Below are 70,543 nucleotides of genomic sequence, written 5' to 3'. Positions count from 1 at the left end.
TAGTAAAGTGTAACATAGAAATCTCTAAAGAAATTTCGTGTAACTGTGTAGCGCATATAACTCAGGGTTGGAAATTAGCGCTCGCCCACTTGCCCAGGCGAGTGTGAAAACTGTCGGGCGCGTACAAATCATGGATCACTCGCCCGGTTTGGCGAGTACGATTTTCATATCCAGTATTGTATTTTTCAAAATAAGCGTAACTTTTACTTTTTACTTCAAAATAATCCAAACTGTCCACAAGCCGATACCTTACCAACATTTTGTAATCTCAAACAAAGCTGCGTTCGAGTTCGTAAACAGACACAAAAATGGCTTCCGTTTGGTGATTGTTATAACAATAGAGTTGATGTTCGCGGGCGTAAATATGTTTTTGGCCCGACTCAGGCTCATTTTAGCCCGAGCCGCAGGCGAGGGCTAAAATGAGCTTTGAGAAGGGCCAAAAACATATTTACGCCCAAGAACATCAACTCTATTACTATTATAATCATTTCAGAGGGCATTTAGGTAAGGAATCAAAAACAGTAAGCGATATCGTGAACGCTGCCGTTACGAGTCGGCGTTTATTCTGATTGAAAACCAGGGCATGTACTAAAACCCGAAACAACGAAACGAAACCACCGAAACGAAACGACCGAAACGAGCGAAACCACCGAAACGAGCGAAACGAAACCGCCGAAACCGCCGAAACAACCGAAACGGCCGAAACGAGCGAAACGAAACTAAATCACTGAAACAAGCAAAACCCATTACAATTATTGAGAGCTAACCGTAAACAGGCTAACCGGAGTGCATAGTAGGCTAACCTAAGTGAAAAGTAGGCTAACCGGAGTGTGTAGTAGGCTAACAGGAGTGTATAGTAGGCTAACCGGAGCGAATAGTAGGCTAAACGGAGTGTATAGTAGGCTAACCTGAGTGTATAGTACGGTAAGTGGCTAAAATATTGATGTTTTGCTTGTTTCGGTAATTTTGTTTCGTTTCGCTTGTTTCGGCCGTTTCGGTTGTTTCGGCGGTTTCGTTTCGGTCGTTTCGGCGGTTTCGGTCGTTTCGTTTCGGTGGTTTCGTTTCGTTGTTTCGGGTTTTAGTACATGCCGAAAACCAGGTTTAAAAGTTTACAAAACTCGGCAGAAAACCGCAAAATTACTCAAAACAATCTTTGCTTGAAAAAGGAAATTACAAAATTATATCGGCAGCAAAGAAATAGTCGTCATTTATAAGCGTTAAAATTAATTGTGCTGTTAACTGAACTGGCAGTTTGGAATATGCCTGAAATTCAACTGAGCGAGTTTCGCTCGACGAAGACAAACTTACATTCACTTCGCCGCCTGGATTCTTCTTTGAGTTTCTGTTATTCCTCTTCATCTAGTTTAGAAGACTGAGAATTTGCTTTCCCGTTCAGTCCTTCAAACATTTTGTCGTTATAAAGCTCAAAAACAGTTTTGAAGCGTCTCGACTAAAATTAAACGAAGCTTGAAATATTATTCCACTAGCTTGTGTCAGCCAGCAAGAAAACGGCGCGAACAGTTGAATGGTTTTCAGTTCTGATTGGCTGGCTTCGTTTTTTTCTTGTTTCTGATTGGTCCACCGCAGCGGGCTAAAATATATTTTAGCCCGCTGAATTCTCCATTTTAGCCCGCAAAATACGCCACAATGCCCGATGAAATGATTATAATACATGATCGCCATACTTGTACAAAGTAATACCTCTGGACAGAAACACACTAACTCGTCTACCGAGCCACAAAACGCAGCAAGTTCGCCTTTTCCCGATTTTCCCGCCTCTTTTTCTGCGCAATTTTGACACTTTGCTCGCCAACTACAGGAATTTGGGGAGACGCTCATGGTTTATTGTGGAGTAACGTCTACGTAATTTAAAATTTAAGTTATACATTTTATTATTTGTGGGGGGGGGGGGGGGGGGCGGAGAGGGACTAAATTTTCCTTTCTTAAATGGAAAAGACTGGGCGAGTGAAAATTGATCTGGGCGAGTGCAATTTGAAGGTCACTCGCCCAGATGGCGAGTACTCCGAAATTTAAGTTTCCAACCCTGTAACTTGTGAATTGAAAACGATAATTAAAATGAAAAATGCGCCTGATGGTAGTATACTACTCAAGTGGCCCATCAGGCCAGAGCTTATCCCGGTTTCATGGTAGCATGAAGCGACTAGGAGTATTTTATTTCACCCTTGGATAGGATGCTAGTCCATCGTAGGATTACCCCCCAGCAGTAAATTGGCCTGTACCCATTTATACACCTGGATGAAGAGAGGCACTATGAGAGTAAAGTGTCTTACCCAAGAACGCAACAAATTGCCCCAACCAGGGCTTGAACACCGACTACTCGATCTGGGCCCAGTTGTTCAAAGGGCGGATAACGCTATCCGCTGGATAAATTGCTTTCCAGTGGATAGCGTAGTATGTTTTGTTAGCATTTATCGACTGGATATCGATTTATCTGGTAGATAGCGTTATCCGCCCTCCGAACAACTGGGCCCTGGAGTCCGGTGCACTGACCATTAGACCACCACGCCTTCCATAAGCCAATAAAGTGGCCTGGAGTATTGTCGGTAATGTAGAAGCTCTTGTAAGCTTGTAATTGTACTTGTCCTCCAGCGTAGCAGTTGCTATTGTTTTTGGGGCCCAGTATTGTTACTCCCCCTAGATGGGATACTAGTCCATCGCAAGTTACACCCCGACATCAATATCCTGCCAGGTTGTCCCAACAGTTCATCAGTACCCATTTACACACCTGGGTGGCTAGAAGCAGAGGTGCTTTGATAGTAAACTATCCTACACGAGCAGAGGTGGCGGAGCGTTTTGAAACGTGAGGGGGCCCATTGCACTCCAAGCCAAGCCCAAGGAGGGCGCATCCCCAACTCAAAATTCCCAAAATATCTTCAACAACAGTGTGTCCGTAATCGATCTGTGACAATGCATAACTAGCCAGTTCAGACGATCCTGCTTCATGGTGCTTTTTGGGTGGCTTTTTAGACGTCGGAGGGCAGAAAATATACGCTCTGAAGTCGCGGATGCCACAGGTAATGTGAAATACAATCTTCACAGATTGTGGACCTCTCCTAGTAGTGTTTTGGGAAGAGGGGTTACGTTGAAAGTTTTACACCATAATATCCCGCCAAGCATGGTCCTAATAAAACTATTTGTGTCTTGAAACACCAATTTTTATGCTGCACTAAAGATACTTTTGGAACTGAAATATGGGTAGGGGGGAGCCCCACAAATTTTTTGACATGCTTGATTACTCACCAATTTAAAACTTGCTTCAATAGATTCAGGGAGGGACTGAGAATGTGAAAACAATACCACAGCTACTGAACCATCAGCCAATGGTCGTGCCCAGATCTCTCTGTTGCCATTCTAGAATGCAACACAAGAACAAGTCACCCTCACCTGAACACAAATTTAATTTTAAATAACTAATTAAAATAAAGTTTCAAAGACCGTGGGGAATGAAGCAGTCAACAGTTCATTAGTTCATTAGGCAATCTTTTTATAATTCCTCATTAAAGTTTCCATTTTGCGAAACTTGTTTTTTTTTCTGTTGAGGTGATGTCTTTTCCTTAACCTGTTTTTTTTTTTGTCGAGGTGATGTCTTTTCCTTACTTAGGGAGCCCAAAACGTAAAGCATTAATTTCTCTTTTCTGGGTTCATTAATATTTCTTTAATTCTGATTCTGAAATTTTGGTTTTAAATCAAGACAATATCTCTTCACTGATTGATGATTCCTTCAAGTTAATCACCTGCCGTGTTAATGTGCGAAGTATCACCAGTGAAAAAAACAAAGGAAACCAAAAAGTCCCCCTTAAAGTCACCATAGGATGGTTATTCTCTCAGCCCTAGGCACGCAATGCGTGCATAGGGCTCTGTAGCTATAGTATTTTGCATGCAGTGCAGGCTAATGATGCTAGATTATTAATTTCAGCTTGTTATATGGTCAAGTTTATCAAGTCTCTTGACTGTATGACTGGTCAAGTAATAATTCCTTTATTTTACATTCAGATTGTTTAGTGCCTCACCAAGAGAACTCTCCTGCCCATTTTTCCAAGTTTGTCTTGATTGACAGCTATCACTTCACTGCAAAATAAATGTGATATTATGTGAAATCTCATGGAAATTTCCCTGGGTGATAGTTACTTGTGGGATTTGATCTGTTTTAAAAACCCACCTCCACCCCTGACCCCCCACCCCCTCTCTCTCTCCACCCTCTTATCGCCATGTTTCTTGTTGAAACCTAATAATCATAAACCTATTAACAATAATCTTGCATCCACAATGTCAGGTACTGGTGTGAGCTTTGGATGTGGTACATGCCACATTTGTGACACAACTTGCTCCAAATTGAGCCAGTTCAATGGCCAAAATGTTATTTTTTAATTATACACACACACTGCATTAAGTTACTTCTGTAAAAATCATTAGAAAACCTCACCTATTTTGAAGGATTGTTTTGGCCCAAGGTGAAATTTTACGAAGATCAGTGGACATAATCAAAGGCTGTAAGAAAGAAATACAGTGCAACATAAACTATCGCATACAATACAATACAATAATTTTTGCTTAGCTATAAACAGCCTGTTGATTTACATGAAAGCATATCATTAGATCACTGGTTGTCTTGAAAATGGGTTCCTATACAATAGCAACAAGGGTTTGGGGAACTTAAAAGTGTTATTTCATAGTTAAGGAAACTACTCTCGAGTTCTCCTAACTACTCATGCTGTCAGGTTCCGGAAATACAGGACAGTAAGTTGGATGTTTTTCTTACAACTGTTCCAGGTGACATGTAACATGCTTTGGGCATGCTTTGGTCCCACTAACACATGCAGGAGAACTTGAAAGCACCATACTTTTTAGATATGAAAATTAAATTTAGTTTAGGTACCACCTGGCATGTTCCATTTCAAGTTTTGGTATGTTTCAAAGTAAGCCATGAATAAACAGGAAATAGTTCTCAAAGAAATGTCAGTTTTGTCTTAAATGCAGCTCTTCCTAGCCAGTATCAGACACTCGCCAATAAGAACATCCACAATAGTAGCTATTAAGGGGTGTTTTCCAAATTATTGCTAACAAGCATCCCTCTTGTTTTTATAGGGGTGTCTCACCCTCTCTCTCTCTCTGATCTGTTACATTACATTACGATACCATTAAGTTGGGTCAAGTTTACTTACAGAAGCCATGATGGACCAAATGGCAAACTGAGCCTTGGATTGTTCAAAACTTAAACTAAAGTCACCAATAATAAGCTGAGGATAAATAGCAACAAATTACATCACATCAGTTCAGACTCCTTATTAGAGGATTTATTGCTATACAACTTAAATGGTTTTGGAAGAGCGATGTTTGGCAACACTTACTTTTTTGCCAATTTGTTTCTTTTCTGGAGAAGACTGATTTGTGTAATTTAAGGTGGATGACATTAGCTGATTAGCACAACAGTGCTAAATACATTAGCTCCTATTATTCTCTCTTTTCAAGTGTACTATCTATTTAAAAAGTAGCTTTAAAATGTAACAACAGAGAAAGCCCTCTTCAGTGTTATATTATGCTGAGTGACTTGACGGCCAACACATCACTCTAAGTGATTGAGCCTGGTCATTGCTTTTGTTGTCAAGTTATTGGAAAGAAATACCTAATGGACAGACACACGTTTCCTAGTCCTGCTTCGTTAATGCTATAGAGACGGGAACCGGACATTGCTTTTGTGCCAAGTTATTATTATTGGACAAAAAGACCTGGGACAGACACCTTTCATAGTCCTGTTTTCTGAATGCTTTAGAGACAGGAATTTAAAATCGGCCCTACTGACACTTCAAATGACTTGTATCAATGTCACAGTTACCATATCAGGATCATTCCAGTTGCCTGGTCCTGCTACAGGTATCATCTCATCTTGATGGTCCCCATACCACTTAATTATTGATGTAACACTCTGCCAAGAATCCTGCAAAACAGCAAGTCAACTGATCACTTTATTATGTGCACTGTAACATAATGACTACAGAAACAAATACTGCATTGTATCTTAATATACTCTTCCAAGTAGATTCAGTTCAGTGACAATGCTTGGTGTTTAATCAAACACTTAGCATTGAATGGTGTAGTTATAGCACAAAATGGGACGGGGGGATGGGGGGATGGGGGGCTGGGGGGGGGTGGTCAGTACTCCCTATAGTGTACTATTGGGGGAGGCTCCACTCAAAACGAGTACCTTTTTCAGGCTGGCAGGTATATAAAAAGGCAGGAATTCATGAGTATACAAAAGGGTAGAGAAAACTTTTAGAAAGGACCTTTTAAAATATCTCAAAAAGACACACTGAACAGCTGTTTCATTAATTTGTTTAGTATTATTTTTAGGGGTTATAACGTGGACATAAGCCAAGTTTTCGGTCGAATTCTTTTTTTTTTTGTTTTTTGTGTCGGGATGGTCAGGCAGTCCTGAGGAAGGCAGTTACTATTCCACACTGAGTTCATGTCTTGAGACTTCTCATTTTTTCATACACGAAGTATAAATCACACTTAAACTATTTTTTTTTAAGTTAAAAAAATAGTTGAGACCAAGAGGATTTGAACCCAGATGACCAGCATGCCAAGCGGGAAAGATACCACTAAGCCACCGACGACCAGCTGCCATGATCCTGATTATTTTAGATAGAAATTCTAACCCTATTATAAAAGCTAACTGCAAGCAACCCAAGCTAAAGTAGGCTAACCGGAGTGCTATTTAGGCTAACCCGAGTGCTAGTTAGGCTAAGCGGAGTTCTAGTTAGGCTAACCGGAGTGCTATTTAGGCTAACCCGAGTGCTAGCTAGGCTAACTGGAGTGCTAGTTAGGCTTACCGCAGTGCTGTTATTATTATTATTATTATATAGTATTCTACCTGAACTGAGTGTAACATGGTATAAATGTCATGAGGTGACTCGCTATTGTCTCACGACATCAACTGAGTGCAGAATAGTTAGTCCCGTCCTGATAAGAATTGGCTCTAAACTGGTCCAACGTCGTCATGCAATATTTGTTTACAGATCGTCTGGTAATATTATATAATCTGACAAGCAAATTGAAGGTCCCCTGGGGTGAAATAATCAAAACACTCTCTGCATTTAAGATGGCCAGAGTAAATGCTGTTTGCAGGTTCTTGTTGAAGTTAAAAATTTAAAAATGAATCCCTTCTGTAGGTATGTGAAAGGGGTATCGTTGTGCTATCAATGGTCTACTGCCAAAAAAAATACCTTTTTCACCCTCCCCTTAACAAAAAACAGTTTACAATACCTGTATGTCACCATAGTTTCTCCACAAGTTGCAATTTTCAGCAATCCATGTATAATTAGGCTGAAAAGTTAAAAGAAAACCAATTTTAATATTACAATTATTAATAACATTAAATTAAAAAGCTTTTTCCTAAGAATCTCTGACACTGAGTCTCACCGTTCTCTTCGAACTCTGATAAGCTGGCCAGCTACAAGAAAAAACTATTGGTCTCCCTGTTTTGTTAAGTGCTTTAGTGACCACTGGGTATCCTGTATCCATCTTGTCAGGGTCGCTATAACAACCATCAAGCTTAAGGTAGTCAACTCCCCAGGCAGCAAATGTCTGGAAATGAATCAGAAATGAGCAACAAATTACAACCAGTTTTCAAAATGAGTGTCTTAAAAGTTGATAATACTGTCACCTTCTTAAAGCAGACACAGCTGTAAAGTAGTAACAATATCCCCAGGGTAGAAATGTACATAGTTAAAGTTTTATGCCCAGGTGAATATCCTAGAGGCATATAAACACTTCTCTAAACGGGGACTGCTCAAGTTGGTCTCAAGGGTACCAAAGAAGTTTGCTATTAATAACACTGTTTCTAAGACTTACAATTATTAAAGAAGCAAAATACCGGTAAAATAGATCAGTCGACTTACATCCATGTCTTGTTGAATGTGGTCAATAGTTCCTGGATATCCTGCACATGTTTTTGTTCCATAATCTAGAGAGAAATATATGAGGGGCAGGGAACTATTGGTCAGTGAATCACTCTCCAGGATTAATTTTTATTGGTGGTCGAGTTTGGGCCCTGGTGCCGGGTCACTGAGTACTCGATCATAATGATGCAAATATGTCCCCCACTTTCAGAGATCTCTGCTTAGATAGTTTACAGTAAGCATGCACACCAAGTTCTGGTCCCAATAACATTTTTAAAACTATTCAAAGCATTATTTTTCCATGCAGTAACTGTCCTTGCTGCTGATTGTTCTAACTACAGACCAAAATTAAAGGCAGACCTTAGAACCAATGAATGTGATGAATTATGCAACCCTCCAAGTTAAGACCATTTTAGTCACCATGGCAACTAAAATATTGGAGCTGGCGACTAGATTGGAACCATCGCCAGCCTGGCAACTAAAATTGAGAAGGATTGAAAGCGTGAGCTTAATTTAGCAACTAAAATAATTTATTCTTCACAGGCGACCCCACTTGAGCAGTTGGTGGCCAAATGGCCACTAAGGAAAAAAATAAACTTGGAGGGGTATTTGTTGCCTTTTGTATCTGTCATAGACTTATAATTTCCTAGAACTATTACCTGCATATATTCCAAACTTTAATCCTTTTGAATGAATCTGAAACAGGAAAAATACTTTCACAGTAAAAAGTTAGCAATTCAAGACTTACAAGAATGTTAACAAATAGAACATCTCTAAGTTTATAAAGCAACACTGCATGCACAATGAGGTGTCTACATTTAGTTGGTTTACTTCAAAGAAATTGTACGAGCCGGGGACCAATTTAACTACTTTCTGTAATAACGAAGTGTTGCATCAAGCAGATTTCTGTAAAGCATGGTTCTCAAGTACAAGAAATCCTGGTGAAACAAGATACATGATTGTACTAACAGGACTGTAACTACATGTAGCAAGCAAGAGGCAAGACGAAGCACTTGCCTCATCTAAATTTTAACCAAAAATGAAAAAATTCTGGGTTGGTTTTTTGCCTATTCTAGTTAATTTATTTTATGCTGTAATTATTTCTATTTATTTTGGCAAAATAAAACTGTTTGTTGTTGTTGTTGTTGTTGGGGAAATAAGCCCCACTTGAACTAGATTGATTTTTCTGAAGAAATACCTTATGAAAAATTTAATGCCGAGAAAAATGTATCAGATCTTCTGGATCTCACAATTTTCTGGGGGCATGGCCTCAGACCTTGCCTCCTCTATGCCTTAAGTCTGGCTATGGTCCTGACTAAATAAATTGGATGAGTAGGCGATAACACACATACGTATTCACCAAGAGCTTTCATTCCACTTGGAAATCTTGCAGGATCTGGTTGCAGCTGACCATCAGATGTGCGATTGTGAGACATCCAACAATCCTAAGTAAGAAATGGTAACTTAGAAATATGTACCTGACAAAGCTAGGTCGGATAGGATAGGATAGGATAGGATAGGGACGGGACGGGAGGGGAGAGGAGAGGAGAGGATAACTTTATTTTGACACGGTATTTCCATTAGCCTATAATTATAAAAACTAACTTAATAAGCTAACTGCAGTATAAATAGCATTGAATGCATGAGCCTCCATGCAAGAGGTTGTACAAAAGACAAAAAGTACTTACATCAATGGATACATATTTATACCCTGCATCTCTGAAGCCATCCTCGGCCATGCGATCTGCCATCTCAGTAATTAACTTTTCACTGAAAAAGGGATGGTATTGATAAATAAATTAGTTTTTTATTTCGTCTTTTTTTAGCATTTTAAAATACCGGTAACAATAAGAACAGAAAACAAAATGTCAAATTTTGACCTCATGTCCAGAGATCAGAGTTTGAACTAGCATGGGTTGTTCTTGTGTTGCATTCACGTATAAAATAAAAGACTTCAATTTCACATTGTGTCTCACCACCTAACTTGTACACAAATCAGGAGCCAATTAAGATCTGGAGCCCTGAGCATTAAGGGAGTTTTCTTCCCTGATCTAAAACCATCAGTTAAGTGCATTCAGAAGGACCTACCATAAATGATTGATTAAGCACTGCTACTCAAATAAGCGCCACTCTTAAATAACCACCGCACCTTTACTGAAAATAATTTAACGGGCATCACGGCGCTAATTTGGGTATTAAGGAAGAGACTGTGCAACTGTACCTCTTGTATTTGAACAGCAATACTTTCACAAAAAGACCGAGAAACTGTGTTCTGATGTATTTCATTTGAAATAATTTTATATTAAATATTTGTGCATATCTAGTATGAGGCTCACTTTATTCTCTCTATTCCCCTGAAATAAGTGCCACTCTCAAATAAGTGCCGCACCTTTAACAGGGAAATTAAATAAGCGCCATGAAACTAAATACATCATTTACGGTACACAGGGAAGAAACACATTGTCACTGTCGAGCCACTGGCTATATCATTGATAGTAGTTTCAACTGATATATCAAAATAATATAGATGTATCTGGTGCAACAGTAGTGGGCATAAACCAGTCCCCAGTTCCCCCTTCTCTATAATTCCTACGACCCTGCAAATAAGGTCTAGCAAATTATTTGGAGAAACCTAGTATGAAATGCAACTAAGGAGTCTGCTGATGGACTAGCATCACCTTTTAATATTTTAAACCACTAATTTATTGTTTGGCTTGAAGCCAGTTCATCAATCTACATGTGAAAATAAAGAATTGGATAGCTATACCCAATACAATTTTCTGGATCATTTGTACAGTCAATGTTACAGCGGTATCTCTCCCAATCCATCCATCCCACTAAAAGAAAAAACAAACAAGTATGAGAATAAATTAAATTAAACATAGTGAAAATTCTTTCATTCTGGTGACAAAATGAACAAAGATCACTACATGCATTGAAGCAGATGGCCTTGAATTTTGCCAGGTTTTTTAATATTATTTGATACAACTTGATAAGTTTTTGCCCACAAGGACAGACACTGTCCACAGTGACCCGGGTAAATTTGAAAACGCATCTTTCCCCGGTTAGGCCAACCGTCCACACTGAACCGGGGTTTTCGGTCACAGAAAATAGAGCTTTTTAAAAACACTCAACAAAGTCTGAAGCGTATCGTTTTCAAATTTACTCGGGTAAATGTGGACAGAAAACATTTTATGCTGCGTTTTTAAATTTACCCGGGTCAGTGTGGACGGGGCCTAAGACAGACAACACTTTAAGGCATGCAGAAACTTTTTCAAGCAGGGCACTTCTCTAAGACAGACATCTTTCTAAGGCAGTTAAACACCTTTCTCTCTAAGAGAAAATATGCCCTGGAGATAGGCCACGGTGGATCTGGATGACAGACTGTCAGCCCCCTCCCCCAATCGCCTCCGCCTTTTTATGCGGAAAACCATAACGTCAGTAGACCGCAATATTTTTTTTTCCCAGACCACAAGTTTCTTTTATTTTCTCCCAAAGATTGAGACTGCCATGCATTTTTCGAACCTAAACTGCCAGATTATAAAGAAAATGGCCACAGATCAGACTGACGTTCAAACTTGGCTCAATCTGCCAGACTGCCAGAGTAGTATGTTGCAAGAAAGGAGCAAGCTACACCCTGTTCCCTCCCCCACCTCTTTTCTTCAATTGAGTAATGGATTTAAATACCACTTATCAACAATTCGTTCAGGTGTTTTTGTCTTCAGATACACCACGTTCCATTTTTTATCCGCATCCCCCGCCCCCACCCCCGTCCGCTAAGGATGGCGTGTTGTTGCAAAGCTAAGGGATTCGTTTTTGCAGTGGATTCATTACATTTCTTGGGATCCGAAGTGTAAAACAAAGAAGAAATAGAAATTAAATGACAAAACATTGAAGGGGTAGTAAAGGTAAATAATGGTTTCTTCACCAAAGAACAACTACAGAGCTCAGAGCTGAAGTAAAACAATTTTATCAGCTGAATATCATGTGACAGGACGCAAGTGGGGTGAGAAACAAAATATGAACTAACAGCAGAAAAACTTGCATTTATAGATCATGTTAGTGACTTACTTGGTGGTGTTCGAGCTAAACCATTGTTTAGAGATTCCACAACGATGCACGCTTGAAATGATATAATAGAAACAACAATTAAAAGTTGTCGACTCAAACAAGGCGCCATTTTTGCTCGAAACTGAAGGCACTGCAAGCCACGAGCTACCAGTCCTTCTCGACCAGCCGTCACGGGTTTCGCGTGACCGACGCAAATCGTTGGTCACGCGATCACATTGAAAAATATTTTGTCTAAGTGTGCTCAGTTTCGGGAAGAAGAAGGTAAATTGAGCGAAGACGTCTTTCCAGCTCGGCATTGCAATGTGCTCGCTACGAATAGCGATTATTTCCACGCCATGTTTACAAATGGAATGAAGGTGTCGAACCAGGAAGTGATCGAACTGAAAGATGAAAGCATTTCACCAGATGCTTTAAAGATTGTCATGGACTCCATCTACACTGGATAAAGATTATTGATTGGTTGATTTGATTGATTAAATCCTTGCATCGGTTCTCGTCGCCAAAAATATATTAGACCCTTTTGTGAAACGTCATCGCTTCTGTATGTATTGCGTGCCATTTATATAAGAGGATCTCTGTAAGTATCTTGCTTTTATATATATGTCTGAATTTATCAAAATCAGGTCAAGGAAATTTCCACCGTTTTAAGCGCAAATCGCTGTAAACGCGTTTTTTTCTCCAAACTCCATGATATAAAAACTAAAGGGAATGTCAGTCTTTTTTTCACTTCTCCTCTCTCTTCTCTACCTTTCAGCGCTGTATTTCTTTTTTTTTTTTTCCCTTTCTTGTGGCGTTTTAAGCCAATTCGCGCAGTAACGTGCTTGTTCAAGAATACTGACGTCACTTTTCTTTGACCCGGTTTTGATAAATTCAGACATATATATGTCTGAATTTATCAAAACCGGGTCAAAGAAAAGTGACGTCAGTATTCTTGAACAAGTACGTTACCGCGCCAATTGGCTTAAAACGCCACAAGAAAGGGAAAAAAAAGAAATACAGCGCTGAAAGGTAGAGAAGAGAGAGGAGAAGAGAAAAAAAGACTGACATTCCCTTTAGTTTTTATATCATCGAGTTTTTTATATATTAAACTCGTTTACAGAGATTTGCGCTTAAAACGGTGAAAATGTCCTTGACCTGGTTTTGATAAATTCAGACATATATAAGTTAATACTTTCACATTCGAAAACACGTGGAAAACGGTTAGATAGTCGAGTAAACACTTTGAAAACGGGTTTCTTTTTCGATGCGGTTTCGAAGTATTTGAAACCGTGCCAAGTGAAAACCGCATGGCCGTGCGACTGCTCTTTCAGAAAGTGAAACTTTTGCCTCGCGCCTCGATCAAGCAATATATTAATACAAAATGATTTGTCCATTCTGAAATTCTGCTGTCAAAGTGTGCTGAATTTCGAGGCGCAAGTGAACTCATCGACGTCAGTTTAAAAGTTGGGGAAGACATCTTTCCAACTATATCGCATTAACTCGCATTGTACTTGCTGCGAATAGCGATTATTTCCACGCCATGTCTACAGATGGAATGAAGGAGTCGAACCAGGAAGTGATCGAACTGAAAGATGAAAGCATTTCACTAAATGCTTTAAAGATTGTCATGGACTTCATCTGCACTGGAGATCTTCATGTCAACGAGGAAAACGTGTTTGAAGTTCTTGCCACCGCTGATCATCTTCAAGTCACAAGGGTTGTTCAACAGTGCTGTGATTTCTTGAAGAGGGAATTTATCCAGAAACGACTTGACCTGCAAAACTACTGTCTGCTGTGTACAGTTACCGATAGACACGGTCTGAAAGATCTGCAAGAGGCAGTGGAGCACAAGATGGCTTCAGAGTATAAGGATATTTGTGAAAGTGAAGAATTCCTGACTCATATTGGCGCAGACCAATTATTCAGCCTCCTCAGTCGAGATGTTCTCAGTGCACCTTCAGAGAGGTTCGTCCTCAAATCAGTAATGCAGTGGATTAAACACAAGAAGGAAGAGAGGATGGCAGTTGCGGCCAAAGTTCTCGGAGCTGTTCGTCTGGGGCTGGTGAACATCAGGGTTGTGATTAAAGAATTGGATAAAGAGGAGATGCAGCGAGTTCCAGAGATTCACATGCTGGTGTATGAAGCACTGATGTATAACTTTAGGCCTTTTCATACTTCCAAGTTTGCTGTGGAGAAAACTAAACCACGATCAATAAGCCCGGTACGTAAGAATGATATTTATAGTTGTAATACCCTTTCATAAAAAATAAGGCTTTTTTTAGCTATATATTCTCTGGTTATACGACTAAATTGAAAAGTTGGTCTAATTGTGATGACCTATCAGTCTGCGTGCAAACGTGTTAAAAAATAGAACCGAAATTTAATTTGCAGTTTTCTAGTCAAGGCACAAACAACAAAGCGGAAGAATTTAATGTTCCGCAAAGCGACACCGACCGAAACTCAAAGAGCTCTTTTGATTTCAGAATCACTTGAAAACGTTCATTTTTAAACTCTATATTAAATTTTTAATTTTATTATGCATGTGCATTTGTATTCTAAGTAATTTTTAAATAATCATGTTATGTATATTTCAGTAATGTCATGAAATTTTAAAGATTGCAAAGAACTGTATAAGTTAGTTTCTATTTTTTATCTGTAATTTAGTTTTAAAGGTCCACATCAGCCCTAGGCTGCCATCTTTATAGACCTTTGTTTTCAAATAAAGTATGTATGTATGTATGTATGTATGTACTGGGTTAGAAGAAATCGCAAGGTTACAAGACGGAGTGCAATAGGCAGGCCGTGGCGTTGAGAAGTTTCCCCTGAGGACGCAAGATGGCCTGCGTTGCAATATCTTCATGTTACATTTTATTAGCTTTTGCAGAAAATAGTCTTTTTAATGCATTTTCAAGGAGAGAAAAAACTGGATTAGGGATAGCGATGAAAAAAGTGCGGGATGCGGGATTCGCGTAAAAAAGGAGAGGGAATGGGGGGATGAGGAACCCTACCCCCCTACCCCCTTCCAGTTTATTGTCAGAAATGGTATAAAAAAATCAATAATTGGACTCCCCCACCACCAGAATCCATAGTGCCCCAAAAATGATAATTAAATTGTGAGTATTATTTAACACATTCAAACTTACAACTGTGTTGTGCATTTTCCTTACCTATAGATCTTGTTTCAGGTTCTTGTGGCCATTCATCCTACAGCGTCTTTAAAGCCAAGCACAGACAGTGAAGATCGCTCTCAGGAGGGTGATCCTTGCCCTCCCAAGACTATGGCTCGGCACTACTTTGATGCTGAGACCAAAATATGGAAACCGATGCCATCTGTACGATTAGGTGAAGAAATTCAGTCATGCTTCAGTGCAATAGTAGTCGGTAATCACATGTATTTAGCTGCACAGATTAAGCAATCCGGTCGCTATGTTTACAGTTGCTCTGTAATCTATCGTTATCACATAGTTAATAACTCATGGGAGATACTAGGGTACAGGGACTGCGCATGTGAATTTGATTCCAATTTTATTAACCATCATTGCTTGCTCAGATCAAGAATTCGCTGGGGGAGACCGCCAACTTTCCCGGGGGTGCAATTATGTTCCGTTGATCATTACATTTATGCAATCAGTGAATCCGATCCACCTCATGCCCAGAGGTACAACAGCTTGGCTAATAACGATTGGGAAAGTAGTGGGGAAAATTTGAGTTTCTTTAATACAAGCAGCAATATTAAGATACTTACTGTAGCGGCAGTCGTTTTGAAATCTAAAATATACGTAATTCAGGGATGTAAAAGGCCCATGGTAGTGAAACAGATTTATGGCATATTCAGGAAACGCAATTATTTCCCATTCCACCACCGGGTCCACCGCTGGGTAGATCAACCAGCTCTAGTGCATTGTTTTGACCCAGAAAAGAACAAATGGAAACAAAAAGCTTCAACCTGCCATCCCCACTTTGGATCTTGTCTTTTTGTTGTCAATGACAGACTCTGTGTGGCGGGGGGAAAGATTTCTTGTCACATTTCTCGTAACCGATATAACATGCCAGCCCCAGTTGAAGTTTATAACGAGGAAAACAACACTTGGTCTGTTGTTAGACAAAAACATATTCCCCCAAACAACCTTGGTGCTGTGGAAATAGAAGGGAGGGTGTATTTCATCATCAACAAATTTCCAATTGACAGTGGAATTAGAATCCCACCAGGGGAGGTACTGAATCATGTTTCTTTAAAGGAATGGGAAAAGTTAGCAGAAGTAAGTAGCGAAGCAGTCTTGTGTTATCTGCCTGTATTATAAAGGAGTCTAAAACTTGAAAACAGAGTAAGATGAAAAGCAGACTGACTAAGAATTAAAAATCTTTGCACCTGGAAGTTTATCATGTGATATGGTGTTAAAGCTTATCACACCATATGCTGTCTAAGTTAGTAGCAAATGTCACGCCATTATTACGTACCTAAATAGAGTTTCTGGATCATAGCGGTCGATCATAGTATCTTTGTAGTTCCTAGCTTAAGAAACTCGAGTGGACTTTTTTTAACTCTCCCTTGGTGAGCGTTTCAATGACTTAATTTTAGTCTGCATGAGTTGTATGTAATAATATGGTTAGTGCTTTATAGCCGTATAGCACTGGCAGCGGCAGTCAATTGCAAAAGAGAACTATGTTTCAGTTAAAGTGTAATATGTGCGTGTTATTTTTTATTTAATGAAATGTAACTGCTTTTGGCAAAACATTTCGCTTAAGGATATATTGATAATTAACTTTTTCAAGGTTAACTGTTAACTTGCTTCACATATGTATAGAGCGATTTTCGATTGAGGGTCGTAAAACTACAACTAAAGTTATCACTCTATAGCCAGTCACAAAGGACGCAGAAATCCAGTGAATCAATCAAAACTCAAAGAAAACATATGAAGCATTAAGCGCGAGAAAATGCGTGTGAGCGAATCACGATTGTTTTTGGTTTTACTTATGACGGGTTATGATTGATCGAGAAAGTGATGCGAGTTTTTTAAACCAATCACTGACTAAGCGTAGTGATGCAAAACCAAAACAAACGTTCAAATGAAAACCGCTCTATAGTCGTGATTTAGAGCTAAGTTTTATAAGGACAAGAGGACATGTATATTAGTATTAAATGTATTACTGACAGCGAGTGGAAATAAAACAGAGTTAATTTTACTATGGCATTTCTGTGGTTTTTGTAGGCACCACTGATTATTTCTTGTTCATAAAGCTCGCCAAATTTGCTGTTTTCAACCATTTTTCTGATGGAACTGTCGCTTCCCGCAGAAAAAATTTACGCTGAGCGGCACTTGCCGCACTCATTTGCCATATAAGGTCAAACATAGGTACATGAGCTGAAAACCGGGATTCAGTGAACCAATCAGAAAGCTAGAAATGCAATATCCGAGGTTGAGAATTTAATAACTGGTTAAAAATAATTATTCCACGAGTGCGCGTCAGATATACCGTTATTTATTTTTCTTATTATTATTATCAGCCTATCACGTACCGGTTTTTCATCTTAGTCTATTTAAATTTTGTAACCGTTTGTTTCCATACTCACTTAGCATTGTATGCCCCTGATGAAGGTTGGTTTTGTTCAACCGAAATATTGGGCCAAAATAAATTTATAACATCAGTCCCTAGGTGTTTGATCAGCCCTGCATTTAAAGTTTGTTTATCTTTGAAAAATACCTACCTTTTATTTGTAAAAGGCTAGATGACGAGCGACGCGTGGAAATGTTAAAAAAATATAGACTTTAGTTTCGACCATGTCGACACTCGACAGGCCATCGTAATTGCCTGCCTTGTATCTTTCCTTTTGTTGAGGCCGGAGGCAGCCATCGAGAAATTGCTTCGATAGCTTTTCATAGATAACAAAACCATCGAATCGAAAAACAGAACACAACCAACAAAAGGTAACTGAACTTTATTTAATTCCCTTGAGAAATTAGAATATTCCCTTGAGAAATAAGGCAGTCCCATGAGACTTTACACGAAAAATGTGGTCTGAGGAGTGAAATTAGTGCAAACTATTCTTACTATTGTATTTAACAAGCAATGGAGTCGGAAAAATTATACCCCTAAGTTATGAAACGTCATCGCTTCTGCATGCATTACGTGTCATTTATTTATAAGTATCATTGTATAAGTATCGATTTTTTCGGCATCTGGGCCATCTTGCTGTGATGGTTACAAGTAGAAGTAGTAGACCAAAGAGCTTAGGCTACAATTTTTCCGACCACATGCTATAATAACGCATCTCATAATCATACACACACAAAAAAACTGAAAACCTACTCCCGGTTACAATGGAAACATTACACTTGCTTATTTTTCACATTCGAAAACACATGGGAAACGGTTAGATAGTCGAGTAAACACTTCGAAACTGTGTCGTTTTCGAGTTTCAAAGTATTTGTCATGATTTGTAACCGTGTCGATTGGAAACCGCACGACCGTGTAAAGCTTTCTGAAAATGAAACTACTGCATAATTTGCCTCGAACAAGCAATACAACATGGAGACCAAAATGATTGCCCATTCTGAAATTCTGTTGTCGAAGTGTGTTAAATTTCGAGACGAAAGTGGATTCATCGACGTTCGTTTAAAAGTTGGGGAAGACATCTTTCCAGCTAATCGCGCTGTACTAGCTGCGAATAGCGATTATTTCCGAGCCATGTTTACAAATGGAATGAAGGAGTCGAACCAGGAAGTGATCGAACTGAAAGATGAAAGCATTTCACCCGATGCTTTAAAGATTGTCATGGACTCCATCTACACTGGAGATCTTCATGTCAACAAGGAAAACGTGTTTGAAGTTTTTGCCGCCGCTGATCATCTTCAAGTCACAATTGTTGTTCAACAGTGTCGTGATTTCATGAAGAGAGAATTTATCCAGAAACGACTTGACCTGCAAAACTACTGTCTGCTGTGTACAGTTGCCGATAGACACGGTCTGAAAGATCTGCAAGAGGCAGCGCAGCACAAGATGGCTTCAATGTACAAGGATATTTGTGAAAGTGAAGAGTTCATAACCCATATTGACGCAGACCAATTATTCAGCCTCCTCAGTCGAGATGACCTCAATGCACCTTCAGAGACGTTCGTCTTCAAATCAGTGATGCAGTGGATTAAACACAAGAAGGAAGAGAGGATGGCAGTTGCGGCCAAAGTTCTCGGAGCTGTTCGTCTGGGGCTGGTGGACATCAGGGTTGTGATTGAAGAACTGAATACGGAGGAGATGCAGCGAGTTCCAGAGATTCACATGCTGGTGTATGATATCATGGTGTATCATGCTATATTTTTCATTTAAGTACGGATTATTTTTTTTTATGGGTGTGGGCACTTTTTCTGAGTAAGATTCTTTTTATTGGCATTGGTATTTGAAAGAATTTTCTCTACCAGCATAACCCTCTGCAAGATCTTTTTTTTTGCCCCACCCATCTTTAGCAGGTGGGGCTTGCAGGGCTGTAGGCAGGATCCTACATGGGTGGATGCGAGCGCCAGAGCCGTGAGCATCTCAAGGGGTACAGGGTTATTCTCCCCCCTGGGAAATTTTGAAATACCAGGTTGTTTAATTCCACATTCCCTGCATTCTGAGAGTCATTTTAACGCTCACTCCCCGATTAAGCGGACCTTTGTGGCCCGTGGGTGGGTGCGGACGCACCCATCGCACCACCCCTGCCTACGGCCCTGGCTTGCTTGAATTGTTTTTTTTTCCGTTAATACTTGTGCATGAATTTTTTCTTTAACTTTTCTTGTGCAAGAACTTTTTGGGGGGTAATTGCCCAACTTTCCCACCCCTCAAAAAAATATGGTCCAACCCTTAGTTACCGTAAAAATAAGTGGTGGATGACACACCATTTACCTAAAAAGCCTTATCAGTGATGTTTGTAAATAGAGTTTCTGGATCATAGAAGCTTTTTGTATTGTGCTGCTTTGTATAGCCTGTAGATTTCAAAACTTAAAACTTTTTTTAAAGTGCAAACTCAAATTTTTAATATTAGGATTAGTGGGATTTATATTTGAATTCTATATTTATCTTGGCATCTCTTTTTAATTTCTGTTTTTTAATGATATTAATGTAATAGTAATGTAAGTAGTTTTATTGTAAATAGTTGTGCGTTTTTAACATGAGCCCCTGTCTCGGGAGATTGGGCAACCACTCCCAATGTCAACGACTCTAAATAAAATACAATCATACCATTTGATGTGATCTCAGTGCTTCGAAGATTCGTAATGTCTGCATTGACTTAACGATTCTTAACGATAACGTAATGCATCAGTCAATTCCAGCAGTGCCCATCCCCCCCGGGCTAACCCCCGGGGTGGGGATGAAGGAACCGGGCAAATGCCCCGCTCCCGGGTTGATTGTTTTCAATCTCTCGATAGGTGATATAAGAATATAATACAAGTTGTTGCTTCTTACCAATGAAGAAATATCTAAAATTGAGAAAATATACCTTTAAAAACATCCACGAACATCCACGAGCTTCTCTAGTCCTTCATGAACTAGCTAATCTGCAACGTAGTCCACGTCTTGGTCTATAAATGCCTCCATCACGAATACGCGACTCACTCCACGGTTTTGAAAGCACGTGTCAAATGCCCGGGGGTCAACCCGAGGTACGCAAATGCCCCACCCTCGAGACGGGCAACATTAGGAAATGCCCCACGGTTGCCCCGGGGGGGGGGGGGATGGGCACTGCTGGAATTGACTGATAAATAATCTAAGTAGGGAGCTTAAGCAAAGGTCAGCAAACTACCACGACAACGTGAACGAGAACGCCACCAAACAAAAGATTTAATGAGCAGAATAATTACTCTGCACGTGCATTTTAAATCATGGTACATTTCTTGGCCGTTCTCTTCCAAACAACAACGTGAAATAACCAAATTCTACGTATTTTAGAGAACGTCAAAGACATATTTCTATTTGGGATTGAACCCTCTGTTAACATATTTCAGCTGGAGCTAGTTCCTAAAGCAATAGATACACTGAATACATCTGGATAATCGCGAAAGTCTCAAGTAAAAAGTTCATTTTTCACTAGCCGTTGTCCTCGGATCGGAGTCGCCGTGGTCGGCTGGTTCTCATATAATCGCCCCGATCGTCTCTGTCGCTTCTGTCGTTTGCAAATTCTGAGGCGATCGTAGGCGATCGAAGCGATTGCAAGCGATCAGGGGGTTCTCATATCATCGCCCCGATCGTCTGGTATATGCAAAATAGGGTTAATCAACCAAGATAATAATTCATGATCTTTTCTTTGTTCCCGCATATGAATATTCGATTTTATTCCGATCGACGCACGTGTGTTTTTTTAAAAACTCCGATATCGCTTATGGCAGCCTTCGATGCAAAGGCAAAATTCGTGGCCTCCTATCTTCTCATTATTGCCGTTTTACGGCGAAGAAGCAAAAGGGAGGCCAAACGGAAACGTACTTCTGGGTAGTACTGATGCACCATGGGACAGTTTGGATCGCTTCGATCGTCTCCCTCTGCGGCAGTAGTTCTCATATAATCGCCGCGGTCTGCGACCGTCTGCGACCGATCGCCCGGATAGAACACGGGCGATCGAAGCGATCGCGATCGCCCCGATCGTCGCAGACGTCTCTGTAATGTTCTCATATGATCGCCCCGATCGCAAGCAAACTTTTGAGAGGGTCCCCAATAGGTTTTTCGGGATCCGCGATTTGGCTTATACGAAGGCCGAGATCTGGGATTTTAGATGTAAAAGGGTGTGAAATTCGGGATTGAAATTATGAACGGGACACGTGAATTGGCTTTTTTACGAGACGGGAATCGGGAAATGTCACTTAAAAGAAACAAAATCAGGAAAGTCCGGTGACAAGAAAATAATTTACTTGTATAGAAAATCAAGTTGTGATTTTCGTGAACGTCGCAAAAAGCCGCACAAACTGTGACTTTCACAAGTTACCCGTGTTTTCCGCGTGCCATTTACACGGAAAGAAAGATATATGATTATTGTCGATGACCAAAAACTTCAAGACCAGCGCTGGGAGAGAATATGTACCCACTGAAACAGTGCTGAAAGGCCTTTTATCGTCGAGGCAGTGGATTAAGTAATGTTTAATAAACAAGCAGGAGTGCTTTATCAAGTTTAAAACACGAGGCGCAGCCGAGTGTTTTAGACTTGATGAAGCACGATCTGCGAGTTTATTGAACGGCTTCAAAGACATTCCTAAATAAGCGTGTCCCAATAGAGTTCATATCATCGATGCCTGTGTGACGTTGGAAATTAGCATACGAAAAAAATATTACGTAGAAAATAAGTATGCAAGAAAATCAAATCTCACACGTGTTTTGAACTGAACGAAGAGGACATGGCGTCCACTTCCAGGACTTTTCGGAAGCCTACAAATTCCGAGGAAGAGCGGAAATTGTTAGAAAGTGCTACCCCAAAGTCAACACAGGCAGCGACAAAGTGGTCCTTGAAAATTTTATTTGAGAATGGCAGAATGGTAGGAAAAACCGAAGTCCAGCAATCGAGCCTTGCGCCTTCAGAACTGCAACTCTAAAGTGCAATGCTTGGACACTGACATAACCAGTACGACGGCTGAGTCATTGAACTTTTGGCAGATTTGCCGAAGAAGTGTGCAAAGAGAATGGTGAAAGGTACAGAATTTTTCTGGATCTGTATTAAACAACTGTACTATTAATTTTGTACAAAAGTAAATGTACTGCGTGTGTAAAGAACATTAAATATTCACCACCATTTGTTTTTTTTCAGTTGATGTATTGTTAATTAATATTCATAGATCACGTGCAGAGACTTAATATCTGATAAAACACCGCATACTAATAAGGAAGAGGTTTTATCAATATAAAGTCGATCCACGTGACGTATTATCGACCAGTTGATAGGTTGATGGGCTTATGAATTATTAATGAGTTTTTGAATAAACAATAAATGGTCGGGATCGGGATAAGCCGATAAAAACCTTCGAGATTACGGGATTGAGGTAAAATTTTAGCCGGGATGGTGGGATCCGAAAACCCTATTGGGAACCCTCTTTTGAAGCGACGAGGCGACAGAGACGATCGGGGCGATCATATGAGAACCAGCCTTTAGGACCCTATTGTTGCCCAGCCCCCCGTGTGGAGGACGTTTTGTAACCTTGGTAGACATGGAATTGGAGATGTATATAGTAAGAGTTATTAGTGCAATATAGAGCTAAAGAACTGACAATCAATCACAACTGCTTTTCAGTTGAAGTTTAATGCGTGTTTTTTTTTAATTTAAAGTGTAACTGTAAGTAGAAAACATTTCGTTTAAAGTTACTTTGACAATTAACTTTTCCAAGGTTAACAATATAGTTGAACAGTGAAATAACGTTAAGTCTGTAGCGCTGCATAGAGCGAGTTTCATTTATTCATTTATTTATTTATTTATTTATTTATTTATTTATTTATTTATTACATTTCTTTATACACGGTTAAAAACATCAGGTGACGCAGAAATCCATTGAACCAATCTGCATGTTGCCGGCGTGAAGCGGGGGAAAATGTGTACAAACGAATAAATCATGAATTGGTTTTGGTTTTACAATAATAAAGATATTTTAACAGGGAGCCCACGTCACAAAAAGGTGGTTTTCAGTGGGACCCTGCATAAAATAAATAACATATGTGATAAAAATGGTTAAAAAGTGAAAGTTAAAAATAGAAGATGTAAAAAGTCGAATTTTAACTCATTGTTGTCGACAAAAATAATGTAAAATTGAATATAAGAAATTAAAAAACTTATTAAATACTTCTAACATGTGAATGATGATGAGCTGGTCGAGAAAGTGACGCAAGTTTTTTTAAATCAGTGACTAAGCGTAGTAATGTAAAACCATAGCAAACGCGAATTTCTTTCGACACTCAAGTGAAAGCTAAGCCGCTCTATAGTCATGATTTAGGGCTAAGTTTTATAAGGACACTGTAAAGACAAGAGGACATGTATATTAGCTATACTGACAGTGCATGGAATAAAACAGAGTTGTTTATGCGTTATCATTAACATATTCAATGAAATGTTTGTACGTGTAATAGAGAATTCACTGCTTAAAGGCAATTTTCACTACACATCCATCCATGTCGTTTTGGAAATCCGCCATCACGTGGATTCTTCCTAATTGTTTGTCCAGGTCCAAAAGAATCGTACGGGAAAGTGTTAAGAAATAGAAAACATGTTCCGTGTTTCTATCGAGTTTTAAAGGAAACTCATCCGTGTTGTATTGGAAATCCACAAACAGTCTGATTGGTTGTCTCATTGTTTTCTATTATTAAAAACTAGCAATGGTATATTACAATTCCTGCATTTTGATTGGTTAACAGGCAATGGTATATGATCTCATGATACCATTGACCACACATATGGTAAAAGCGCGTGAATAATTAGGGAGCTCAAATATTGCAATTCTTTGAGCGTTTTTAAAATAAAACAATTATTTCACTCGCGCTTATTGATCGCGCTCGTGGAATAATTGTTAAATAACTGTTAGTAGAAACTCAGCTGTGTTCTATTGGAAATCCGCGAATCTGATTGGTTCTCCCACTGATTTCTATTTTAACAATAGAGTGTTTCTGTCGAGGAACTATTGGCTGATAGTTGCCCCGCGGAAATTTGATGTTCTTAAAACAAATATTAGCCCGAGAAGCGAAGCTTCGAGGGCAAATATGCTAGTTTTAAGAACATCAAATTTCCAAGGGGCAACTATCAGACCGATAGTTCCGAGACAGAAACACTCTATTGTCTTTATTGTTCACCACTAAATTTTCTTCCGCGCGCACATACAAAAACAAGCATCGTGAATTATTTTTACTTTTGAGGATAAAAAACTCAATTGAAAGCCGAAATTTAACAAACGAAACAAAACCAGACGAGAAACCCACTAAATGCAGTGAATTTGGTTGGGTTTTTTTGTCTGTAGGCAGCTTGTTTACAAAAAACAGTCACGGGCGGGCACTATCGATCCGGGCATTTTTCACGGGAGGGCACTATGGGCTGATAGTGCCCTCCGGCGGACGGGCACTATCGCGTCACGTGTTCAATTTAAACCAATCAGAATCGGAGAAAATTTAGTGGTGAACTATAATCGCCGATAGAAAACAGTCGCGCGCTCGCGTAGCTCTTTAAGCGATAATTTTTCTTGATTTTTGTCTTCAAAGTGCACAATTTTGTAGGTTTTGGACTGCAATCCTTTAGAATTTCTACTAAAACAATTAGACTACTCGCCCTCGTTTTCTATGAGCGATAGTCAACTCGGCTGCGCCTCGTTGACTATTTGCTCATAGAAAACTCGGGCTCGTAGTCTAATTGTTAAATACTAAGAACACAATCGCGTGCGCGTTGTTATTATAAGGTCAAAATATTCTTGATTTTAAGCTTTAAAGTACATAAAATTGTAGGTTTTGGACTACAGTCCTTTAGAGTTTCTACTAATGCGCCTCGTTGACTGTTCGCTCATAAAAAAAACTCGGGCTCGTAGTCTAATTGTTAAATAGAAGTATGGCTCTGAGCGCGGTCTTCCTTACAAGGTACTTATCGATAACGACAATTAATTTCCTTAAACGTTAGCATTAGAGTATTAAGAACACTGCAAAAAAAGGGTTGAAAAATACATTCCATTGAATCGAAAATTGTAGTGACATTAATAAATTCATCTTTTAAACGCATGATGACTCAGTGTGACAGTTGTTTTTATCGTCTTTCAATCTTGTTCCTAGAACCTACGTTCCCCTTGACCAGCTTCAACGGCTTTGAATCCAAAACCGGAACCAGGCATTTCCTGGTTGTGCGCGTGCGCCGGAGATTATCGATTAAATGATCAAGTTTCTCACAGCCAATCAGATTTGGCCGTGTTTTCGGCGGGCTTTCAGACTAGACCAGGAGGTCCCGATCCCTGGCGCAGACCAGAAGGATCACGGCCTCTGGAACAAGATTGTCGTATATTAATTATACCATAACCAAGCTACTGCCCGCGTTGTGATTGGTTAATGCCTGTTATCTATCATTAATCAGCGCATTATTGTTGTGCAGAACGTGTTGCATACGTTTGGTTACCCTGTTGCAACATGTTGGATGACGCTTTGAAATAGCAATTCGAACAAGTGCACTGTACACATGCCCAGGAGCAACAATGTTGCACGAACGTGTCCAAACGAGTACAAAATTATGCACTAGAAAGAGGGGGGAGGTGCAGAATAGGGAGGAGGGAGAAATTGCCAAAAAATTAGGGAGGAGGGAGAAATTTTGGTTAAAAAAATGGGGAGGAGGGAGAAATTTTGGTTAAAAAAATAGGGAGGAGGGAGAAATTGGCGCAAAAAGTAGGGAGGAGGAAGATTTACTCTCCTGTCCCTTCCCCCTCTAGAAAGACAAAATAAGGACACCATGTGAGGATTCAAGCTTTATTGCAGCTTCTCAAAGGGGAAAAGGAGATATTTCAGATATTTTCAACTTATTTTCCCCGGGATTTTCAAATCCATACAAACGCTCATAGTACGCTCAATTTTACTAAATCCATACAAACTCTTATAGTTCGCTTTGGTCACCTGTGGTTTTATAAGTGGTAATAAGAATAACAAAATTCAACAGTTCGTTCAGTGTTTTTGTCTTGACCTGCAGGGATCCGAAGAGTAAAGGAGAAACTTAAGGGAGGGTAAAGGAAACGAACAGCAGAAGTAATACTTTTACCATCCGAGTGTCATGTGACGGGACGCAAGTCGGGCGAGAAACAAAATGTGATTTAACCGCACAAAAACTACACTGATCATCATCATTTATTTTTAGCCATGTTAGTGACTTAGTTTGTGGTGTTCGAGCTGAACTAATGTTTAGAGATTCCACAACGATGAAAGTTTGCAATGGTATATATTAGAAAAACAATTAACAGTAGTTCTCGAGTCAAACAATACGCCATTTTTGCTCGAAAGACACTGCAAGTCACGAGCTACCAGTCCCTCGCGACCACAAGAATGTAGTCCGTCACGTCATGGCACACGCGCAACATGTATACTGAAAGGATCTCATTCTCATTTTATTCTTCCGATGCTGTTCTCGTATTGATTCATTTCATGAAACAGAGGCGGCGGAGCGTTTTGGAACGTGGGTGGGGGGGGGGGGGGGGTGCTAAGACTGTCCCAAAAATACTCGACAGGTTTTCACATTTGGAGGAACTTTTTTTCCGTTCTAGCAACTGAGCATTTTCTAGACCGAAGATTTCACTACCGGAACGTTTAGTTTAGTTTTACAGATTGAACTTTACAGCGTTGAACTTTACAGTATTCCATAGGCTCCCAGCAGGAGCCTAGCCCATGGAATCCTGCTCCTGCTTGACTGAAAAATAAAGAGTTTTAAAAAGTAAAGACCCCACCTATAGAAAATAAGTCAAAAATACTTAATCCACTTTTGGCTGCTTGGAAAGGTACAACTAAATTTATTGTATTTAAGAAGCTACATCATAAACACTCTTGTTCCTTGGCCATTTCAATTTGACAGGAAATAAAATAAAAACAATGGCAACAAACTGATAACACATGGACTACGTATGGTTTGAAAAAGAATCTAAAATTTTCTTGACGTTTCGCATGCTACAGCACACCCTCCTACACCTTTTGTGATACTCAAGAGAATTTTCTTTTAATAGCCATTCCTTTCTTGATATTTTTGGTCCAGTTTGGCTCGACTTAAAATGGAACTTTTTTAAACATTACGACTTTCTTTGTGACGTTTGTCGTGCTCCGATCGGTTATTCGCGTGACGGCGGCAAATCTTTGGTCACGCGATCACGTGATCACGCGAAGATCAGATTTCTGTTTCACTTTCAGAGTAAACTCCTTGAAATCGCATTAGCAATGCAAAATGGTTGCCCATTCTGAAATTCTTCTCTCCAAATGTGCTCAGTTTCGAGACGAAGGTAAATTCATCGACGTTCGTTTACAAGTGAGTGAAGACGTTTTTCCAGCTCATCGCATTGTGCTCGCTGCGAATAGCGATTATTTCCACGCCATGTTTACAGATGGAATGAAGGAGTCGAACCAGGAAGTAATCGAACTGAAAGACGAAAGCATCTCTCCAAGTAATTTTAAGATCGTAATGGATTCCATCTACACTGGAGATCTTCAGGTCAACGAGGAAAACGTGTTTGAAGTTCTTGCCGCCGCTGATCATCTTCAAGTCACAAGTGTTGTTCAACAGTGCTGTGATTTCTTGAAAAAAGAATTTGTCCAGCATCGACTTGACCTGCACAACTACTGTCTGCTGTGTACAGTTGCCGATAGGCACGGTCTGAGAGATCTGCAAGAGGCAGCGGAGCACGAAATAGCATCCAAGTACAAGGATGTTTGCGAAAGTGGAGAATTCCTGACCAATGTTGGCGCAGACCAATTATTCAGCCTCCTGAGCCGAGATAACCTCAGTGCACCTTCGGAAACGTTCGTCTTCAAATCAGTGATGCAGTGGATTAAACACAAGAAGGAAGAGAGGATGGCAGTTGCAGCCAAAGTTCTCGGAACTGTTCGTCTGGGGCTGGTGGACATCAGGGTTGTAATTGAAGAACTTGATACGGTGGAGATGCAGCGAGATCAAGAAATTCACATGCTGGTGTATCGAGCGTTAATCTACAACAACATGCCTTCTCGTAACTTCTTCTTTGCTTCAGAGAAAGCCAAACCACGATCAATGAACCCGGTAAGAGAGAATGCAGCTCATAAAGAGAGACCTGACACTCTTATGGGAGCTAGGGGGTCCTAGGGGGTTGCAGGTGTAGATAGGGGGAGGTTAACCTGCGATCAGGCGTTCCTTTTTTCCATAGAGAGAGGGAAAACCTTTCCCGGAATGATAAATATAGGGGGGAACTTTTTCGTTCTTGACTTTTCTTCGCCGATTTTTTTTTTCGCCCGTATAGACTTTCCCCCGCCCCCACAAACTGCCCCTGGGTCTCCGAGGATGGAGAAAACGGGGATGTGTCGATGAAAAGGGTATGTATATTGTCTTATTATTATTATTGTTGTTGTCATTATTATTATTATTTATATTTCATAAAAACAGATTTTTTTGTTTTTGGTGATTCATGAATGCAAAAATTAGTTTGGTGGCTTTATGACAGCACCCACCCCCGCTCCGCTACCTTCCCCTCAGTTATTGTAATTGCAGGAGTGAAAAAATCAATCATTACAGTAGAACCCTGCAGTAGTGGAATTCTAGAACATGTCCTGCTTTAAGGCTCTTCACAGTTTTAGATGGTGATAGAATTACAGCCTTTTTTATTTAGAACACGACTTTGAACATGCATGGCTCAGCTCAATATCTTACAGACATGTTAAATTGCGAGAAAGGTACTGTTAATACCAAGAGACCATTATTTTAATGGGTTAAAAAAGGGTTCACTTTGATGAGGAAACCAGACACATGAGAAACATGATGGCCCAACAAAACAATTGCCCCCTTTTGAAAGCGTATGTTCCAAATGCACTGACGTTAATACATGACAGCTACCTTACCTTACCTTTTTACCTCTCTTGTAAATCTTGTTCCAGATTCCTGTTGCCATTCTCCCTAATACTCAGATGCAGTACTTAGATGTTGTGACCAAAACATGGAAACCATTGCCGTCCATGGCACAAGCAAATGACCAAAATCAAGCATGCTTCTGTGCAGAATATGTTGGTAATTACTTGTATGTAGCTGCACAGAACCAGTCTAATCACTTTGTTATTTACCGTTATGACATAGTTAATGACTCATGGGATATACTTCCCCCTTTTCTGAAGTCCAACCACCAGATCGACTGCCTATGTTCTGTCGATGACTACATTTATGCAATCAGTGAATCCAATCCGCCTCAAAGATACAGTTTGACCAATAACAATTGGCAAAATTGTGAAGGTAACTTGAGTTTCTTGGAAAGAATTGCAACTCATGATCAGCAGTATAGGGCTAGTGGAGGTAATTTTTCTTTTTCAAAACCAAGTAGTTCTAATGAACATAAGTTAAGTACTGTATCAGCAGCGGTTTTGAAATCCAAAATATATGTAATTCATGGATATATTAGATATGAACACAATGGGAGGAAAATTTGCTGGGTAACTAAACCAGCTGTAGTGCATTGTTTTGATCCAACAAAGAATAAATGGGAACAAAAAGCTTCAACCTGCAAGCCTCACTTTGGATCAAGTCTTTTTGTTGTCAAAAACAAACTCTGTGTCGCTGGGGGGAAAATGTCTGTGGATGGTCTTAATAATCTACGTGGTGACCCTGCACCTGTTGAAGTGTATAACGAGGAAAACAACACTTGGTCTGTTGTTGAACAAAAACATATTCCCCCAAACAACCTTGGTGCAGTGGAAATAGAAGGGAGGGTGTATTTTATCATCAACAAATTTCCAATTGACAGTGGGATTAGGATCACCCCGGAGGAGATTGACACTGGTACAAGAATTAACACTGGAATAAGATTTGACACTGGTATAAGTTTTCCACTGTCCTTTGGGGGAAGTCTAAAGAAGACTTGTCATGTTTCTTTAAATGAATGGGAAAATTTAGGGAAAGTAAGTAGTGGAACAGTCTTGAGTTATCTGCCTGTAAAGAGAAGACCTTGATCCCTTCACCCTGTCTTGGGCATAAGGCCGCAAAAAGCAAAGTAAAACAGAGCAAGGTGAAAGTAAAACTGACTAACAAACCATTAAAGATTTTGGTATGTGTACTTATGTGTTTTTTTCTAAGGTGTATATCTCTAATCGTATGCTGTTATAAGTGATTGTTTCATGCAGTAGGCAGCTAGTCAAATTACCAGTAGTTCAGGTAAGATCACAAACTAATTCGTTTTCCAAAGTTCAAAGTTCATTTGATGAAAAAAAGTGATTTTTTTTCATTTAACATGTCATCCCAATTCCGAGGGGATGAGGGCGGGGGTTCAATTAAAAGTCAAACATTTAAAGGAAAGTATGGAGCACAACTGGAATTTCAAGAGGGGTGGGGGATTTAAAGTAAACCATAAAACTTCCACAGAAGAGGTGTGGATATTTTCTGGAACAACACAATATTTTATAGTTATTCTTAAAGGGACAGTATCAGGAGAATTCCTATAAGTTTTCGTGTAAACTATGATAGAATTATGAGGGTGCACTCACTGATCAACAACATAACCTTTGAACAACAAAGAAAGGCATAAAATTATTCTACAAGGAGTGAATAAATGTAATCAGTGGTTTATAATTGATTTTCTTCTAAGTAACACTGTCAAACTTGAAAACGTCGGCTCAACTTTTTCAAAGTTTCAGACCACTGCTGCCCTATCCATCTGTAGCCAAACCACTTTTTGACAATTTTCATTTTTAGTACAGTACCTTTTAGCAAATTATGCCAGGCCACCATTAGTGGATTTTCAATGAACACCTACACCATTGTATTTTCAAGAAGCACTAAATTATGGTGACACTGCCCCTTTAGGTGATGTTCTAGTAACAAAGGTTGTTCTGATACTGAAGAAATTGATAAAATACTAGTCCTTTAATAATGATTTTTATTTAAGTTTTTTCAACATTGAAGTTAAATAGAGAGTTGTTTTTATTATGATTTCTTTCTCCAGCTAAGGTGTTTCTCCATATATATGGCATTGATTCATGTGTATGCTTGTTGACTCTGGGTAGAAAATGCCATGTGTTTTATAAATTATTGGTACCACTAATGGATGTGCTCTACTTTAAATTTCTTCCAATAGTTATAACATGAAATCATAGGTTTATTAAATTAAGCTGCAAATAAATAGGAACTAGTGTTTCTGAGATGGATGTTACATTATTTTTAATTAGTTGTATTTTTTTTGTCCAGAAGTTTCTGGGACAGATGTTTATGGTCACACTCCAAAAATGGATTTTTTTCTATTTAGTAGGATTCTCTAATCTTTCCACAAGCATCCCCATCAATTTCATATAAGATTCCCTCCAGGATGTAAAGATAACAGGTTTTTTATCGGACAAAAAAATCCATTAGTAAACTATTGTTACAGACATGCTAATACTTGCATCAGACTTTTTAGCCCAGGACTGAAGCATATAAAGAAATGTTTACAGTCAAGATCCTATCTACATTATTATATTAAAAAAAAAAACATTGCTGGAATATAACCTATACATAGTAAAGTTGTTGGTTTTTTAACTAATCTTTTCTCCTTTTAAACTACTGTATAATAAAAATCTATTATGTAAAATGAAGAAAAAAAGACTATTTACAATAAATTGAGATCAAAATGTTATGTAGATTACTTAAAATAGTTGATGTGTATATTTTTCTAGTTTAAAAAAATTAATTTAACTTTAAGCCTTTCCCTGTATTACAAGTTGAAAATTATTAAAATTACAAAAATTGTTATTTTACCTACTGCTGCCTTATGTGTGGATTGACATGCAGAAAGAGGAATGAGTAAAAGTAAATGTCCTAATATCATAGCTGACAAATTACTCCTTAATTTTCGCGCGAAATTTCAGCGTAAATTTATAATTTCACATGTGAAATTATAAAATTGCCATGGCAACGTAGTTAGCGGCAAGATGGCGTCCGGAATAAAAGATGTTTTTTAAAAAGCTTAAGCAAAATGCGAACTTAAGCAAAATGTATTCTTTCAACTTTTCAAAGCCCAGAGTTTGCGATGCAATGTACCAGTCAAAAACACCTACGATTGCAAGCGTAATTTGTCACGTATGATATTACAATGTAATCAAATGGTATACTTGTGAAATTAGAAAATAATTTCACTTGCATTTTGTCCAAATTCTAATAATTTCCCTCGCCTGAAGGCTCGGGAAATTATTTGAATTTGGACAAAACGCGCGTGAAATTATGTCCTAATTTCACTTGTCACCATTTGATTACCAATACTAATTATTTACACCTACACAAGCTTTTACCATTACAAAGCCAATAAGAAAGTTTTCAATTGAGTGAACCAGTCAACACAATGGCCAATCATAACAAATGTAAACAAAACAATAAAAACACAAAGCAAATACATTGTACCACACATAACCAGCACCAGCATGATTGAACAAGTTGCTATTTGCAGTACAAGCAAAACCAAATAAGATGGTTCGTACAACTTCAGGCAAACAAACTTCAAGGGCTTCGTTTTCAAGGACTTCTTCAGGACAAAAAAAAAAATTAATTTGTTTTCAAGCTAAGGATACGTTCATGTTTTATACCAGCATTTTTGCAAGTTTTTTTTTGTATTTACTGTAAGGAGTCATTCATGACCACCAAAATGATTTTATTTAACACAAAAGGGCAAGAAGCCCTGATTCAAGGACCTGATGAAGAAATCAAGCACTTTTCAAGGACTTAACCAAATTCAAGGACGTTTCAAGATGACTGCTAAAATTTAAGACCATTTCAAGATTGTACGACTGTAAGATTGAATGGATTAAAGCAATTCTGAATAACTTTCCACACCCATTGAATATCAATCTTATGGTGAAATGGACTACTTAAATACATTATTTAAATATCATCAATTTGATGACTGCCAGAACAGCCAAACCACATCACAACTCATAATGCACAGGAGACAATTTGACCATTACTACCCCACTGGGGTTAACTTTGGCCTTGAAGCTTTTCTTGAATATCCCAAGATCTTTGTGCTCAAAAAGGTCTCGTGCCTTCGCCATCAATGTCGATAGACCAACCTACAAGAATCAAAACAATTTTACATTGTTTCTTATTTCTGATAAGTAGTTTCTTGGATATAGATTTTGTTATGAAATTTAGCGATATAAAATCACGACATTTTCAAGTGCGAATAAAAATATAAAATTAGCATAAATATATTAAAATAGTAAAATAGGCAAAATTGTCACGAACGCTGAAATGCGATAAAATATGTAAAAATAAGTGACAAAATATTAATGAAGTTAAAAGGGGTTAAAAAAACTTAAAAATACAGAAACAATAAGAGTAATTAAAAAGAAAAAACCCCGACCTAAACAAATAGTTTTGCGCGGATGGAATCGCATTGTTTGTTCAGAGTTGGTTTCATTTCTTTTATAAAACACATTTCATAAATAAGGCAGTCAAACTTGCTCTGACACTTCTTCAAAATTCTAAAAAACTGCGCAATGTCATCTGGGGCCATATCGTGTTGTTCCTTGAGGTGTTTGCCAATGGCCGATCCCTTGTGTTCTTCAATACGTTGGTGAAGATGTCGGCACGTGTATCCGACATACCCTGCATCGCACAGGTTACACTGAAAATTATACACAACGCATTGTTGATTCACAAGGGGTGGCTTGTCTTCCCTCACTTTGATTTCATCCTTGATTTTCCAACTCGTGTACACGGGGCTGATGTCTACCTTGATCTTTCGGCTGAGGTCTCCAAGTTGTCTGCGGACCGAATTTGCAGATTTCTGGTCTTTGAAAGGCAGCACGATTCTGATTGGGTCTTGCTTCTCAAGATCGTTTTGTTGGGTAGGGGCACCCTCGGACACTTTAGACTCAATAAATTTACGGATTGGTAGACTGTATAAGTGCTTCTGGGTGCCTAAACGGGAAAAGGTCACTTCTGAGGCGTTCCTACAATAACTTGATGAAAGTCTACCATCCGTAAATTTATTGAGTCTAAAGTGTCCGAGGGTGCCCCTACCCAACAAAACGATCTTGAGAAGCAAGACCCAATCAGAATCGTGCTGCCTTTCAAAGACCAGAAATCTGCAAATTCGGTCCGCTGACAACTTGGAGACCTCAGCCGGAAGATCAAGGTAGACATCAGCCCCGTGTACACGAGTCGGAAAATCAAGGATGAAATCAAAGTGAGGGAAGACAAGCCACCCCTTGTGAATCAACAATGCGTTGTTTATAATTTTCAGTGTAACCTGTGCGATGCAGGGTATGTCGGATACACGTGCCGACATCTTCACCAACGTATTGAAGAACACAAGGGATCGGCCATTGGCAAACACCTCAAGGAACAACACGATATGGCCCCAGATGACATTGCGCAGTTTTTTAGAATTTTGAAGAAGTGTTAGAGCAAGTTTGACTGCCTTATTTATGAAATGTTTTTTATAAAAGAAATGAAACCAACTCTGAACAAACAATGCGATTCCATCCGCGCAAAACTATTTGTTTAGGTCGGGGTTTTTTCTTTTTAATTACTCTTATTGTTTCTGTATTTTTAAGTTTTTTTAACCCCTTTTAACTTCATTAATATTTTGTCACTTATTTTTACATATTTTATCGCATTTCAGCGTTCGTGACAATTTTGCCTATTTCTTATTTCGCTTGGAAAATTCCTCTTGATCCAGAAAAAAGCCCTTCACATCTCTTTAAGCCTGTACAAGTAGAAACACTCGATAAACAATTTTTTGATAGCGTTCTTGAAAGACTGAAGACTGGGTGATTACTGTACCTTCTTGTTAACAAGTCTGTTTATTTTCCATAGTGCAGGTCTGAAGTTTTGTATAGTCTTCAAAAATGCTTCCAAATTTCCAAAATGCATAATTATTTTACAACTTTTTATTTGAAAACCTAATTTTCTTTGAGATCATAGCAGCAGTACTTACATCATGGAAGAAAGCCTCAATGGGGTAAGGCTGATCTGTCCTGCGACTGAAAAGAACCACAGCAACTGATCCGTCATGCAGTGGTCTACACCATACCTCAGTAAACTCCCTGAAGCTCTGCAACAAACAAGAGATCCATTGAAATACACCACTGTCAAAGGCATTGGGAAAATGTAATGCGATAAACTACCACACCTGTTTGCTCAGTTAACTTACCACAGCCTGTGTGACCAGCGTTCAAAGGGGAAAGAAAAGTGGAGTCAAGCACAAAGCGTGAGCCATGTTAAGAGAAGAAAAAGCCTTTCCCTCTTCTCTGATTGCATATCGCGCTCTCCCCCTGCCTTGTGCTTAATTTGCACTTGAATTTCCCTTTTCCTTCCCCTTTGAACGCTGCCCATATACTCAGGCTCAACTTACCTTAGACACTCGACGTCCCATCCTTCCCAATTTATCCTGACTGACATCTATCACCTCTCTGTTGTAAAAATGGAAAATCTCGATGATTTGGTAAGTGCAGAATGCAATATGGAACAATTGAAAGTATGATGTTTTATATATGTTCGTGTTTATTTGCTTTATTTTACTTTCGGAAAAAAACTGTTCACAGGCTACTTTCCCAGGTGTTCCTTACGCTAATCTTTGCAACCGTAACACGACACTTTTGTTCGTTTGTAACAAAATACTTTTGTCTTCCTTGAAAATGCGATAACATGAAACTTTTGTTTTTTGTTTGTTTTACGGCGGCATCGATGACATTTGTTTAATTTAATTAAGTTACGGCTTAGACTGCACGAAAGACGATTCTCAAAAACTAAAGAAACAAATCTAATCAAAAAACATATTTTTCGACAGGTTTTTTAAAACGCAGTACAGCTAGGATATTTGTTTCCTGGTTGTCAGGTGTTCACGCCGAAAATCCCGGTGCAAGTTTTTGCATACCTAATTACGAAAGCGCTGTGAAAGTCTCAAAATCTAATTTAATTAATTTGCGGTTTTTACTTGGCGCCAAGAAGTCTGCAGCCTACCGCAAACACGCAGTACAAGCGATGTTCATGATAGTTCCAGAAAACAACGTAGACTAATCTGCGCATGCGTTTGGTGTAAATTACGTTGAGTAGTACCACAAGGAGAGCAAAGGTTTTACTGAAACAAATATATACCTTGGAGATCCTCATATAAAAGTAACGTAGATGTGCTTCACGTTTTACTTGGGGGGTATGGTCAGGTGCTCCCACCCCAACCCCCTCCACAGGAATAATTAATTAATTAATATTAATTAATTAATTAATTGACTATTAAAGTTTACACGTTAGCGCACTAGCGGGTTAGCGGACGACAGCCCCAACAAACCATCACAATAGTGCATTCTGCACTAAAAATGAAAGGACCATTAAATACTGACCAGCACAACACAACTCAGTCAGTGACTTAAATTTTTTTTATCTATCTTAAAATTTCTTACTTGTTCACTAAAATCTCTCTGGCCCATGGAGCAATGTTACGTAGATCATTTGACATCATAAGAGGCTATAAAAAGTAAACATTGAAAAAATTCAACATTATTTTTTTTAACGATACAATGCAAAAAAATGCACAAACACATTCATCCTTGGCTTTTCTCCCAAAAATACAAGAGACTGGGGACCTTAAGTTTAAACAAATAATTTTAAGTGGAGACAATATAACTTAACTGACAAGGCTTAAAACAGTTTCCAGCACTTCCTAGCTCTTATACTTTGATGGGTCAGTGCTACAAACATTTATCAGTTGCCACAACAAAAATGGTCTCAAACAAATGCCCAATCACTGGTAAACAAATTGTGGTTCTACTGACAAGTAGAGGGAACATGTAGAATGTAGAATGACCAAACGCAAGTCTAACCCTAAATAGAATCTAAGTGCATGATGTTCACTACAGTCGAAGCTCTCTTAACAGACACTCTTGTAAGCGGACAGCTCTACTCACGGCCACCTTGTTTGAAACCCCGTTTTATCTCCCATACAAACTCTGTATTTTTACATTCTCGTAAGTGGACATTCCCGTACGTGGCCGTGGACACTTTCAGAGAATACTACTTAAGTAGACTTTTTCTTTGTTTCTAAGTTCCCGCAAGCGGACACCCCAAAGAAAATCCTATTAACAACCTCAGTCTGTATCTTGTTTTTTTCAATCAACTTTACAGTTTATGTAATTACAGTTCCATATTTGAGTGTTTGTTTTGTCGTCATCCGCGTCCATCCGGTTATTGCTAGCTGGGCAAGCTCCCATAAGCAGCCATCTATCCCCCTACACCTCTAATGGCCACTTATGAGAACCATTCTCTTAAGCAGCCAGCTCCAGTTACAGACAATTTTTTCACGTCCCAAGGGTGTCCGCTTATGAGAGCTTCGACTGGTGTCCGCTTACGAGAGCGTTGACTGTATTAATAATTTTTCCTAAACATTAAACGTTTTTAATTTTTTGGCAAATGTAAATGATGATGAACTTATTTAAATTTTTAAGTTCTCTCAGCTAGTTCTACAAGTAATTTATATATGGAAACTGGTAAGAAAATAGTACAATCATGTAAAATGTATAAATGGTATGAACACAAATTGCAACTTACCGCAGCTAGAATTGCCCAGAGAGCAAACTGTGACTTGGACTGTTCATAGCTGAGACTGAAATCACCAATCAGCAGCTAAATAAAGAAAAAACAATTCAGTCAACCAAAAATCTCAAACTTGTCATTAGTTTTCATTGGTTATTGCATTTACTAGAATTCAACTGATAATTGGTAGTGATGTTTAAATGTTGAAACAAGCAGGTAAATGTTATTCCAAGTCAAGCAGATCTAGAATATTAATAAATTATAAGAATGCAATTTTTAACCCTGACTCAGCTAATTCAGTAAAGACACGGTGGCCTAACAGTTACTGGTATGACATTGTTCCATTGCTCCCTCACCGAAAGGTTTTTTTTATTTCAACTACCCTCACTCCTCTGAAAATTTCAGTTTTAAAAAGCTTCATGCCTTGAAATAGAAAATCCTTGAGTCAAGTGGCCCATACCCAGGCGGTACTGCAAGAGCTTGTCCTGGTTCTGATAGCATTAAGCGGACTGGAATATTTTTACTCCCCCTGGATGGGATGCTAATCCATCGCAGGGTTACCCCCAGCATTTTTTCGCCTTAACCCATAATTTATACACCTGGGTGGAGAGAGGCAATATGAGAGTAAAGAGTCTAAATGCCCAAGAACACAACACACTGCAACCCCAGCCAGGGCTCTAAACCGGACCGTTCGATCTGGAGTCCACTGCTCTAACCATTAGGCCACAACACCTCCCATGGTTAAGCTTCATACTTTCTTTTAAAAACATTGACTTTTGATATCCCCTCCCCTTGGAATTGCCATGACCTTACTTGGAACTTCACATAGAACTCTGTGTGATCACGACATCCAAGTTTGAGTATGTGATGGTCACTATGTTGTGAACATTCATAGACAACAATCACTTTCTAAAGGTCCACCATACCTGATCCGGGTCATTCCAGTGTCCTGGCCCAGCAAATGGTATCATTTCACTCTGGTGATCACCATACCATTCAACAATCCTTATTAAACTGTACCATGAGTCCTTCAAAAAAGAAATGCCAGGAAAAAACAATGAATTAGCTTCCAACAGTGAAACCCTCAAGTTACAGTGCCTAACAAATCACTGGTACCCATTTTTATACGTTGCTCTCGAGAGAGATCTGTTAACAACTACAGTGTCTTGTCTAGAACTCAACAAGCCCAGACTGACTGACCAACCGACTGACCGACTGACAGACAGACAGACTGACTGCCTGACTGACCGACCAACTGACCGACCAACTGACTGACAGACAGACTGATTGACTCACTGACTGACTGATTGACTGACAGACAGACTGACAGACAGACTGACTGACTTCACTGACTGACTGACTGACTGACTGACAGATTGATTAATTCTTTATTGAAGTTTGAAAAAATCCTTTTTTCAAATAAGCAGGTATCCATCTGTCACAATTTCATTGCATTATTAGCTGACAAAATGACGAAATAAATCATTTCTTATATGATGTCTCAACTCACCTGTATATCATTATAATTACGCCACAAATTGCAGTGCTTTGCAATAAGCTGGTAGTTGGGCTAAAAAGAAACATAACAGCAAATAATTGCAAAGAGTGTTATTAACTAAATATATTTGAATAGAACCACAGTGCAGTACACGCTTCATTCTCATTTCATTGCTTCAGTAATGTTGATAGCCTGATTCTCAGACAGTCCAGGTTACTCACGGTCAGGGAGGGAGAGAGTGCCGTAGTTGCGAGTGACCTGGATTGTCTGAGATTCACTGGGCTATAATGTTCATTGCTTACTTCAGTTAAATTTTATCAGTTGGTGTAGAAGTAATTACTAAATTAGCTTTGGGGAGCAGGGGTGGCACAGTTGTGAGAGCGCTCACCTCCCTGACCAATGTGGCCATCATCATCATCATCATCATCATCAACATGTTTTTTACCCTCAGTATTTCAGAGTAGCTTGTTTAGCTAATACTGTATCATCATCATCCTCATCATCATCATCATCATGTTTTTTACCCTCGTATTTCGAGTCTTGTTAGCTAATCATCATCATCCTCATATCATCATTCTTTACCCTCGTATTTCAGAGTGCTTGTTTAGCTAATATCTCTGAGATTTCAAAGTACACAGCATGATGGGCAAAGACCAGACTAAAACACCAGGAACACCATGCCCTAATCTTTAAGATAAGTGTGTGGGTTCTTTTACATCCCCAGCTAACCATAACACTGAAGATGCAGCAGACGCCAAGTTTGATCCAGGCCTGCTGTCGTACATGGGTTGAGTTTGTTGTTAGTTCTCGTCCTTGCTCCAAGGGGTTTTTCTCCAGGTTCTCCAGTTTTCCTCCCTCCACAAAAACCAACACTCTTAATTCCAATAATTTCGTTCTTGGATGCAAGTACACCTCTTAATGAGCTACTCCTGAGCTCTTCTTTCTACCGTGGGTAAATAAATTACAATTACATTTAAGGGACTAGCTGTGCCACAGATCTTAGCTAAATTTAGGCATGGGAAATGACCATCAAATTCGTTGATTGAAATATAAAAATATCCTCCGGAAACAGTAGGAACATTTCAATAACACTCCCTGAAAATACAAAAGAAGGCAGAGATGGCCAAAAGCGACAAAGATTGAAACGGTTTGCGATATGGGCTTTTGAAATATTGTTGGGCTGAACAGTTTTCAAAGTTAATCTTGTTTGCTTGTGACACATTTGGTTGTAGTGAAGGCATGGTTTTGTTATTCAGATCCATAGAAGTAATTTTTTTGCAAACATTAAGTTTCATAGCGAGTATTTGGTAAAACGTCATACAATAAATTTAATTTAGCCGTGACACAGTCCGTTTAACGTGTTATAGTGTGGTTATATTATTGTGTTGATGTACTGCCTAATTCTCACAATAGCATTTAAAGAAATGTGTTGTAGTCAGCAGCAAGGGGAATTACCCTCATTCCTCCCCACACTTGATAAGCTGGCCAGCTGCAAGAGAACACAATGTGTCTTCCAGACTCATTTAATGCTCTTGTCACCATTGGATAGCCCTCATCAAATGTAAGAGGATCAGCAAAACAGCCATCCATCTTAAGGTAGTCCACACCCCAGTCGGCAAACAGCTGCACAGGAAATTAAAAGTAGACATAGTATTAGTGACCAGTGTCATCCTTCTGTCATTTCTCAACTGGATTAGAGTTAGGTAAAGGTAAAGTCTGCATCAAGCCTTGTGGCCCATCTTGCCGGAGCTTATCCTTGTGTCTCTAGCATGAAGCTACTAGGAGTATTTCTGCTACCCCCTGGATGGCATGCTAGTCCATCGTATGGTTACCCCCTCCCCCTCAGCAATAGTTTGCTGACCAGTTCCTATTTATACGCCTGGGTGGAGAGATTGAGGCACCACGGGAGAGGATTAGAGTTAACTACATAATAAATCATAAAAATGTCTCTAGGCTAGATTTGTGGCTGGTAATCCCAAGAAGGGAGGGGCTGCTAAAAGAGAGAAACAGGGATTCTTGTACTCTCGCTTAGGGATATAAATTACAGATTTTAGTCTCACTTAGGGTGTTCAGGACAAAACACCAACATTTTAAACCATCAAGGTCTCGCTTTGGGTTGCACATGAAGAACTAAAAAATGCAATCATACTGAGTGTGTTTCTGAAATAATATTTTTTTTACAGGAAAGTGTGTGCGGACCGCTGTAACCAACTAGAAAGGAGGGAAAAACTTTGTTAAGGTCTTGACCAGTCAGGTATGAAAATTTGGAATCTTTTAGAGGTAGAAAAAGCTTGAGCCACACCCAGTTTGGTCTCCTTTAAAGTTTTAATTTGATAATCTCCTTCCCAGATCTTGCGGGTGGACGAGCCGGAAGGCGAGATCTGGTCAAATCCAATTAGTACAGGGGCGGATACAGGGGGGGTGGATTTGGTGGCTAGCCACCCCCCTTGATCCACCAGAAAAATAAAAATAAACACATTAAAATAGAAATAAGGACAATGACACTGGGTAAGGTGAAAAAAGCGTCAATATTTTTAGATAAAGCAAATTTGACATATTTGTTAACACCCACCTTCCTTAGCCAGGCGGCCGTTCAAGTTAAGGACCGCCACTTTTCCGAAATAGGAGATTTTCGACAGCCTGTTTTACGAACTTCTGTGCTTAATGTAACAAAACATGTGCATATAATTTTAAGAAATTACATTCCTTTTAGCTTTCAAAAGCAAAACAACGCATATCTGTTCTTTCGTGTTAGTTCGTGGCTTGTCAGCTTCAAATTTCAATCACTGTTCATAAGAACTAGAGTTTCTGTCCCAAATATAATTTAGGAGGGTAAGGTAAGTTGAGGAAATAATAGTTTGACAAATTATCAAGAAAAAACAGTGGTTTAATAACTTAATTGGAAGATGTTTAAAGCTGCTTAAAATCGCGGAAATCACGTCTAAGAGGCTTCAACTTTCAAAATTTTCTGAGGGGGCATGCCCCCAGACCCCCCTAGGGGGAAGGAGCCTACGGCCCCGTGAAATATGGGCCTCAGGCTCGAAATAAGTTGTACTACTTCTTTCAAAATCCTGTCTAAAAGCTTGATACCCCTCCCCCCACCCCCATAAAAATCTGGGGCTTTAACAAAATAGTAAACAAAAATATTGGTAAACAGCCACCCCCCTTTGAAAAATCCTGGATCCGCCCCTGTAGTACCACGTGATTGCCTGTCAGGAATGTGGCAGGTGAGTCAATTACGCATGCCCGAGTCAATTCTAAGAAAATGGCAATCATTAATGAATAACCAATGCTCAACTAAATGAATAACGAATGCTTTTACCATTCTCGTCTTTCCTGGAATAATATCTAGCAGAGTATTTTACTAAAGAATAAAGCAGAAGGCAATCGTGAAAGCTTTAGTGCGGGTAAAAGTATTTATTTGATTTTAAAAAAATTGTTCATTCGGCGATGCAATGCAATGACTAGACATGTCTAGATTTTATGCAAATTTGATCAGGTCACGTAATCGAGCGTAAATATTCTTATGGCGGATTCTCTATTGTTAACCATCGTTATTCTTAGAAATAGCTTTATAATGCTATGAAGAACTAAAAAGAAAACTTCTTGACTTTTGAGGCCGACTGTAAACAACAAAACATCCCAAAAATGTATATATTATGACTGCGTGCACGATCTAATAATTTCCATAAAAAACAGACATTGAATTTCCTTGGGCCGCATCGCATGTTCAAATTTTTGCACTGTGACAGCCATGTTTTGAAACGGCCAATCAAAAAAATGAAATTTTCTTACTTGACCAGATCTCACATTCCGGCTCGTCCACCCACGAGATCTGGGAACAAGATTAGTTTTCTGATGAGTATCCATATGGGAGTTCCCCCCTCCTACCTCCCTCCCCAAGGGCTGACAGTTGAGCCTACAATGAGCGCCAAATGTGTTGGACATCGCACTTTTCTACATTTTCCCCTCACCCCTTCTACCCCCTCCCCAATTTTCTCACCAACATAGGAGTCCAGGTAACGAGACTCACCCTTCACTTTTACCCCTCTAGACTAGCTTCAAGTTCAAAAACATAACTACATTCTGGGCTCTCTAAGCCACGGTAACAAAAAAAAAAACTCTCACTTTGTCCTCGAGCTACATCTGGGCCCGCCCCCGGTCGGAGCGTCGGCGGCGTGGGCGTCGCATCGCTCCCGGTGCTCCCGGCCCGCTCGCCGCGCCCCTCTCTCGCGCCCCCGGCCTCCGCCTGGGCTCCCCCCGGCCGCGCGTGGCCGTGCGCGGTCGCGTGTGCGTCTCCATCCGTCTCGGGCTCCCTGCTTGTCCTGGTGCGCTCCCCCGCCGGTCGCCCCCCCCCCTCCCCACTTTTCCCTGTGGTCCAGGGGGGGGAGGGTCGGCGGCAGCAGATGGTGAGGGAATTGTTCATCTCCTGTCTCGCGCGCTTGTATGCATGAAAGAGATGCATACCTGCATATCCTGCTGGATGTAATCTATACTCCCTGGATAACGCTCACAGGTGAAACTGCCGTAATCTGAGTGATTTAAGGAGCCAGCAAGTATGCTTTATAAGTAAATGCTTTGTTTTTAATTTACAAACTTGCTGAACATATTATGATAAGGGAAACATGAATGATAGCCCTTAATTAGTGATCAGTGGATTAATTATATTAACGACTTTGTGCATTTACAGTGTGTGAGTAACAAATTAACTCAAACCTTAGTTTTCCAGGCGATTCTCAGGGGGCATCTAGACACGGGGCGTTTATTAGAGAGGGGTGTCTAATACAATTTTTACATGTCAGGGGAGGCGTTTATTAGATACGAGGTGTTTATTTGAGAGTGGGCGTACAGTATTTGTCAATAATGCTTTACATGCATAATCTGGCAAGCATATGAATGGATTACGCAGACGTCTTAAATGGGTTTCATTTTTCCGGACTGAAAAATTCTAAAATATTAAAAACAATTTGTTGGGGACTGGAAAAGAGTGAGTTGCCATGGTAACATAATTCTGATATTTACCTGCATACAATCCAAACTTAAGGCCTTTAGAGTGAATCTGATTAACAGAATAATCACACAATTAAAAAATAGCAAGATTTCTTAAATTTATCTAGATTCGTGAATTGGAAGTTTTACAATCATAGGACTGGTATGTCTGCTCAAAAACAATGGAGAGGGGGATCTAAAGTTCTGCTTGCAAAAGAGGATTATTTTACTGTATAATTATACTTTTCAGTATGTAATACTATACTTACATAATCAGCAAGCTTTTTAATTCCACTTGGAAATCTCTTGGGATCTGGTTGAAGGTCACCTTCTAATGTGCGATTATGAGAAGCCCAGCAGTCCTAAAATATGCATCAATGCAATATAAAATTACCCTAAATGATCTAATAACCGCCTGGGGCATCTATTAATTTTTTTGGGTCTTAAATAGATATGAGGCGTTTATTAGAGAGAGGCATTTATTTCAATTTAACAGTAACAACGTCAACAAAACAAAAAGGATGGGTAGTTTTCTAGTGGAGTAAGATACATAACAGAGTTGGTGAGTAGGAGATTAATCTAATCTGCGCTAATGCAAAGCCTAGAGATGCCGTTCATAGTTCGATATCGACGCCTTTATCGTCATCAGGGTCAACCATGTTGGCTTTGCTGGCCTCTTCCGGATGTCCGAGTCAAGCAAAGAACTAACTTTATTGTGTGATTTTACTCTATGGAGCATTTCCTTGGTTTCTGAGGTGATTCTTGGAGGGAAGCGTCTATTGACATGGGGCGTTTATTAGAGAGGGGCGTCTAATACAAACTTTACACTTCAGGGGAGGCGTTTATTAGATACGAGGCGTTTATTTGAGAATGGGCGTTTATTAGATCATTTACGGTAATGCCAAAAGATGTAAGGAAAATTGAGCTACTAGGATCAGCAATTTCGAAAGCATCATGTGTGTAAGAAATAAGTATTTTTCCGTTGTATCAGTGACAAATTTGTTTAGAATACAACCTTAGGATCATTCAAGAAGTCAAGTAATTGTAACATGGCTTGTAATAATTTTGAAAAGGGTGCATGAAATCACTTGCAATGTTGAGAGAATTTTCAAATATCACTTGAAGTGCAATTCCTCAATTGCACTCACACTCTCACACTCATATGATTGTACCATCGATTGCATCTACCTGTGAATTCACACGCTAAAAACATGTTTTCAAATGACGTCAAACATCTGTGTTTCAGGTGTCAAACATTGAAGTTTAACAGACCGTAACACAAAATTTTGCACTCAAATACTCACTATAAACACTTTGCACTGGCGAAACTTTACACTAGAAATGATTCAAGTGAACCTGTGTACATGCATATCGACACAGATCAGCATCGGTTTCTCAGAAGAAGTCTCTATATCTACATGTACGTAATCTTTCCGCCATTTTGAAACTGGAATGTGTTGAACTTTGGCGCGAAAGTTGCTGTTACGGTCTGCTAAACTTCAAAGTTTGACACCTGAAACGCTGACGTTTGATGTCAAGTGAAAACATGTTTTTAGCGTGTGCTTTCACAGGTACACACTGTATAGGTAGATGCAATCGACGATATCAGAGTCATGACTTACAACAAAGTTTTATAGCTACAGTAAATAAAGCTTCAGTTGGCAAAAGGATCTGGCTTCGTACAGGGATGAAGCTCAGATTTTAAACAGGTGAAAATTTCTAATTGCCATAGGCGGGTAATAGTCAATAAAATATCTTGAAAACCTACTTCCCCGTTTCCCAGCTTACATGGGCAGAAAAATTCATGCAACAGATACGTTTTTTTTCTCAGCTCCCGACTTAAATCTACATCCCTGATTTGTAGTACTCACATCAATACAGACATATTCATACCCAGCCTTCTGAAAGCCATCTTCAGCAATACGGTCAGCCATCTGCATGAACAGCTTTTCACTGATTCAGAATTTAAAAACAAAAACAAATTCACATTAATATACAATGCACAATCATTGCAATGATGCAATCCAATAAATAGATAAGGAACTTAATAATAACTTTCAATTGTAAAACAGGTGTAACAGTCACCCTTGTTAGGGAATTGTTAAAAGAGATCCTGATAATTACTGCTCTGGCTGACATGGAAAACACTTAGGTGTATAAAATAACTGTTCTCAGCCCAATTATTTTGGTTGTTAGTGGATCATTTGCAACTTGTAACCTCAAGCCAAAAATTTTCCTATCTATCCTTCCTACTTAGTTAATATATACCTGCCAACTCTCAGGCCATATTTGAGTTTTTAATGGCCTTGTGTGTGCTGGGTATGGATATTTTGTGGAACTACACAATTACTCATTTAAAACAGTTCTGAATGTATTACCTGACACAGTTCTCTGGATCATTTTTGCAGTCTATGTTACAACGGAATCTCTCCCAAGCCATCCATCCCACTAAAAGAAATTCATGAATAATGATAAATTTAATTATTGACAGAAATTTGAGTGGGACATTCCAATTTTTTATCCGAACCTCCCCTGTGGAAGGCATATTCCAATAGGGTCTAAACCGAACCTGTCAGAATCTGGATTTTAGAGTAAATGATGGGTGTCAGAATCGCCATGTAGTAGGGGTGTCGGAAACGCAATTTTACATTTTAATCACAATTTAACCCAATATTAGGGGTGTCAGAATCGCAATTTAAAACTATATCAGGGGTGTCGGAATCGCCATTTTACCCAATATAGGGGATGTCAGAAGCTAAATTTTGGGTGTCAGAATCTAAATTATGAAAAGGGCACTTGTCGGAATCATGCCTTCAACGGGGGGGGGGGGGTGGGGGGGTGTGAAAAATAAATGGAATGTCCCAGTATCACATAGCAACAGATTTTCTTTAGGTTTGTCATCCACCAAACACTAGGGCTTTCCACAAGTTGCTCGGCAACTTTTTGGCAACTTTTAATATTTCGAGCAACTTTTTCTCCTTCGAGCAACTTTTTTCCTCTCGAGCAACTTGTTACATTTTGTGCAATTTCCAGACCGAAGATCTCCGAAGATTATCCGAGTGTTGTTCAAAGGGCATACGAACGTTTCCGAAGATTTACGAAGTTTGCCGAGGATTTTCGAGGAACATCTAAAGACGTTTCAACTTTCGCCTCATTCTGCCGTCAGCAAACATGACGTCATCGATATCTTCGCGATTTTTCTCAATTAAAGAAAACCTTGTTATTTAACAAGTTTTCTCCTTAATATGTTATTTAGATACTTTTTTGCTGTAAAATTGCAGAAAACTGCTTAGGAATCTAACCCTCAAAGGGAAATTAGCATATATTTAGAGAAATTCTCTTCATTAGAAGCAACGTTTTGGATTTTTTTGGAGCAACTTTCGAGCAACTTTTATTGTCAGAAGCAACTTTTTTGAATTTTTGGAGCAACTTTTGAGCAACTTTTTGAGAAATTACGGGCAACTTTTTGGGAAATCTCGAGCAACTTGTGGAAAGCCTAGCTACCAAACACTGGAGAGTGTATACTCAAAGACGAGATAAACGTAATTCTCATACAACATAGTTTCTTTGCCTTGCCTCCTCAGGGGACGTTCCATTTTTTATCCACACCTCCCCTCCTTAAGGATGGCAGGAATCCGAACCCTCAATTTTTTGTCAGTGCCCTTTGAAAAATGAAATCTGAAGGGTTGATTGTTTGTTGGCACCTTTGAAAACAATTTCCAAAGGGTCCAAATTTTGTCGGCTTCTTTGAAGAAAAAATCAGAACCCCCCTTTGCAAAAACCCACCAGCCTTAGGGGAGGGGGTGCAGATAAAAAACGGAATGTCCCCAGGGGGAGAAACAAACACAATGTTTTCACTGTTTGTTAGTTTGTTCAGTTGCAATTATTGTCATTGACAAAAAATTATATCAAGAAAAGTTGCCTTTGCTGAAAAAACAAACATACAATGAATCTGTATATTTTCGACTGAACATTCTGCTAGTTAAAGACTGCGTGCAGTGGCCTAAAAATAAATTTCCTTTAAAAATAAAAGCGAATTTTAACTCAAATAATTTCAGATCATTTTGACGAACCACTGCTAGCGATCGTCAACCAGCTTCAACGCATTTTGTACGATCGCCTGTCTCTAGTCTTTGAAACTACATTTTTGGAGTCTTAAAATAAGAATGAATTTAACGTAAAAATAATGTCAATCGCGTGCACACACAGCTGTACTATAGAATAATTCAGCAAAATATTCCACCCAAAGAAATCATGTTGCATGGTATTATTAAATCATGAATCGATGAAATAAATAATAATAAGCAAAAACAATGAAAATACTTAGTGACTTACTTGGTGGAGTGATGGCTAAACCATTATCGAGGGCATTTGTGGGAAATAAAAACAGAAATGCAAAACAAAACAGTAGCCTCATTAACATCGTTCGCGCCATGGTCGGCGCCATTTTTTTTTTAACAACGGCGCCAGTGATATCTATTTTCGTGGCTAGCGGTAACCTCTGCGAAAAATACAGCAGCCAATTAGCGTTCAGTATTCTGAAAATTTTGACCAATCAACGTTCAGATTGAAAAAGTTTGAAAACAAAGCGCGAGCTTCTCGAACTGAAAAAGATGGCGGACAACTTGATCGAGAAAGAATCCAAAGAAACCAACTGGTTTTCCGCTGAATTGAGAATTTTAGAGGCGGAATATGAAAAATCTAAACTACAGGTGTACCAGGACACGCTTTTCTGCAAACGATCTATGGTGGAATTGGAACTTTTGTGCAAAAATGAGCAACTACGGAAGAACGTTCGCGTCAATAATAAGCTCAAGGAAGATGACTCTCGACTTAAGGTAGAGGAGATAGACGAAGTTAAAAGATCTGATTTCTTTATTTATCCATCCAGAAAGTGTCGTGAATAGTTCTTGGCAAACATAATTGTTTATTTGAAGTAACATCTTTCCACGGTCGTTCCGATTTCACTGCGATTTCTTAAATTCTCCCTTTGCAGGAACAATTACAATCTCTGTCGTCAGAGCTGCAGACCGCTACAAGCCAGCTACAGACTGCCCAAAATACACTGAAGGTAAAAATAAATGTATCAGATATGTTAGATTTTAGTTGGAGGATAAAATGCTAAAATAACATTTGAGAGTTTTATATTGAATCATAGATCATAGATGCGAAGGTATAAAACAACACTGGCTATTAAAATGACCGGCAGCCGGCCAAAGTCAGACCTCCAAGTCTCACGATTCGACAAGATTTTGCCGTGAGACGGTTTTTACTTCAATCTCACGATGAGACACAGAAATCTCACGGTAAACAGAGCCAAAAGTCACTCGATTAGCACCTGGTTTTAAGTTATTTTTGTCCGTCAGTTGACCAAACTCACGATTTTTACTGAAATTTCCAGATTTTTTTTACCTTAATCTCCAGATTTCAAAATTAAGTGCTTTGAGGTTGAGAGGTCTAAATCCTGGCTAAAAGCCTGATCGTCACTGATCGGAAGCGATTTAATGCACGCCGGGTGTACAGGAGTTACACCGACACCTTGTACTGAAAATTACGTATATTTCCCGAGCTAATAAATAGCTTCGACCCTATGCATGATATATAAGAACTGTATTATTTTTTGGCTAGCCCGTTCTTATGTCTTTTCTGCCTCTAGTAGAGAAAGAAACTTTCAAGTGGTAGAAGTGGACCGGGGTTTACACGAGGATGTCTATTCGAGAGTAGTGAACATGATATACGAAGTCACTTCCAAATTCTGTCTCATCCTTTGATCTTCGCATTTCCTTGATTGTTATTTATATAAATAGGACGAAAAGGACCAACGCCAGTTGGAGAAGAAGGAACTAGAGGACAAATTAAACTCCGAAATGCAAAGAAAAATGGAGAAACATAGAGAAAGTGCGAGTAAAAGAGAGAGACTACTTCAAGAGGAGGTCAAAACCTGGCAGGTAACACTAAACGAATTTAATTTACGCGACGCTTTCAGTATTCTCAAATAAACGCCGGGTTTACGAGGAAGAGTTGTAAACATCCCTCTCAGGCATTTATTTGAGGTATAACTGAAAAGCTGCTGTAGTTGAAATGGAAATATGTGAGTCTGTCAAAAATAATCTATAAAGCCCTTGTTTAATAAAATCCGGGCTCGATATAAACTGCAGGAGTCAAATAAACGCCGGGTCCACCAGGCCAAGTTTGAAATAAACGACGAGGGCGTTTAACCGAGAAAATACGGTACGCAAATTAATATATGCAACATGCATAAATTAAACAATATTAGGTTAAGAAAATCCAATATTAGGTTAAGAAAATCGAGATTTTCTAAACCAGTTGTAAAGCTCCGCAAGCTAAGTGCGCCATTTATTTTTTCCATCAATATATTTTTTTATCCATTTATCGTCATTTTTTCATTCTTTTGAAGGACAAGCATGTTAAAGTATTCAAAGAGGCTGAGGATCTAAGGACAGAACTGAGCAAGAAAAATGTAGCAGTGAAGGTAAGCCTTCTAAACTCGAGCCTTTCCAATAAATTTTTCATTTTTTGGAGAGGAAAAGTAAGGTAGTTTTAATCGTTTGCTGTTTCTACAACAGACCAAGGCTATCCAAGCAATGGTTAATGTGAAAAACGCTTCCACAATGGTTCAAGTTGAATCGCAATCATGCGATGTTGGAGTACAGGTGCAAGATCTGGCTTCAGGGGACGATCGTTCCCGAAAAGACGACGATGATGCCCGAGAGTCGGACGAGGATTTACGAGAAACGAACGACACTGGAAAGGAAAAGGAAGACGTGATAGAAGCGAAAGAGAAAAAGAGCAAGAAAGGGATGGTAAAAGAAAATAAACCAGAGACGGATAAACGCAAGAGTGCCAAGACGAATAAAAACAGGGTAAAAGAGAAAAATAAACAAGTCCAAAAGAGTAAGAGAGTTAACAAATACAAAGAAAATGAAGATGAAATGATTGGCAAGAAAACCGATAACAAACGAAAAGTTTCACGAAAAAGGAAGGCCTCTCAATCAGAGAGTCAGGTTACGACTCAAAACGAAACCAAGAAGCTGCCAGAAAAACAAACAACAACACAGGAAGAACAGCAACAATCAGCAAAACAAGCAGAAACACAAGCGGAGTTTCATGAACAGCGTACAAACTCCAGCAATTCCTGGTTAGCACCTGGTGCTTCGCAAGAGGATGACATCCCTTTTCAATACAGTACTACTCCGGGAAGATTGCAGAAAGAAGAGGAAGAAAGTAAACGTCTGGAGAAACCTGGAGATCAAACCGGTGATAGTGTTCAAGATGGTGTAAGTGGCTCAATCGAAGTAATTAACCATTCGAAGAAGGGAAGCAAGGTTGATCCTAAAGATCTTCCCCAACTTTCAGTTTGTATTGAAGACATTTCAAAGGAGGAAAACGAAGATGAAGGAAAAGTAACGGAGCAAGATTTACAAGATCACAAAAGTGGAGATGTGGCGATTCCTTCGCAAGAACAGTCTGTGGAAAATGAGAACGTTACACCTGAAGAACAGAAAAGTGCGTTGATTGAAGAAGATCCAGAATTACTTGGTTTAAATAAAGCTGAAATACAGTTGCAAGATAAAGAAGAGTTGCCGGTACCTGAAGCAGGAAAGACGGACGTTTGCAAAGACTTACAAGGCGAAGAGTTAACAGGCGTTCAAGATGTGAATAAGAAAATGGGAAAGAGGTGCAAAGGGAAAAAGGATAGTAATAAGAAAACAAAAAGCAAAACAAATTAAATCAGCGGAAGAGAAAAGTCCACAAGATGTACCCGCCGCAGAAAAGACAAACAAGGGTCAGGGTAGGAGAGTTTTACGAAGCAGAACGAAGGAAGGGAATTCTGGAGATGAAATCGACACCAACAAAGGCAAGGAAAGGAAATCACTTGGCAAAGAAACCAGACAAAAGCCGCAGGATTCCGACGTGCAGACTGTAGCCACGAAGAAATGTAAAACCGATGTCGAGAATTTGGAAGGTCGTGAACCCGGCGTGTTGGACAAGTCATCACATGAGGCTGATCAATTTCCTCGTGAAACCGACATGTCATCGCGTGAAATCGATCGCCTTGTTGACGAGCCACGCCCCTCGCGAGAAGTCACGTCGCGCAAGACCAGCCGGTGACGAAACATCTCAGCAACCGGAACCGGAAGTGCTGGGAGGGTTAAATGAGGGGAATACATGCGCTCGGGGCGAACGTCTCAAAGATTACAAGTCGGACCAAGGGAGCTTGGTTTTAAATGATAATCGGATCAGGAAGGACGACGACGACCTCTTGCCCGGTTGTTTACATAAAGCTTTGGAAGAGGGAAATTCCCCACGCCAAAATGGACCTTACCCAAACGAGAAAAATAACAATAACAAACTTGGCCTTTCCTCAAAGAACGAAAACACAACACGGGAAGGACAGCAGCTCCAAGAAACTAATGATGTCAGCGCGTCTAAGAAACAAGATTCGGACACCACTAAAGCCGATTTTAACAAGCATTTATCAAGACAGACCGTCAACTCGATGTCTCGGGATACGGGTCATTCGAAAACAGACGGGCAGGATCCCGCTAAAGTGTCTGACCCAAAAGCGACGTCCTCGAAGGAAAACGCACCTCGTCCTGATGGCAAAGTGAATAACAGAAAGAAAAGGTACAAAATTACTTTTATCTTTTCTCCTGGTATCAAGCTTTTCTAAAAGAAATTACAGACCCTTGTTTTGCAATCACGTTTCCGTCTTAACGATCTCATTACATCCTAAATCTGTTTTATCAGCGTGTAAAGTCCATTATCAAGTTTGAATTCTTTTGTCTGTTTTGCAAGTTAAGCCTGCAGAGATGACGCCAACATGGCTGCACATTAACCGGTCGTTAAAAGAAACAATTAGAAATTGGCGTCAAATCGCATTCCGAGACATATACAACTGTGACAGAACTGCGTTAGGTCTGTTAATTAACACTAATGATCTTTATGACGCTTTCAATTCGTCAAAAGTGAAAATTATGGGTGGCAAATCATTGTAAAAAGATATTTTGGAAAGAAATTTTGCTGGTATACTTTGAAAGGTGTACCTCTTATTCCAGAGATCTGAAACGACCAAATCGGCAAATTTTATTCAAAATTTTCGAAATTTCTAGTCTCGTTTACTTGGACCGCTAGAATGACAGTAATATTGCTTAAATACCTTAAAATCATGAAAAAGGATAAATGTTTTATTTTCCTTCGTCCTTTTGGTCGCTTCGGCTGCATTCGGCGGTTGGTCGCCTGGTTCGTATTTTGGCGGACGCTCACATCCTGCAACACAGCCTATTCCCGTCAGTCGATAGTCCTCCCACTCCGGTTTCCTCTGTTGGCCATGCTTGCAGGTCCTCTTGTTGACTTGTCTTCAACACCTTTATCATTCCTCTTTTCTTTTTTTTCCACTCGTTTGTTTGGTTTCTCTCTCATTTTCTTTTTGCGAAAAACTTGGAATTCCGACTCCTTTTTCCTCTGTGTCTTCGCACTCGCGCTGGCGGCGCGCTCGTTTAGTTTTGGCGGGAAAGTTTTTCTCTTTTTACGACCGCTTAACACCGCTAAATTTAATTACGAGTTTTCTATTGGTAAAACGTCTTTTCAATTCATCACACAGTAACACTACTTTACTTCAAGTGACCGTGATATGGGGGCATATCAGGTCAGTGACTTGATATCGTAGGATATCAGGACAGTAGATCACGCTTCTGTTGGCTACTTGCGAATTTGGGTACGGTAATAATATAGACCCCTCGGCAATTAGCGTTTATACAAAGGCCGATTTTAGAACCAAGAAGAGCGATTGTTATATTGCAGTCATTTTGTGTGAATTGTACGCGTATTTTTGGACAACGGTTAAAGGCAAAGTGAGCAATTCAGGTCCACTCAAATGATACAACCCTGTTTTTTTTTTTTGTAAATTCTTAACATCGGTACATTTATCTTTCCTTTGTTCCGGAGATAAATGGTTTTCAAATTTACAATGGCTTGGCTCAGCATGCTTCGCTATTGTCTCAACATCAAAAAATTCCGTTCTCTTTTTAGATTTTCAGTTATGCGAAAAATTTTAAAGTGATATGTAAATAATTTCAGAGTGTAAACTTTTACTATACATGGCAAAATCTGCTTTACTTTTTGTGTTCGTTTGTGCTGTTTGTTGTGTTCTTGAGCTCGTGGTGTCTTTTCTTCATCGAGGTGGATAGTTTGGTATAGAAAAATAAAGATAAAAAAAAGTCTGCTGTGATACTGTGACTTGCAATGTACTAGTATCCCGTCTCGACCGGAAAAATACGGAGTAAATGTTTTTATTAAACTTCTTAGGTAGTGTAGATGGACAAGAACTAAAATTGACCAATCAGATTGCTTCATTGCTGGTCCAATATTTTCTTAGCATTGGAACGGGTATTGTCCCGAATGATCCCGCGCGAAGTCAAGCTAATTCATGCTTTTCATGATCGGTTTGTAAAACAACGTTAGGGAATTCCCTTCCCATGAAAAAAAAAACAGTGGGTCTGCGCTCAATATCCTGATCTTTTTACACTTTCCGCTTTCTGCTTACATCTATAAAAATCTTTTTTCAGTCAGTAATAAATCTCTTATAAAACAAGCATGCTCTGAACCGCATTGAGAGAATGTCCGCCCTCGGTCTTTTCGGTATGGAGCTTGCTGTTCTCAAGACCCAAGAGATTTTCTTCCAAATTGGCCTTAGCGCTTGGTTAATGAGATATATTTATTATAATTATCTTTATTTATTTAGAAAACCTACTTCGAGTGTGCGCGAGGTGTTAGCTCCAGCTGACCAGCAGTCCAACTCAGACTGCGGGACAAGCACTGAAAACCCCTCCATGTTAGACTGCACCAAAAAACGCAAGACCTTGTTCAACTCGCGGGAAAACTCACTAATGGTTCCCACCTCGGACGTTCAGGTAAGGCGAGAGAAAAGAGAAACGTGGTAACACTTTTAAAAGGGGTTTGTCACGGATTTCACCATATTTTTGAACAGCCAAAATGTATATTTGTGTCGCAGGAAAGTAAAAATAACCCTTACATAGCAATTGCTATATTAGGGCACTTACACTGTTAAGGCGAGAGTACACCTGAGAGCAGTTTATCCACCGCTTAACTTGGGTTTTATGAGAATATCTTGTTTGCGTTTTAAGCAATCTAAAAACTATATGCTCAAAACACAAATCTACGTTTTGCGGTGTTTTGTAAATTTTGGGTGATTTTTGGACGTTTGGGAGGAGATAGTTTTTCTCAAAGGATTAGTAAAATTTAGAGAAATAAGAAAAATTGGAGATTTAATGAGATTTTAAAATTAGAATTGGAAGTTAAAAATTGATTGACGGACACCAGACAGTCCCTCTGACAACAAGGAGTGCTCTTGCGTGGGGTCAACTGTCTGGTGGTGTTTCAAAAACATTTTCTTTCTTTATCCCCTTCCTTAAACCTTCTTAAAATTCCATTCAAATTCGGGTATACCCCCGTCTTAAGAAGCGTCTTTGGCCGCGGATGGCTAGGATGGAAATGGATTGCAACTTGAAAAATTAAGGCTGAACTTTTTAAGTTGTTTCCAGGCGTCTCCAAAAAATCGATATTTATAGCCATAGCTTGATTTCTATCCGCAAACGAAGGTTATTTCTTCCCTTAGATGTTCGAGGATAATGTTTTTCATGGGTTTAAGGTGCCTACCACTAATTTCAGAACAGTTTAGACCAAAAATCTGCAAATCCCCGGGAAGTACCTCCTTTAACTACAGACCTTTTTTACAAGTTTAATTTGCCTTATTTTCTTTCAACAGATATCGTTTGCCAACACGACTATCTCCAAAGGCCGTGCAAACGCTGGTATCCCGCCCTCTCTATCGGCCTTCATGAGGAGTTTCATTGCTCCAAAGCTCAAGAAATCGCGTTGACTGCAGTCTGGGCGTGGCTTTCTTTCAAGCAATATAACTTTTCCTGTTGCTGTGCAGCTTGCATTTAGATTGAAACTAACTTTGGATATTGAATACGAATTTATACTATTTAACGACTTTTACTTGTATAGTAGGGTGTACTCACAATGTTAGAATAGTTTTACGCTGGAAAAATTTAGATCATGATAAGTTAAGTACTTTTTTTACAATGTTTAGAATTATCTTCAAATGAAATGACGTTTCGAAATAACAGTAAACTAAGGTAGAAAAACGCCAAAAAGACTATCAAAAACTTAAAAAGAACAAGGTTGGTTATATAGCTTTAGGCTTGGCAAGATCGAGAAGGATTGCGAAAAAATTTGAACCGATATCTTTAAATAGCGTTATCCGTGGCGCAGATTGGCACTCTTAAGAAAGAATTTGAATGGATTGCAATAGGCGGAGAATGTGGTCAAAAATGGTCAAAAGTCAGCTATGTTCCTTGCGTAGCAGAGATTTTTGCTTTGAGTGGAATATTTATTATTTTATTGACTCCATTTGTGTTTTAGTTTCACAGAGCTGAGCGTCACTTTGTCCAGAAGTTCTACGATCTACTAAACTCGTGAAAAGGCAGATTTTCGCGTAAAAAACAAACGAAACACCCCAGTGAATTATTTTTCAGTCTTAAAAAATCGCGCAGCTATAAAACGGTTTGGTATATTCCAAAACAATTATTTCATGCCGTCGGGTTAGATATTAAAATACGGTTGCAATTGACCTTTCTGGCTCGACAAATTCTACATGCTAGTTGAGGGGTAATGCATTGAACCACAATCATTTTATGGACCTAAAGAAAGTCGCATGTAGGGAAACCCGCATTATTAGATTCGTCTAAAGTTTTCATTGATATTATTCAGCCCTATTTATTTTTCTCAAAGTTATTTGTTTCTACTGAACAGTATATTGATATTAATATTTAGGGTTTAGGTGATATCTCGATATTATTTTGCTTTTTTGTTATGTCAAGTGGCCGCTATAGATAGTAACTGAGAGATATATTTATCTGTTTTGTGTGTGTTATGTTTACAATATTTTAAGTATCCCATAGGTTTCAAAAAATAAACCTTGAAATTTACAATGGTGGCTTTGCTAGTAAAATTGTCATTGTTTGAAAAAGTTCGTTTGCCAGAAAATTCCAATTTTTCTTATACTCGCCACCTAACGGTTAAGTTTATTTGTTTTTACGTTGCATGTGTCTAATGTATTCTATAATATAAGAATTTACATGAAAACACAGTGCCTCTTAAGATTGTCATATATCTCCAAGACGCAATATCGTTAATGGCTTTCTTTTAGTAAAAGCGTTATTTGCATGAAATTCTCTGCATGGGTGTTTTATAACGTGATCTCATAAGCAGCAGGCTCGCCAACCCATCGACAAGCTGCGTACATATTGAAAAACATTTCCTTGTTGCGTGATCTTGGCGGCCAATTTTTTGCACAAAAGGGGGCCATAGACAAGAAACTCCCCTTATTCAGCCGTTTTGTTAATAGAACGTGTGAGAATTATGCACACAAATACAACCTATTAACAAAATAGCATTGTGCCCGCCTTCTATTTGTCACCGTTTGTAATTAACTAAATAAAATCCTTTGAAAAGCGACTTTTTGTGTTTAAGTGCATTTTATGCTTAAGTTAAGCGACTATTTCGCGATTGGCTAGTCGCAACTTGGAAAAGAAGACAAGGTTTTAACTTCCTTTTAGCATTTGGTTGTTAGCGTTTTCTTCAACCAGTGATTATCCAAGAAATCTCCCGCTGTTAATACCGTTTACTGCTAGGTGATTAATATTTGACCCCTGGGGGAAATTCATAATTTATGCAGCGTTTTACCACCCGGCGATAATGTGGATTGAAATTTACGCATACATGTGATTAGAAGTGTGTCACTTTTAGGTGTTAGATAGAAAAATAGCACTCATTTAGACGATTCAGATATGTAATTTAAGATCTCGTTGTGTTAATGTTATCGCGCGCGAACACCGCGTTTCAACGAGGTTGCCCACGCGCGATTTGAAGTGAAATTCAGTTTCCCGACTCTTGTAGCTTCTTGTGTTGAGTTCCTTTTACAACGGTAACTTCAATACGTAGATGAAATTTATGCCATTTTATCACCTAGAAACTACTATGGGTACATTTAAACGAAGGCGTCGAAATTTCGTGCAAAACAAGCAAAAACTACAAAAAATTTTCATCGCGTGTCGATAGCGTGATTAGTAAGTCCACGAGGAATTAATAAGTTAAACAGAGTTTGTTCTTCAGAAAGTCCTCGCAAGACACCCGTTATCGCTATTTAAACCGCTGACAGAACTGGACCCCCTAAAAACAGCAAAAGAACGGGTACTGTGTATTACTCATTTTATCGAGGAAATGTTTAGTTTAATGTTTTTCACTCAGAATATAAACATGGGGTTTTAACGAGTTGTGGTCAATACACTTGCCCTTAAAATCGATGCATATTGACTTGATTAGAACAAATAATTTCTAACTGCTTTTTATGACAGCAAGATCGATAAGTTCTAGATCTTTCAGGTAAACGTTTCCATTCAATGGAAATGTTTCTTTGTTTATCCGAGCCCAAAAATCAACCTTGAACCCCCCACTTTGTTCAACAAAACGTTCGCCAAAATACCTACAAGTCAAAAAGAAAATTTAATGTGCCAAGACTTCTTTGTTTTCATTACAGGCCTTTCATCATTTTGCGTTCAGCAAATCGTTCGTTTTGTCCCAGTAAAAAATGTCTGATAAAAATATAACTGAAGTAAGCTATCCAAACTATCAACTCAGAACCCCCACTAAGGCTAGACATTTCAACTTACAGTGAATTGTTGCGGAGTCTTAAATGATAAGCCAGACTAGTTGTTTTCAACCAGCATAAATTTAAGTATTTAGTCAAATCATAGGCCCTCTCGGAAGCTGGTTTGATAGGAAAGACAAAATACGCCTGTTATCCCTACACAAGTATATACTTGAACTATAACAAGCTGGTTTTGTTCCCTTTGTAGTCTTTTTAAAGAAGACCGCCTTGAGCAGCTTAAAGATTCGGTCGCTTATTCTCTTGCGAGCAAGCAACTAGAAGAAGCTTCCGAAATTCAAGCTAAAGCCAGAAAATTATTTATATTTAACTGGCATTGAGGCTACACACTTCCGTAACTGTAGTGAACGAGAGCGAAATCAGTCTACTCGATTCTCACGTTCTCCTTAGCTCTCCCTTTTGTTGACATTTTTGTTGCTTGGATTAGCGCCGGGGCTAGCCTGACAAGTTTTTTTGACTGGGCACTATGCACGTTCTAAGCTAATGAAATGCAGCAATTTATGGGTCTTTATGATACTTATTTTTTATTGTACTCGTTTTATTAAAATACAGATCTCTAATAGTGGCTTCCTTTTGTTAGTTATCCGGTTTTCGGTTAAAAAGAGATGTGCATCTATTGTTTTGTTTTCTTGTAATTGTACTTTTGCTAAAATTAAAGATGTTTGTTGGTTTCATTGAGCGCTAAGAACAACATAAGACGTAGTCGAGCCTGGTCCTGTTCAAGGAGACCACCCATTTTCTCAACCAAAGGTAGTCCACAATGCCGGCTAAATTTCAGGAGTTTCTTTTTCTTTTCTTTTTTTGATTTTTTAAAGCAGGAGTTCGCGCTCTTGCTATAACAACGTGAAAGAAAAACGCGAAGGACTCTAAAAATTGAAATGCGAGCGTCCAAGCCTACGTGATTTGCATAATAAAGACTACTTATAAGTGTAAATACTGTGTAAAAAAAATATTTTATTTTATTATGGTGATCATATAAATATATTCGAAAGTTCAAGGTTGGATTTGAGCTTCCGTTTATTATAAACTAAGTGTTCCTGAGCATCTGCTTATACCGACAAATTGTGTTTCCATCCGGAAAGTTGTATTAATTTACAAAACAGCCTCTAGTATCTTTTATTTCTGCTTGGGGGCTGGCCAACCACCTGTGGACTTTAACTTGATGGAGTAACTAGACACCGGTTGCGTGATAAGACCACAATTAGTATGTGAGCCCTAAACTAAAAGATAGGAAAATTTACCGAGATCACCTGTTTGCTGTAATAATACCTATTTTAAAAGTCTCCGCCGTAATTAACATATGATATGAACATTTTTTAATAAAAAAATAATAATGGGGCATGATCGATTCACGAATGAAGGAAGAACTAGCATCGCACCTTATTTCTGGCGTTTTTAATTTAAAACCCTTCGAAAGCACATAATTTTCTATGGGTTTTTTTCTAGCCAGTTTCTTCCGAAATCTACTTAAACCATGCTCATTCGCGTTCCTTGCCACAACGCATATTTAATATTAATAAAATACATTATTTATGTTTTATCATTTGACCGCCCTTTGCAGTGTAAACGTTTTATAGAAACACGCTTCCATTTAATAAGTTTCAAATTAAACGTTAATTTTTCTACTAAGATAAATGCGGGTGATATTGGATGTGTTTGAAAAAACAACTTTGTGTTGTACAAAAACTGCCAAAAGGATAACTACTTTAAAATCAAATTCTAAAACACTCGGTAGAGATTATTAGGGATATTTTTAATGAAGATTTCATGTTTCGTGACTGCGTGTTGCAATTCTATTATTGAGATCAGTGAAATATTGAGGCTATGAAAAGCGGCCTTAGGACTTGAATCTTTAATCTCAAAGCAATTAGTCATTCGTCTACATAGCTTAAATTATCAAAATTGTTTTGTCCTTGTATAGGTAAGAGGTGCACAACTTAAAAAAAAGCCCGTCAACTAGGGAAAAATAATCTTGGTGTTTTAACTTCTTAAGGCAGATAATGATAGGAAACAGCTAATTGAGCTGAACGTAAATGGGGTTAAAAACCAGTCCAGATAACTTACAGAGGAAATTGCTTGTCACTTAACTTTTGCCGCAAAGAGCTATTTACACGTCGTAAAAGCTTTTGCCCCTTTTTTATTCTCGAACAAATTACGCCAAACTTTGCTTTTAAGTACATTGCTAAAACTATTCCATTAGGCAATTCGTTTAAAACGAAACCGGCTTCTTTAAAATCCCTGTTTACACAACTAGCTAAAAAGTTATTACAACTCGATTTAAAAGTTTCGATGCAATATTTAAATGTTCCTCTATTTTATTTTAAGAATTAAATAAAGGCATTAAAAAAGAAATTTCGCGTTAACGAATTCTTCGTTGAAATTTTCGATGGAATACATTTTGGTTCTCGTAAATAAATTTGCTTACATAGACAATGATATATAGCGGCTTTTCGAAGAACACTCACTCATGCGGGGGGAAACCATGAAGAACTTGCCTACGCAAAACGGCTGTTGAACATTCAGCTTAACCCCCACACACTCTGTCAATTGCCATTATCAGCTAGATAACCAGTATAAATCTAAAGTGTAACCATAACTCGATGGATACACGCCCGTGTCCAAATGCATGACGCAACGTCGCGGAAGCAGAATTTCTTTTTCGCTTGCTCAGCTTGCTAGTCTTCCCAACATTTTTTCTATCGATGTGGATTTTCTAGCCCCACAAATCATTAAAAAAAAAAAACAATAAAAAACGGAGCAGAGCAATCGCGTTTTGCAAATTTATCAAAGGTTCAATGCGAATTCCCGTTGGGCAGATATTCAGCCAAAACTTTCCTGACCCCCGTCACTCTTGAAAAAGAATTTAAAATTCACGTCTCTGATCAGGTTATGCACGCACTTTCGAATTTGGAGAGCACTCGAGAAGCTAAAGAATTGCTTTCGGCTACGCCTAACTCTTAACTCATCTCACGAGCTCTCCAAACTCCCACAAGCATTCAAAACTCGATAGACTCGCGAAAAGTAATTCTAAATTTGTCCGCAATGACCTTCCCGAATTGATTTAATGTTCCGAGTTGCCTTTTACTTCGAGTTTTGATGCTGGTAAAATAGTGTCAAGATATCAATAATTTTTTTTTCTGGTCGAGCTAGTGTGATTGTTTTTCAAATAGTGTACGATATATCAAGTACTTATTACAGTTTTTGAACTCAAAAGCAATATAAAGTCAACTTATACACGAAACAGTCAAATTTACTTAAATCGACCTTGAAATTTCACAGCTAAGTTCAAAGAGAACGTTTACAATAAAAATTACGACGAAGTTGCAATTTGAAAGTTTTCTCACTGTTGGTAAACGCGAAAATCTTAGTTTAAACAACTATTCGTGGCTAACGTGGGTTGCTGTGAAAGAATGCTTCTTGGTCCAATCTTTATGCTTTGACGAAGGTGAAAACACCTCGCCAATATTTCAATTTGTTTGAAGCGTTGTTAAAAATCCTAAAACGGCCTTTTGCTGCCTTTTGGCACAAGGTACAGATTATGCCCTGGATTATGCCCTTGTGATGTTAGGCTTGACACTAAATCTGCCACGCACGAAAAACAAACCACTTAAACTGAGCAATTCCTTTCATACTGTGAGTAAAAAAACACAATAATATAAAATATTATATCGTTATTTGCTCCCGTGACTTGCATAAATCAATCCTGGAACAACCCTTTTGCTGAATTATGATAGAACCGGCGCGAATTTTTATTTTCTTAAATGTTTTTGTGATGATTTCGGTAGTTCGCGTTTTTTTTTTCAGTTGACCCTTTTCTAACGGGGATAGGTACCTTACACAAAAATTAACTTCACAAACAATCGCTCTGCGGTGTTTTTCGGTGGTCGCTGCCAGCCCGCGTAAAGCTTGCCGGGCTGTTGTAAACGCGCTGACTTTTGAGTTCGGCGTTAAACCATGAAAGTACAAACTATGTCTGAACACAAACCACTAATTTAAAACTAATTACTCGTCAAATCACGCTAACAGCACGCAAATCAGCTGCTACAGTGCATTTTGCCACGAACTGCATAAATTTAGGACCGCCTTATTCATTATTTAATAAGGGTTTTCGTTTGTTTTGCTAGAAAAAAAAATTACCACAAAAATCTTCCCGGCTTGCACCGGTTTCGCACATTGGTATTCTCGCTCGAGTTTTTGACGCGTTAAAAGTTTCCAGTTGAAGATATTTTCACCAGAAATACATTTTGCTTTTTCAGGCTTGCGTATGAGGGGTGCGGATTCGTTTGGACGGAGTAATTAATGGTTTTTCCAGAACCCCTACGGGTCCTCGAGAGGCCAATTTAACTAATTGTAAATGTGGCGAAGAGCGAAAAATGGATGCATTTTCGATCGAAATTCCGCGGATTTTGCCCCGGCGATAAATGGTGTTTATCCGAACAAGTAATCAAGAAGATAGTTATAAAGCGAGTTTTATTCACAATAGCGGTCAAAGAGCAAACAATGTTGTATAAAAGAATCGCGTTCTGCCTCAGCCACGCTTATACATTTAAATACAATGAAACTGTTTCTTTTACTAAGTTTTAAGAAATTTAAACGAACGGATTAAGTTCGCTCTCTTCGAACTGGCTCCGTTTCGGTGAATTCAGGCAACAGTGGTTAAAATTCTCGGCCGAATTTCACAGATTTTCAAATTATTTGTCTTGCTACGTTCAACACAGAGAGAGCTTCATTGGAATTCTGTTCACGTCGATTCACAGCAGTCCTTCAAAAGTTCCAGAAATAGTCGTTGTTTTTCAACCAGCCGTTTTCAAAAAGAAACTATTGGCGGCTTTTCGATACAGCGTGTAAATACGTATTAAAACGTGCCGTGAATTCTGTGTTGCTCTAGAAAACTAATTTGTTCGTAATCAGCTCAAACCCAGTTGGAAACATTGAAATGTGTTCATTTTTTGGACAAAAATAACCCACAGCGAAAGGCCACCTTATCTGCATAAGTCCTGTCTCCCACAGATTTCAATTTTCCTTCTTGAATTCCAAACAAACATCTCTGCTGGTCATATGTTATTACAAACGATGTTCCATTCCACGGCTTAAATTGCGTCGGATAATTTCTTTCTCTGCCATCAGCGGGGAACAGTTTGCAATTCAAGGATTGAAAACGACTTGAAACAATCAGTGAATCTTGTTTAAGTTATCTCAATAACTTCAAGTTGACGGACGAAATCGTCTTAAAGCAACAGACGAAATTGTGCAACACACTTAAGATTCTATCTTGATAGAATTCTTAATTTCCATTTAAATAGCTTGAACGTGGGGGTGACGATTTTTTTTTAGTTCAAGGCAGATTCAGGAAATTTTAGCCACAAATGGTTAGAGTTAAGTCGGTCTAGTTAAAATTTAATAGACAATTTGCAAAGCAGTAGGGCGGCCTGACATACTTTTTTCATTCAAATTCATAAAACAACAGGAAATTGGTTCGCTGCAAAGCTCAGTACGACGTTCACATTGCTTCACTATTGATTATCCAAGCACCGAAAATGATTGTTCGTAACCTAGAAAGTTCTCTTGCTGCGTTCTCACAGATTCTTAACTATTGTGATTCAATTTCGCACGCTGGGATCTTGCTAGGCAAAATATGCGTTCTTGAAGCGCTCGTAAAGCTTTAAATGATACCACCGGAAAAGAGTTTTGTGTCTTCGCGACGTGAAAAAACACCAATATTCATTTTTTGTGGGCGGTACAACATATCAATGGGATAAGAGCTTGGTTGGTTCGCAGCAAGATCTTCGTATTTTCAACCGCTTCTTTGCTCCTGAATAACTTATTTATGCCGCGTTCTCACGGCAAAACCGCGTTCTGAGTGCGTGTTCAAGGCCGGGTAATCGAAGAAAAGGCCATTTTACGTCGTATTGTAGCAATGTAGTCCCATTCTTTGGTCACCGATAAAGCCTTTATGTATCTTTGTCTAAAACCCTCCCAAATGTGACATTTCTAATTTTCTCGAAGTGTTGAACTACAAAAGTATAATTACACAAAATCAACAAAGTGTGCAATTAATAGCTCGCTTGGGTAAGCAAAGCTGGCGACCACAGGAAAAAGGATTTAGTCATGGCTTTGAAGCAGTAGTAGCATGCTGTCATTCCGCAAAGGATTTAAGATTGGTTTCACTATGAACACTTCCATTCGAAGCACTATGTGGCAGCACAGCTCTACAGCGCTTTTGTTGTTTGAGGTTAGAACTAACAGTCGGAGTCCCCCGGTGGTTGTATCAACACTCCGTCCCCCTTTGTAATTTTTAACGCGGCTCCACCAATCACAGAGCGAGGACACAAAAGGGAAAATGATGAATGACAAGTCGCTCAATTATGTACGAGTTCCGTGCTGGATACTGGCTCGTGATTGGTCCGTTTGAAAAGGGTACTTTGAATAGCCGCGGGCGATAATGCCTCGCAGCGCGAACCAATGAAAACAAAGAAAAGAACAGATAGTTAATTAGAATGACAGCTGCTTCGGTGGTTCTACTGTGACGGGAAACCGCGCTAGGGGGCTACAGTGAAAGCGACAGCCCCCTATAAGAGCCGGGCTTTTTTCCCAAGCCATTTTATTTGAACGTGGCCTGGCTAAAACGAACGTTTGCAGAAAAAATTTCGCGCAGTCATTACGTTGCTGTGCTTAAAAAGTTTTCAATCGCCGATAAGGTCATACGGGGCGGGAGAACAGGGATCCTGACGGCCGTGTTAATCAGTATCTTTGTGTTCGAGCTGTCAACTTTCTGATTGATAAGTGAATTGAGTCATTTGGTTTTCATTCCCATCAAGCAAATTGGTCTGCTCTCCAGAGCGAGCGGTCGACTCGCGCGACAAATATATCGACACAGTTACATGGTCTGGATGCAGTTATGTGCGACAGCTCAGACGGTCGGCTAACGGGGACATGAGTTTTAGATTTAAACTGGGACTGACTGCCTTCTTCCAAGTGCTGCTTTCGTGTTGTTTATTTCCGCAACGTGAGTACGGCTCAATAATATTCTAGAGCGCTTCAGATCGCGCGTTTCGTTCCAGCGCGTAATCCTGTGTTGTGATGGTCTTAAATGTAAATATACTCACATTACTCGTTATCTCATTTATGTCCGTAGTTCTGGTCGTGTCAGCAGAGAGACAAAATTGTATGCAAGTATTGAACGATCGATGCACAACGCCGTATAAGAGGACAGTTGATGCGGTCGAAGCGACCAACAACCGAGATATGTGTATTGCTTTAGCGATTTATTTACGCTGTGTGGAGGACGTTAAAAACACTGTAAAAAGCTGCAATTCGAACTTATACTACCACACTATATCTACGCTGATACCAAGACTAATGAACGATCGAAACTGCGGGAATGTTTCACTTCCTACAAACGAAACAGCGCTGAGAAGTACCAAGACTCCTGCTACGCCAGCTACGAAGCAGACTGCTTGTTTGAACTTTAAATCCGAGCAAATCAAACCATCCAAAGAGCAAATTAGACAAAACCCACACCAGTTTCGATTGTGTGCTTTATTTGGGGACCCACATTTAAAAACATTCATGGAGGAACGTCAAACGTGCGTTGTGGAAGGCGCCTGGCCGCTAATCGAGAATGAGTATTTCTCTGTGCAAGTTACGAACGTACCGCTGGTTGCGGGATCTAGTGCGACAGCCACAAATACGGTAAGGAGTATTAAATTATTTTGAATTTCCACACATCTTTACACGGAACGTGTCCAAACAACATAGCCTTTGAATTATGCATACATGTCCTGCAGCTTAGGGCTTGCTTGCAATTCAAATATGGACTCCAACTGCTTGGCAAAAAACACGGCGTGTCTTCGGGGCTGTGCTTGTCGATTTCACAAGCTGTGTGTTTCCTAATGGGTACGCCAAGGCCGCGGCGATGTAGATTTCACTCGCAAACACGCTATTTATTAAGCGTAGTGTTCTAATCGTTCTTGCATTGACTCAACTCGGCCGCTTTTGTGATGAAACTAATCACATATCATCATGCAATTTGTATCTGAAATAAAGCAATCCATCATCGCAGCTCACACAAGAGCCTGCCAAAGGTGATGGATCGCGTTTTGGCCATCGAGTACACACTAATCGCTTTACTTGTGATTTCTTCTTCAGATCACGGTGCTGATAAAAGCTCAAGGAAAGGGCTGTGTAAATCAGAAAATCTATCGAGCCAAAGCGGGTTCGCTACCTGCTGAGTTTCACGATGCAACTCGACAAACAGGCCCTTCGGATTGCCCAGCTATTATCCACCGCCGACAAAAGGGACCACAAGTTCACATCGAGATTAAAATCTGTTACATTAGTACGACGATAATTATCCGACAGGTCGGTGAATTTCTGACGTTTCATGTTAAAATCCCCGAACAGCTACTGTTTAAATCTCCGACAACGGGACTTTGTGTAACGGGATGCCCCTATCGTCAACGAATCGACTACAGAGAACTGTTATCCTATACGGACGATCAACTTGCCAGAATGCGCCCGAGAAGAAGTAAAATGTCGCGCGATGAAGCCCATGCGAAGTGTACAGAGACGAAAATCACGGGCTTTTATCTTGACTCATGTTTGTTCGACCTCTTGACAACGGGGGACGAAAATTTCAGCGCCGCCGCATGGCACGCTTTAGATGATTCATTTCTTCTGGATGAAATGGGGACATTACGGGATTTGCAATCCTATAATACGACGGAGCCACGGATAGTAGAAACAACATCAAGCAAACCTACGGGGCAAACTCACAGAAGAAACGCTAGCCAACGAAACTTTTCTCATTCATTCCCGGTTCTCTGGATACTGTTTATCTCCCTGTACATTTTAGCGAGATGACAGCAGCCCATTTGAACTACGCGATCAAAATAATTCATATGCTATGTCTCCAAATCTTATCTGTCGCCTGTCAAAAAATTCTCAGATTATTTTCAATCTTTCAAAATCTACTTGTAGTATTAAAGAGCGCGATCAGTGATCGTAAGGCAAAGATTAAATGAGGCAATTTTTGCCTCATACGATCCGTGACAAATCCGTGTAAATACCTCCGCGAGAGAAATGTTGTTTATGAATCAGAGGTGTACATACAGTTTGTATAAAAGAAAATACGTCACTTGAATATTAGAGACATACATTTTATATATTTGTACTGATATTTTCGTCGGGCACGGATCAGAGAGCAGAGCGTAGAAATTTTATTTGTTTTATACATTCTCGATTAATTTATGAACCCACAGAACAAGCATTTTGACAATGCACACACACACACGCCGAAATGTTCAAATAAAATCTGATCGACATTGAGATCTGTGCGTTTTAGTTGAGTGTTACTGTGTAATGTATTTCATTGTTTTGCCACGTTAACTCGGGCTCGAATTTCCATGTACCATGTTCCTTGATAGACGTGTCAAAGTTCCGCAAAAAGCTATCTATTCTTGCGTCAGATCTTTCGAATTATCACCCGTAGTATCCAATTGACGGGTTTTCACGGTGGACGAGTTTAGATATAAGCCTTATCTTACCGGAATCTGACACGATGACCCAAGGGGAAGTGTGGCTTGCTCATGTTGTCTACAACTTGAATGTTTTAAAAGATGAAGTGTATTTTAATTTCGCTCTCCGCTAATGACCACGCAGATCTTAATAAACGCCAACTTTTATAAATAGCACTTGAGACTTATACGCAGAGGAGTTATTAATTGCATTATATTTAGCTACAACTCGAAAATTCAAGTTATAAAAATGAACGGGCAATTTTTCGCGGCGATCTTATGTTTTCCGCTCTGTTTGTTTGTCTTTAACGCCGCGCCACCTCTCTGGGGGGGCTTTCCAACATTCCCAAGAAATAATTTAGAGGTGATTTTGTCTGGTTCCTAAAAGGATATTATCTTGATAAAAGACAGCTAAGATAATTGCAAGGCTTATGATAATTTCTTAAATAAAATAAGGCTACATTTTATACGGCGTTTTTAATAGCTTTTTGTTAAGCACCAAAAAAACGGTTCTTACTTTTTTTTTGTCAGTGGTAGCTTTCTTTAGCTTGTTGGCGAAAAAAGTGTTGTTTTTCCCTTTTGGGTGGTATTAAGATCAAAGAGTTTTATACGTTCTTTTTTAAAAAAATTATACCTTTTCAGACAATTTTTTTCACAGCAAATTTGCAAGGTGTCCAGAAAAAAACTTTTATTTAATACTTCAATGGCTTGTAGCAGTTGCAGATCTTATTTCCCTTTAATTTGCACACTGAGGTATTGCAAAATCCCTGCTGAATGCTTTTTTCCTTTTTTCTTCTTGCCCAAGAACGAAAACAAGAATAGTATCTTATTTCAACAAAATTTGTAGTAATTATATAGGTCGCTTAGTGCAGAGATCAACAAATTGCGGTACTTAGATTTGAAAAGATAAAAACAATTATAAAACTGTTACATCCTTCTTGTCCAGCTATTCATATGTTTATTAATTCGAGCTTTGTAAAGCTAAACAGAATTTTTAGAATACTGTTATTTCACTGACGAGTTCGCCTATAAAAAGCTAAAAGAAGCAATTTTGTGTGTTTTCTCCACGTAAAATTGCCCTACAGTCCATATAGCGAAAAGATGGCGTCTGGGCTGAATGAGTCAGTTCGTTTAGCGCTAATGTTATCCATGTTCTAAAGGCGGTGTTTTGAACCCATACAAAGCACAAGCATTGTTCTTTAAGGAGCATTGACTTAACTTGTCATTCATCAAATTCCCTCTGGCCTAATTATGTCAATTTTCTTTGTTTGTCCATTTTATTCTAAACTTCCACGGCGCGTGTATTTCGGGCCGGTTTCAATGAACGGAAAGCCAGTTTCGTCCTTAAATAGCAAAATGCTTCCTCAGCGAGGTGTGCTGTTGTCCCGAGCGCAAATGGTCTTAGCGTATGCTCGCAAATTAAAGAGGTTCAATTTAACTGCAATCCGTCTTAATTTTTGGGGTGGAGTCTTTAAGCGCAGAAACGGACCCCACCGGTAGATTTATTAATTATGACGCGTAGTGATATGTACTGTACAAAACAGTTCCAAATTGGATCTTGTCTTAAAATAAACTCAACTAGACGGTTATCCAGTGGGAAGGATTTATATGCCACGTTTTATTAGCTATAAC

General features: G+C 39.1%; 6 protein-coding genes and 1 pseudogene across 7 annotated transcripts in view; 5 read left to right on the top strand and 2 right to left on the bottom strand.

Moving 5' to 3' along the window:
• Positions 1-12,730, bottom strand: part of LOC144661544 (alpha-N-acetylgalactosaminidase-like) — a 14,497-nt gene extending 1,767 nt beyond the window's left edge. The window contains exons 1-13 of the mRNA XM_078522378.1: positions 11,991-12,730; positions 10,687-10,756; positions 9,608-9,689; positions 9,272-9,364; positions 8,579-8,615; positions 7,920-7,984; positions 7,441-7,605; positions 7,285-7,344; positions 5,855-5,956; positions 5,184-5,258; positions 4,445-4,509; positions 4,032-4,089; positions 3,262-3,372 (exon numbers count right to left, since the gene is read on the bottom strand). Of these exons, the coding sequence (XP_078378504.1) occupies positions 3,262-3,372; positions 4,032-4,089; positions 4,445-4,509; positions 5,184-5,258; positions 5,855-5,956; positions 7,285-7,344; positions 7,441-7,605; positions 7,920-7,984; positions 8,579-8,615; positions 9,272-9,364; positions 9,608-9,689; positions 10,687-10,756; positions 11,991-12,099 (1,092 nt within the window). The 5' untranslated portion in view covers positions 12,100-12,730. The remainder of the gene's footprint in view (positions 1-3,261; positions 3,373-4,031; positions 4,090-4,444; positions 4,510-5,183; positions 5,259-5,854; positions 5,957-7,284; positions 7,345-7,440; positions 7,606-7,919; positions 7,985-8,578; positions 8,616-9,271; positions 9,365-9,607; positions 9,690-10,686; positions 10,757-11,990) is intronic.
• Positions 12,731-12,898: 168 nt separating this feature from the next.
• On the top strand, positions 12,899-17,153 carry LOC144654957 (uncharacterized). The gene is made up of 2 exons (XM_078515215.1): positions 12,899-14,190; positions 15,155-17,153. The coding sequence occupies exons 1-2, from the start codon at positions 13,510-13,512 to the stop codon at positions 16,268-16,270; spliced, it is 1,797 nt and encodes a 598-aa protein (XP_078371341.1). The 5' UTR covers positions 12,899-13,509; the 3' UTR covers positions 16,271-17,153.
• Positions 17,154-18,302: 1,149 nt separating this feature from the next.
• Positions 18,303-20,172, top strand: LOC144665988 (kelch-like protein 12). Its single transcript, XM_078527361.1, has one exon. The coding sequence runs from the start codon at positions 18,498-18,500 to the stop codon at positions 19,290-19,292; it is 795 nt and encodes a 264-aa protein (XP_078383487.1). The 5' UTR covers positions 18,303-18,497; the 3' UTR covers positions 19,293-20,172.
• A 7,501-nt stretch (positions 20,173-27,673) lies between these two features.
• On the top strand, positions 27,674-31,499 carry LOC144654764 (kelch-like protein 26). The gene is made up of 2 exons (XM_078515023.1): positions 27,674-28,677; positions 29,526-31,499. Exons 1-2 carry the CDS (start codon positions 27,850-27,852, stop codon positions 30,585-30,587), a joined length of 1,890 nt encoding a protein of 629 aa, XP_078371149.1. The 5' UTR covers positions 27,674-27,849; the 3' UTR covers positions 30,588-31,499.
• A 953-nt stretch (positions 31,500-32,452) lies between these two features.
• Positions 32,453-49,082, bottom strand: LOC144661111 (alpha-N-acetylgalactosaminidase-like). Its single transcript, XM_078521848.1, has 14 exons — positions 48,956-49,082; positions 46,999-47,068; positions 46,492-46,573; positions 44,890-44,982; positions 44,654-44,690; positions 44,099-44,163; positions 41,087-41,254; positions 39,644-39,703; positions 39,060-39,161; positions 38,149-38,223; positions 37,005-37,069; positions 35,960-36,017; positions 35,543-35,659; positions 32,453-33,668 (listed from the first exon to the last, which is right to left on the bottom strand). Exons 1-14 carry the CDS (start codon positions 49,065-49,067, stop codon positions 33,525-33,527), a joined length of 1,248 nt encoding a protein of 415 aa, XP_078377974.1. The 5' UTR covers positions 49,068-49,082; the 3' UTR covers positions 32,453-33,524.
• A 132-nt stretch (positions 49,083-49,214) lies between these two features.
• LOC144631913 (uncharacterized) lies at positions 49,215-57,814 on the top strand (annotated as a pseudogene). Its single transcript, XR_013566824.1, has 7 exons — positions 49,215-49,458; positions 49,617-49,691; positions 50,428-50,568; positions 51,039-51,113; positions 51,208-53,269; positions 55,386-55,554; positions 56,430-57,814. The product of XR_013566824.1 is annotated as an uncharacterized LOC144631913 (transcript).
• An 8,123-nt stretch (positions 57,815-65,937) lies between these two features.
• LOC144652640 (repulsive guidance molecule B-like) lies at positions 65,938-68,725 on the top strand. The gene is made up of 3 exons (XM_078512719.1): positions 65,938-66,402; positions 66,532-67,088; positions 67,545-68,725. The coding sequence occupies exons 1-3, from the start codon at positions 66,330-66,332 to the stop codon at positions 68,256-68,258; spliced, it is 1,344 nt and encodes a 447-aa protein (XP_078368845.1). The 5' UTR covers positions 65,938-66,329; the 3' UTR covers positions 68,259-68,725.
• Positions 68,726-70,543: the final 1,818 nt, after the last annotated feature.

Source organism: Oculina patagonica, chromosome 1, assembly GCF_052425735.1.
Source record: "Oculina patagonica isolate OP01 chromosome 1, crgOcupat, whole genome shotgun sequence".
Taxonomy (NCBI): Eukaryota; Metazoa; Cnidaria; class Anthozoa; order Scleractinia; family Oculinidae; genus Oculina; species Oculina patagonica.
The sequence above is the reverse complement of the archived record's forward strand: the minus strand, read 5'-3'. Positions and strand labels throughout refer to the sequence as shown.

Coding starts and splice junctions, on each gene's coding strand:
- LOC144654764 (XM_078515023.1), top strand. CDS start 27,850: ATGGTTGCCCATTCTGAAATTCTTCTCTCCAAATGTGCTCAGTTTCGA. Junction 28,678..29,525: donor AACCACGATCAATGAACCCG/GTAAGAGAGAAT, acceptor ATCTTGTTCCAG/ATTCCTGTTGCCATTCTCCC.
- LOC144652640 (XM_078512719.1), top strand. CDS start 66,330: ATGAGTTTTAGATTTAAACTGGGACTGACTGCCTTCTTCCAAGTGCTG. Junction 66,403..66,531: donor GTGTTGTTTATTTCCGCAAC/GTGAGTACGGCT, acceptor TTATGTCCGTAG/TTCTGGTCGTGTCAGCAGAG. Junction 67,089..67,544: donor GTGCGACAGCCACAAATACG/GTAAGGAGTATT, acceptor TTTCTTCTTCAG/ATCACGGTGCTGATAAAAGC.
- LOC144654957 (XM_078515215.1), top strand. CDS start 13,510: ATGTCTACAGATGGAATGAAGGAGTCGAACCAGGAAGTGATCGAACTG. Junction 14,191..15,154: donor AACCACGATCAATAAGCCCG/GTACGTAAGAAT, acceptor ATCTTGTTTCAG/GTTCTTGTGGCCATTCATCC.
- LOC144665988 (XM_078527361.1), top strand. CDS start 18,498: ATGGAGACCAAAATGATTGCCCATTCTGAAATTCTGTTGTCGAAGTGT.
- LOC144661111 (XM_078521848.1), bottom strand. CDS start 49,067: ATGGCGCCGACCATGGCGCGAACGATGTTAATGAGGCTACTGTTTTGT. Junction 41,255..44,098: donor ACATCCAGCAGGATATGCAG/GTATGCATCTCT, acceptor TTTCCTGTGCAG/CTGTTTGCCGACTGGGGTGT. Junction 37,070..38,148: donor TCTGGGCAATTCTAGCTGCG/GTAAGTTGCAAT, acceptor TACTTTTTATAG/CCTCTTATGATGTCAAATGA.